Below are 63,486 nucleotides of genomic sequence, written 5' to 3' on the forward strand. Positions count from 1 at the left end.
CAAATTTTACAGGAACAAAAACAATTATAAGAGAATGCTATGAACAATTATCTGCCAACAAATTTGATAACTTAGAAGAAACAGGCAAATTCCTCAAAAGCACTCTAAGTAGCAAAACTGCCTCATGAAGAAATAGGCAAACTGAGTATATGTAGAAAAGGAGATTAAGTCAGTAATCAAAACCCTCCTATATAAAGAAAATCACAGGGCCTGATGGCTTTACTGGTTAATTCTAACAGGCATTTAAAGAAGAATTAACACCAATATGTATCAAATTCTTCCAAAAGATTGGAAAAAAAGGGCAACAGTTCTGTATTAGTCCATTTTCATCCTGCTAAAGAAATACCCATGACTGAGTAATGTATAAAGAAAAAGAGGTTTAATGGACTCACAGTTCCACATGGCCGGGGAGGCCTCACAATCATGGCGGAAGGCAAAGAAGGAGCAAAGGCACATCTTATATGGCAGCAGGGGAGAGAGTGTGTGCAGGGGAACTGCCCTTTATAAAACCATCAGATCTCTTGAGACTTATTCACTGTCCTGAGAACGGCACCCATATCAACTTCCTAACTCATTCTGTGAAGCTAGCATTACACTGATACCAAGGAGACAAAGACAAAACAAGTCAAGAAAACTAAAGACCAATATCCTTTAAAAATATTGATGAAAAAAATCCTCCACAAAATACTAGCAAACTGAACTCAGCAGCTTTCTAAAGGGATTCTACACCATGATCAAATGGGTTTTCTTCCTGGGCTGCAAGCGTGGTTCAAGATATGAAAATCAACCATTTAAACACACCACATTAATAGACTGAAGCAGGAAAAAAAAATCCATGACCATTTCAATGGATGCAGAAGAAGCATTTGCCAAAATTCAACACCATTTCATGGTTAAAAATAAACAAAAACAAAACAAAACAACCAACTAGAAATAGGAGGAAACTACTTCAACATGATAAGGGCCATATGTAAAAAGCCCACAGCCAACCTCATATTCAGTGATGAAAGACTGAAACCTTTTCCTCTAAAATTGGGAAAAAGACAACAAGGCTTGTATTCACCATTTGTATTCAACATAGGGTTCGAAGTTCTAACCAGAGCAATAAGGCAAGAACGAGAAATAACAGAAACGAAAATTGGTAAGGACGATGTAACATTACTATGTTCACAGATGACATGATATTATATATAGAAATCCCCCAAAATTCCACCCCAAAACTACTGAAGCTGATTAAAGCATTCAGCAATACACACTAGCCATGAACAATGGGAAAAGGATATTAAGAAAACAATTCCATTTACATAGCATCCAAAAGAATAAAATGCTTAGGAAATAAACATAACCGAAGAGGCAAAACATCTGTACACTGAAAACTACAGAACATTGTTGAAAAAAATATTTAAAGACATAAAGTGGAAAGACATCCTGTGTTCATGGGTTTGAAGACAATATTGATAAGGTAACAATACTACCCAAAGGTAGTACAGATTCCATGCAATCCTTATCAAAATTCTCATGGTACTTTTGTGGAAATAGGAAAATCCATGCTAAACTTTGTATAGAATCTCAAGGGACCCTGAATAGCCAAAATAGTCTTTCAAACGAACAAAATTGGAGGACTCATACTTCTTATTTTTAAAACGCATGACAACGCTGCAGTCATCAAGTTGCTGTACTGGCATAAGGACAGATATATGGAGCAATGGACTGGAACAGAGAGCCAGGAATAAACCTTGGCATATATGATCAATTGAATTTTTTTTTTTTTTGGAGACAGAGTTTTGCTCTGTTGCCCAGGCTGGAGTGCAGTGGCACAATCTTGGTTCACTGCAACCTCCACCTCCCAGGCTCAAGTGATTCTCGTGCCTCAGCCTCCTGAGTAATTGGTATTACAGGCACCTGCCACCACACGTGGCTAATTTTTTGTATTTTAGTAGAGACAGGGTTTCACCATGTTGCCTAGGGTGGTCTCGAACTCCTGAGCTCAGGTGATCCACCGGCCTCAGCCTCCCAAAGTGCTAGGATGACAGGCGTGAGCCGCCGTGCCTGGCCCTGGGATAACGGGCGTGAGCCACGCCTGGCCTGGTCAGTTGATTTTCAACTTGTGTGCCAAAACCACTTAATGGAGAAAGGGCAATCTTTTTGACAAATGGCTCTGGGAAAACTGTATATCCACATGCAAAAGAGTGCAATTGAACACTTACCTTATGACAGATTTTTCAAAATCCTTGAAATAGATCAAACACCTAAACATACGAGATAAAATTATAAAACCCTTAGAAGAAAACATAGGAGAAAATCTTATGACATTGAATTTGGCAAGGATTTCTTGAACATGCAGCAAAAGCACAGGCAATAAAATAGAAAAATAAGACTTCATCAAAATTAAAACCTCTTGTGCATCAAAAGAGAGGGAAAAGATAAGCCCAGGAGAAAATATTTGCCAATAATATACCTGATAAAGAATCAATATCTAGAACATATAAAGAACTCCTAAAACGTAGCAACAACAAGAAAACCCAATAGACCCAACTAAAAAATTGACAAAGGACGTGAATGGACATTTTTCTTTTTTCTTTTCTTTCTTTTTCTTTCTTTTCTTTCTTTCTTTCTTTTTCTTTCTTTCTTTTCTTTCTTTCTCTCTCTTTCTTTCCCTTCCTTCCTTCTTTCTTTCTCCTTCCTTCCTTCCTTCCTTCTTTCCTTCCTTCCTTCTCTCTCTCTCTCTCTCTTTCTTTCTTTCCTTTTGAGATGGAGTCTCTCTCTGTCACCCAGGCTGGAGTGCAATGGCACTATCTCGGCTCACTGCAACCTCCGCCTCCCGCGTTCAAGAGATTCTCCTGCCTCAGCCTCCCGAGTAGGTGGGATTACAGGTGCTCATCACTACGCCTGGCTAATTTTTATATTTTTAGTAGAGATGGGGTTTCACCATGTTGACCAGGCTGGTCTCGAACTCCTGCCCTCAAGTAATCCACCCACCTCGGCCTCCCAAAGTGTTGGGATGACAGGCATGAGCCACTGCGCCTGGCCTGAATGGACATTTTTCCAAAGGAAATGTGTGAATGGCCCATGAGCACATACAAAGACACTCGACATCACTATTAGGGAAATGCAAGTCCAGACCACAGGGAAATATCATGTGGTGATTTTTTTTTTAAAGATAACAAGTGTTGGTGAAGATATAGAGAAATTGGAACCGCTGTGCATGGCTGGCGGGAGCATAAAACGGCACAGCCGCTGTGGAGCAGTCTAGCAGCTGCTCAGAAAGCCAAACATAGACTTACCGTGTGACCCAGCCATTCCGCTCCCAGCCAGAGGGACTCCTAGCTGAGGAACTGGAAACAGGGACTCAGATTCCTGGGCACATCGCAATGTCCGTCGCAGCCTCATTCACAAAACCAAAAGGCAGAAGCAGCCCGAGGGTCCACTGACGGGTGAATTGATGAACCCAGCAGGGCCCATCCACGCAGTGGAAAATGACTCTGCCTTAAACAAGGAAGGAGACCCAGACATAGGCAACAACACGGACGAAACTTGAGGACATGGTGCTCCGTGAAACAAGCCAGTCACATCAGAATGGGTATTGTATGAGTCCATTTATACGAGGTCCTCTAGAGGACCAAACTTACGGAGAGAGGTGAGGTTGGTGGATGCGTGGGGCTCGGGGAGGGGAGTGGGAGCTAGTGTTTCATGGGGACAGAGTTTCAGTGCAGGACGATGGGAAAGCTCTGGGGATGGTCGGACAACAGTGTAAGTGGACTTAATGCTCCTATATTCATTTAAAAATGGCAAAATGGGTGGCGCGGTGGCTCACTCCTGTCATCCCAGCACTTTGGGAGGCTGAGGCAGGCGGATCACGAGGTCAAGAGATTGGGACCATCCTGGCCAACGTGGTGAAACCCCGTCTCTACTAAAAATACAAAAATTAGCCGGGCGTGGTGGTGCACACCTGTAGTCCCAGCTACTTGGGAGGCTGAGGCAGGAGACTTGCTTGAACTGAGGGAGCGGAGGTTGCAGTGAGCTGAGATCGAGCCACTGCACTCCAGCTTGGCGACAGAACAAGACTCCATCTCAGAAAAAAAAAAAAAATTGCAAATTGGGTGGTGTGGTGGCTGACTCCTCTCATCCCAGCACTTTGGGAGGCTGAGGTGGGAGGATCGCTTGAGGCTGGGAGTTCATGACAGCCTGGGCAACAGAGTGAGACCTCGTCTCTACAAAAACAAACAAACAAACAAGACTAAAATGATCAATGTTATGTCACATACACTTCACCACTGTTTTAGAAAAAATGCCCTATAGTTTTCCTGCTTTAAATGATCGGATCAATTCGCCCCACTCCCCCAGGCTCCTCCCCACACCTGACCCTGCCCTCACTTCTGGCTCCCCTCAGCCCCCTGTGCCCCAGCCCCAGCCACACCAGGTGCATTTGGACGCTCCAGGGCGCCGAGTTCATCCCTGCCTCGGCGTCTCTGCACCTGCTGTTCCCTGGTTTACAGCTCAACCATCATCCTCCAACCGCACCCAGAGGACCATCCTCTTTTGTTCCTTGGAAGCTGGTGCTGCTGCTGCAAAGTCCATGCTACTGGAAGCCTCGAAGTAGGGGGGACTCTGTTCTAGTCTTTGTCAAATCCCACTGCCCATGGCAGCACCAGGACCCAGTTGGGGCTCCTCGGAACTGGCAGGAAGGAATCGGGTGGGGAGACAGGCAGAGAAGGGGGTCTGTGCAAAGACCAGGAGAAACCAGAGACAGGTCGTGGCGGGGGCTGAGACCTTCACACAGGGCAGGGGCCGCCCCGGGGGGTTCTCCTTGTCTTGCAGCCCCTGTGCAGGGCATCCTCAGAGCAGGGGCAGCTCAGGGCACCGGGACGCCCAGGTGGAAGGTGACCTGCCATCCCGCAGCTTCACTTCCTGCCGGGTGATTCAGTACCCCTGGTTGTGCCTGTCGCTCAGTGGGCCAGGGTCTGAGGGCTGTGAAGACTCAACATGCCCCCACCTGCTACTTCTGGACACCAGGCACTGGCTCTGAGACCCCCGGGCCTTGCTGGACATCTCCCCAGGTGTACTGGGCCAGGGGACAGGGGCCTGGCCATCCCAACACCCAGGAGCAAGCAGCCCGTCACCTGCCCAGGTTCCCGAGGCCTGGAACACCTTCCTGCTGGGCCCACCCAGCCCTGGACCTGTCCCACTTGGTCACACGATGGGACCCTCGGCCCATCAGCAGGTGAGCCCCCAGGAGCGTGTGTCTGGCCTGGTAAGGCCTCCACCCCAGGAGTTGGGGGGCCCCCGTGCCAGGGAGCAGGAGGCTGCCGAGGTGGAGGGTCCCACACAGCTACCACTCCCTATCCCCAGCACAGCCTGGGGCCTGGCTCTGAGCACACATCCTGGGGCCTGGCTCTGAGCAGACCAAGAGCCCATCCCTGCTTTGTGACCCCCTGGGCTGTGCCTGACACCCCAGGTGTCCAGCGTGGAGCTGGGGCCTGGCTCAGTGCCTGGGGGCTGATGGACCCTGGGGCCCGGCTCAGTGCCTGGTGGCTGATGGACGCTGGGGCCTGGCTCAAACCTGCACCGCTGTGGTCGGGGGAGGGGAGGGCTGAGCCACGTGGGGACCCCAGCCCCAGTGACGACTCTTTGCGGTGGCCAAGCCCTCCAGGTGTCCCCCAGGGCTGAGGGGCTGGGCTTGGGGCAGCTGGTGACAGCAGATGGTGGCCCTGATCACTGGTGCCTGGACGGCCTCTGAAGGGGTCCCCATTCATGGCAGGATTAACCCCCCTCGGGTTCTGTGTGGTCCAGGCCGCCCCTTTGTCCCCACTGCCCCCTGGCCAGAATGAGGGACAGTGACCCACCCAGGGCTGGGCCTGGCTCAGACTCCGTCAGAGCCGCAGGGCAAGTTCCTGGCACGTCTGAGGTGGGAGGCTCCTTTGCGCTCCAGGAGGCTGTGCCTGGCCCCCTTTCCTGGCAGGAACCGGCTGTGTCCCTTTCCTTCCTTTATCTTCTGTTTTCAGCGCCTTCAACTGTGAAGAGGTGAACTCTTCAAACACGCTGAGCAAACAGGCCCGACTCCCAGAGCCGCATCCGGGATGTCTCAATAGCTGTGGCCTTGACGTCCACCTCGGACCCCTGCCCCGGACCCAGCCCAGTTCCCAAAGGGCCCTCTGCCCGGGGAGGTGCCTAGTGGGAGGGACGAGGGCAAAGTCGGGGCCCCCACTTGTTTGGTGTCACTGCGTGCCAGCGGCCACTGGCGGGCGAGGCTGTTCCAGGGTGGAGGCGGGGAGGGTTGGACCACAGGCACTGAGTGGGGACAGAGGAGCTGCCTGAGGGTCCCAGCTCTGCCATGGAGAAAACGCTATCTCGCTGATGCAGAGGTGCCCGGCCCGCTTGAGCTGGGGGTGAGGGGGCTGCTCCCCAGTGGGCCGCCAGCCCCCATGAAGGCCGCGGGCACTGGCCGTGGTCAGGGAGGGCAGGGGACAGGCAGTGGGGGCCAGCAGGGGAGACACTAGGCTTGGCCCCAGCACCCAGGTGGGCATCGGCTTGTGAGCTGGAGCCGCGGGCAGGGAGGGGGGAGGTCACGAGGGCTTGTGGCTAAGGTGGGAGATCTGGGTGGGTGCGTCGGGGGGACGTCTGCAGCAGAGGCCCGGGCAGCAGGCACACCCCTCCCGCCGGTGCGAGGAACGAGGCGCCACAGCGGCCGGTAGCCCCCCATTTGCCCAGCCTGGCCTGGAGCAGGCAGGAAGGCCGGGGAGAGGGGTCTGGCTGGGGCCTGGGCGCAGTCACAGCCACGAGCCCAGGGGTGGGGACTCTGGCCCACCCTCCAGACCATCCTCAAGGCCCACTGGCCCAGGCATCCCCGCCCACCCCTCCCACTGTGCCGTGCTGCAGCGGGTCTACCGGCCTGGATATGAAAGAGAGCTTGGAGACCCCAGAGACCTCGGAACCTTCAGCTTTGGAAGTGACGTCGGTGGGGTGGGTGGGGGGAGCACAGGCTCTGGAGTCCCGGAAGTGAGTGGGGAGCTGTGCTGAGATCTGGGAGAGCTCCTTCCCCCACCCAGGTACAGGGCCAGGCAGAAGCCCGAGGTGTGCCCTGAGTTAAAGAAACCGTCACAAAGAACAAAGGGAGAAGGCGGGTTCCAGCCTCCACCACAGCCCTCTCGCTCTGAGGAGCCACCTGGGGGCCTCAGCCATGAGGGGTGACAGGTGGCAAAACGGGCCAGCTCCGTTCACGTTGCTGTGCAGCTGTCTCCACCCTCCATCTCCTGAACGTTCTCACATTCCCAAGCTGAAACCCTGTCCCCATGAAACACCAGCTCACCATCCCCTCTGCCAGCCCCTGGCGCCCACCGTCCACACTCCGTCTCTGCGGGTTTCATGACTCCAGGGGCAGCACACGAGTGGCCCCTCCTGCCTTTGTCCTCTGTGTCCACCTGCCTCACTCTGCACAGAGTCCCCAGCTTCCCCCATGGAGCAGCCTGGGCCAGCCTCTCCTTTTCACGGCTGAACCGTATTCCACCGCACGGATCAGCCTCACGATGCTGACCCAGTCCTCCGCCCAGGCACACATGGGCAGCTTCTGCCCTTTGTCAGTGATGCTGCTGTGGACATGGGTGTGCAAATGTCCCTCAGGACCCGCCTTCAGTTCTTCTGGGGACAGACCCAGAGTGGAGTTGCTGGTCACCCCCACCAGCAGGGCACAGGGCTCCGGGTCCCCATGTCTCTGCCAACACTTCCTACTTCCTGTGTTTCTTGATCCCCGCCATCCTATTGAGCGTGAGACAGGTCAGAAGCTTTGAAGATGGGCTTTCGTCTTGTCCCAGAAATTCCACCTCTAAGAATCTAACTTCAGAAAGACAAACGCGGGGGAGCTGGTGCAGGGCCCCTGTGACGGGGACTGTGACGTAAATAAAACAACAGACCTGGACACCACCCTAGGGTCCCCATGGGGCCGGACGAGGCCACACCACCCGACCTGGTGCTTCCCGCCTGGCGTCTGCGCCACGGAGCATTCAGGACGCTGGTGGCCAGGGAGCCAGGAGGTGGGAGCATCTGAGGTGCAGGTCACACGGGCAGGAGGTGTTTGCAAGAGGTATTGCAGCGCGGACGGAGTGTCCTGCAGATGACGCTGTCTGTCCTGTAGATGACACTCGTCAAGGAGGTTTACCACGTAGCCCCCGGGAAGCCCACCCGACACCAGCCGGAGGTGCTAGGCTTCTGCGGCTCCCACCTGGGGCAGGCGGAGGACCCCGGGCAGGTCCAGGACCCCCCGGAGCAGCTGCCTCCTCAACCCTGCCAGGGTTAATGAGGAGGCCCCAGAGTGAGGTGGAGGCCAAATGGGACTCAGGGCTGGAGCCTCTGGCCTGGCTGGATCAGGGCTGGCATTGGACAAGCACAGCTGACTCCCGATGTGCATGGCCAGGAGACACTCTGGGCCTCAGTTTCCCCTTGAATGTGAACCTTGAAACAGATCAGCCCGGAGACCTCCCACGGTCTTCAAGGGGCTCTGGTCAGCTGGGCTGGGGTCTCTGGAAACAGGGCCTCCTCCAGGGACCCCCACAAGCCACCCAGACTGAGCATCCTGGCCATGTGCATGCCTGAGCTCAGCAGGAGCCTCCCGGCCTCCCCGTGGGCTAAGCAGTGGTGGGAGAGGAGCTCCAGCCTCGTGGGCCCTCCGCGGGCCTCGGGGACCCATGGTCAGTGGCTGGGGGTACTGCCCAGAGGCTGGGGTTCCCTTCCAGCAGGAGCCGCAGTGGGGCTGAGTGTGAGGCAGGCTGGCTGACCACTGTTTCCATGGACACTGTGTCCAAGGCCAGCCCTGCCTTCCAGCGGCTTTGCCATCTAGGACGGGTGCCAGGTGGGGTAGGCCCTTCTCCTCTCCCTTCCGATTCTCAGAAGCTGCTGGGGGTGGGGGCTTCCTGGGCCTCAGGGCACAGAGCTGCAAATCCTTCCTGATCCAGGCCTCTCCCCTGCCACAGCCCCTCCCCGAGAGCAAACACACGTGGCTGGAGCGGGGAAGAGCACGGTGCCCTGCGTGGCCTGACCTGGCTTGGGGCCAAGGCTCCCTGCTACATAAGCTGGGGCCCCCAGGGGAGCAAGCACCCGGCCCGGCTCCCTCCCTGCCCGTCCCCGTCCCCCCACCCGTGCCAGCCCCCAGGATGGGTGCCCCGAGCGCGTGCCGGACGCTGGTGTTGGCTCTGGCGGCCATGCTCGTGGTGCCGCAGGCAGGTAAGAGCCCCCCACTCCGCCCCCTCTCGATGCTGTCTTCACGGCGGGGGTCTCTGCAGGTCGCTTGCCTGGGAGCTTCTCCTGCAGAGTGCACGGGCAGATTACCCTACGACTCCCTGAGTGTCCTGGATGGGACCCTACCTGTCCCCAACACAGGGCTCTGGGGCCCCACGGGCTCACAGTGTCAGGAAACTCAGGGGCTGGCTTGGATGGGGTGTCCAGGAGAAGTCGGGCCCCTGACCGCAGGGCAAGGCCCCTGGGAGACCACCGAAAGGGTCTTGGTCTTGGGGGTGGGACAGGAGTGGGCAATGGGGGAGGGGGTCACAGCTGGGGGTCTCTCTGGAGCCCCATGAGGCCCAGGCATCAGAGTGAGCAGGGGCAGGCTTAGCGTGGACCCCTGTCCAGGACCAGCTCTACCCTTCACGACCTCCCTGGGGATCACAGCTGGCAGGGCAGGTGAGGGTACCACCCTCAAGGGTTGCACAGCCAGCCGCAAGAGCCCCGGCCTCAACCCACGCCCGACTCCCACGGCCCATCTGTGGGCATCTCAGGCCGCACGGGCTGCCTGGCTCTCAGCCGAGCGTTTTCCCTCGTCTGCTGTCTCTTGGCCAGAGCCGCAGCATTAATACTTACTGTCAATAGAGAAAGATGCAGCCCCAGGGGCCACCGGGAGACACCCAGCCGGGCTGGCCATGAGGCTGCTGCAGCCCCTCCCTGCCCCGCCCTCCGCCCCCTCCCAAACTTGGGGTCTGGGCTGGGCAGGCGAGGCTCCCTGGGATCTCTCTCCATCTGTGGAAGGGAGGCTGGGTGGTCAGCAGGGCTGGAGGCAGGGGGCTTCCCCCAGTGGCTCCCAGCCTGTGCCCGGGGGGAGCTGCCTCTGGCTGCAAGGTTTGGGTGCTGGTTTGACCAGAATAGCCACCTCCTTGCATCTGATTCTTCCGGGCCGTGCAGCCTTGGCTCCCCTCACCTGAGCAGGCAGGGCCTAGGGACTCTCAGCCCACCCGTCCTCCTGTCCTCCACGCACGTCCAAGTTGGGGAGATCAAGCCCTTGGCAGGGACTGTGCTTTAGTCACCAGATGCACGTCCTGTGGCCAGGGAAGGCGGGCCCTGCACAGAGCAGCTTCATGTTAGGGGACACACCCCAAGGTGATGGGGTGGCTGCTGGTGGGCACTTCTCTGGCTACAAGATGGAGGCCCAGGTGGTCCAGCCCAAGGAGGGCACTGCACGGAGCAGATAACCAAGGGCAGTCAGCCTGGGCAGGGGAGGGGCTGCCTGGGGGGGAAGGGCTGCCTGGGGGGGAGGGGCTGCCTGGGCGGGGAGGGGTTGCCTGGGTTGGGGAGGGGCTGTCTGGGGAAGGGGAGGAGCTGCCTGGGGCGGGGGAGGGGCTGTAGGGCCAGGGAGGGGCTTCCTGGGGCCGGGGAGGGGCTGCCTGGGGCTGGGGAGGGGCTGCCTGCGGCGGGAGCCGGGGCGTGGGAGTGGCTGGTTGGGCCGGCACACAGGGGCAGGGCTGTGGGCTGTGGGTCGGGGTGGAGGACACAGGGAGCGGCTGGCTTTCTGGGAAAGGCAGTCAACCTGGATCTCTGGAGGCGGCCCCTGTGGTGGTTCCCAGATGTCAGCAGGACCTGGCTGGAAAAGCCAGGCAGGGCCAGGCCAGAGCGCAAACCACAGGGCCGGCCCCTCGCTGAGCCCTGACCATGCTGTGGGGGCTGGGGCCTCACCTCCCACCTCCCCACAGAGCACAGGCTTGGGCTGGGCCGTCTCAGATCAGGATCCAGGGAGGAGCTCTGGGGTCCTGTGAAGGGGGCACCCCAACCCAAACTGGGCAGACAATGGCCGGGGGGCCTCAGAGTCCTGTGGGTTGGAGCTGCCTCCTCCCAGCCTCCATGGGGTTGGTGGGTGAGGCCTTGCCCGGAGGCGGTGGTCAGCCTGGGGGACCTTGGGCGGCCATCCCAGTATCAACGGCCACACAGCTTGCGCGGCCCAGAGTCCTGCCCCCAGCCTGCCCCACTCGCCCCGACTTAGGATCTAGTTCGAAACTGGTTCTGTGTTTAGGTTTCTGCTAAGTCACGCCTGGAAGGCTCCAAGTGTGTCCTCCTAACAAAGCTGGTCTTTGTCCTTCTCCAAGGGATGTGTGGGATGGGGCGAAATCCCCCCTTGGGGCGGCCAACGCCTTTTCCTGATTCCATTTTCTCCCCCATCCCTTGAGAAGGAGGCACCATCCCCGCCTGTCAGTCGGGGACAGGGCAGGCCGTGCTGGGGGCAGCTCAGGGCTCCCTGCTGGAAGCTTCCATCCCGCAGGCTTTCCATAGCATTGAGCAGCAGCGGAGGCATCTGCGGCTGACGGTTGGGGTGGCCTGAGTGGCTGGGGAGGAGTCCCGGCCTTGGCCAGAGTGTGTCGTGAGGGTGAACCTGCAGGGCGTGGAGACCGCCACCAAGGACCCCACATGCGGCTGCCGCACCAGGGATGTGGCCAGGTCCGTGGTTGGGTTCGTGGCTGGCAGCCACATCTGGTTCCTCACTGACTCCCATCCCGTCTTCCCACAGAGACCCAGGGCCCTGTGGAGCCGAGCTGGGGGAATGCAGGGCACACCATGGATGGCGGTACGTGGCCAGGTTCGGGGGTGGGGGGTTCCTGACCAGGCTGGAGGGGCTGGAATTTGGGCTGGGGCAGGCAGACGCCTCTCCAAGCAGCCATGCGTCTGACAGAGACCCTCCCTGGGTCCCCTGCCCAGGACAATACCCAGCACCCGAGGCGGAGCTTGGCGCTCCAAAGAAGAGGAAAGTGCAGAGCAGAGAGACATGCACACAGACGCACATGCGTGGACAGGCACATGCGTGCCCACACTTACACTGGCACACACATGTGTGCACACACAGGCCAAAACACAAGGGCAGCAGTGTTTGTGGGGCAGACAGGGCCAAGGGTAAAGGGGCTGCCTTGCCCCCAGCCTATCAGTTTTGGGCTCCCCGTCAACTCTGGTGGCTGGCGAGGAGGGTGGGCCCCGGGGAGGGTGTCTCTGCTTCCCCTTCCTGGCCACGTTCCTGGGGTGACCAGCCTTCACCCACAGGTGCCCCGACGTCCTCGCCCACCCGGCGCGTGAGCTTTGTTCCACCCGTCACTGTCTTCCCCAGCCTGAGCCGTAAGCAGATGCTGCCCCTGCCAGCCGGGAAGGGGGTGTTTGCCAGTTCCAAAGGTGGGGGCCCAGATCTAGGGGTGCAGCTGCCACCAGGTGGGGCTGTTGGGCCAGACCCAGAGTCCTCCGTGTGGGCGGTCTCCTGGTCACTGGCCACCCTGGGGGATGGGGACGGGTCAGGGGTCTTGGAGCAAAACAGACGCAGTCCAGGGTGAGCCAGGCAGGGCATAGCCAGCAGCCGACCATGGGCTTTTCCATTCCAAAAACCAGGGTGCCTCGGCCCAGGGGAGGCTACCCCGTGGGGGGCTGGCATGGGGATGGGCCTCATCCCGCGCTCCCCACAGCCCTGAACCCGGCGCACAACGGGCGGGTGTGCAGCACCTGGGGTGACTTCCACTACAAGACCTTCGACGGCGACGTCTTCCGCTTCCCTGGCCTTTGCAACTACGTGTTCTCTGAGCACTGCCGCGCCGCCTACGAGGACTTCAACGTCCAGCTACGCCGAGGCCTAGTGGGCTCCAGGCCTGTGGTCACCCGTGTTGTCATCAAGGCCCAGGGGCTGGTGCTGGAGGCGTCCAACGGCTCCGTCCTCGTCAACGGGCAGCGGTGAGCCGGCCACCCTGGGGAGGGGCGAGGGCCGGGCCACACAGTGTGACCTCCCCACACGGCCGTGTCTGACCTGGGCCAGGGCTGGGGTGGGGTTGGGTGGGCAGGCAGCCGGGAGGGCGGGGCCCAGGGAGAGACCCCGCTGTCTGCGCAGGGAGGAGCTGCCTTACAGCCGCACTGGCCTCCTGGTGGAGCAGAGCGGGGACTACATCAAGGTCAGCATCCGGCTGGTGCTGACATTCCTGTGGAACGGAGAGGACAGTGCCCTGGTGAGGAAGCCCCCTCGCCCCTTGCCCCTTCAGGCCTGGCCACAAAACCCCCACCGGGGGTCGAGGGATGCCTCCCTGGGCTTGGGGTCACGGGGCTTGGGGCATGTTGCCAGTGGGGGGATCAGAGGTCCTGAGGCTGGAGCTGCCCCTCCCCACTCTCAGCTGGAGCTGGATCCCAAATACGCCAACCAGACCTGTGGCCTGTGTGGGGACTTCAACGGCCTCCCGGCCTTCAACGAGTTCTATGCCCACAGTGAGTGCCACCTGGGTGAGGGGGCGGTGACCGATTATGTCGGCCAACGAAGAGCCACAGTCCCGGGGAGGCTGGGAGGGGGCGGAGTGGGGACCGGGCACCGGGCAGGGAGGGGCCACGAGGACTGTGCCCTACATGGTGGGAGGAGCGCCCCTCGGGGGTGTTGGGCCCTAGGCAGGAGTGGGAGTCCTCTGGCCTGGGCTCAGGAAGTGGGAGCCCATATCTTGTCCCCAGGAGCCCCTCAGAGCCACCACACCCCTGCTTTCTTCCCGGCAGACGCCAGGCTGACCCCGCTCCAGTTTGGGAACCTGCAGAAGTTGGATGGGCCCACGGAGCAGTGCCCGGACCCGCTGCCCTTGCCGGCCGGCAACTGCACGGACGAGGTGAGTCCCCCCCCACCCCCAGCTCCTGGGCAGGGACGGCCTCCAGGTCCAGGGGGAGCTGGGCCGAGGTCTGAGGAATGTTCCCAGCTGGTGGAGAGATGGTGCCATTGGAGGGAGGCCGGGCAGCCACCCTCTGTGTGCTCAGTTCCACGGTACACACTGTCCGAGTGTGGTGACGTGCGTGTTCATCAGGCCACGCGTGTGCCCATCTGTGTGAGCAAACACAGGCCCATGCTGCACAGGCTGGGCTGAGGGTGGGCACTCGGGGAGCCCGGAGCCAGCCCTTCCCACCAGCAGGGGGACTCAGAAGGGGCCTGGAGGCTCCAGGATCCCCAAACCAGCAGGATCTCTGAGCCTTAAATTGTGCTGTGAATGACAGCATTAGCCCCCCTGTGAGCTGGGCCCCGCAGCCGGCAGCCCTGGGCCTGGGGACGGAGGACACTCAGCACTGGACTGCCCTGAACCTGCCGGGCTGCCCAGAGAGGCGGGGCCTCCACCTCCCCTCCTTGGCTCCGCCTCCTGGGGCGGGGGTCTGCACCTTTCTTGGGCGCTTACTCCACGGGCAGGCACATCCGGAGTAGGGGATCCCAGGTCACGGGTCACTCCCCAAGGGCCAAGCAGAGCTCTGCATGGCCACAGTGGGTGGAAGGGGGGGGGCTGGGTACAAGGAACCCCGACAGGGAGAGGGCTTCCTGGCCTGGCCTGCCATGGGTCCTATTCCAGCACCGTGGCAGCCCCCATGGATGGCAGGGGTGCCCAGCCTGGTCCACTGTGCTCCCCAGGAGGGCATCTGCCACCGCACCCTGCTGGGGCCGGCCTTTGCGGAGTGCCACGCACTGGTGGACAGCACTGCATACCTGGCCGCCTGCGCCCAGGACCTGTGCCGCTGCCCCACCTGCCCGTGTGCCACCTTTGTGGAATACTCACGCCAGTGCGCCCACGCGGGGGGCCAGCCGCGGAACTGGAGGTGCCCTGAGCTCTGCCGTGAGTGCTCCCAGGGCCTTCGCCAGGGATTGTGCCGCAGAGAAGGGGCAGGGGGAGCGCCTTGGGGGCCACTGGGGGGTGGGGAGGCCTGGGGGACAGGGGTGGAGGGCAGAGGACCCACCCCAGGCATAGTGGGCAGAGGCCACCCCAGGACCCCAGGAGGGGGTGGGGCCTCCGGGGGCTGCAGGAGAAGGAGAGGCTGTGGAGAGGCTGTGCAGCAGGTGGCGGGGGCTGGGGCTGGAGGGTGGAGCTGCCCACGATGAGGGGCGTCAGGGCCACCCTGGGGCCTAGCTCTGGCTTCTGTGGACTTGATGGCATGTGGAAGGCCGTGGGAGGCGGCTGGGGCTGACCACACGGGCAGTACAGTGCCCTTCCCCTGGCCCAGCCCCGCCTCCTTTTGCGCAGCCCGGACCTGCCCCCTCAACATGCAGCACCAGGAGTGTGGCTCACCCTGCACGGACACCTGCTCCAACCCCCAGCGCGCGCAGCTCTGCGAGGACCACTGTGTGGATGGCTGCTTCTGCCCCCCAGGCAGGTCTTGTGTGCCCTGGACCCCTCGGGGCTTTCAGGTCCCTGCTCCCAACCCCGCCCCCAGCCTCATCAGGCCTGGAAGCAGAGCCCCTCATGCCAGAAGGTCCCACCAGAGGGCCCAGGGTGGGAAGGGCACTGGCTGGGAGGGTGCCGGAAGACCTGCCGATGCGTGGAGGGAGGTAGAGCAGTGCCATGAGCCAGCTGGGCATGGTGGGGAAACTGAGGCCCAGAGGTGCTTGGTGTTCATCCAAGCGAGTGCAGCTCAGGGCGGGGGTGGTGTCCTGGAGCAGGAATTCCTCCCCAAGGGAGGCAGCTTGTCCCCAAGGCTGGTGTCTTCTGACCTTGGTGTCCCCTGTGCATGGGCCGGCCCTGCCTCACGCCGCGCCCCACAGGCACAGTGCTGGATGACATCACGCACTCTGGCTGCCTGCCCCTCGGGCAGTGCCCCTGCACCCACGGTGGCCGCACCTACAGCCCGGGCACCTCCTTCAACACCACCTGCAGCTCCTGGTACTTATGAGCCCACCAGCCTCCGCCTGGGGTGGGGTGTGGAGCTCCTGGTATTTATGAACCTGCCAGCCTCTGCCTGGGGTGGGGGTGTGGAGCTCCTGGTGTGCACCCACCAGCTTCCGCCTGCGGTGGGGGTGTGGAGGGTGGAGCCCACCTCCTCCTGACATGCCGGTTCTGCTCACGGCCTCCCTCCCCAGCACCTGCTCCGGGGGGCTATGGCAGTGCCAGGACCTGCCGTGCCCTGGCACCTGCTCTGTGCAGGGCGGGGCCCACATCTCCACCTATGATGAGAAACTCTACGACCTGCATGGTGACTGCAGCTACGTTCTGTCCAAGGTCTGGGCTTGGGGCCGGGTCTTCAGACACCCAGACCCTCCTGGGACCCTCATGCCCCTTCCACCCAGGGGAGGCCCCCACGATGGTCATAGAGGGGTGGATGTCCCTGCTGAGGGGGGAGCCCTGGGTCCCCATGATGGTCATAGAGGGATGGCTCTCCCTGCTGAGCAGCATGGGGCCAAGGAGCCCCCAGGCCCTGAGACAAGCTGCTGGGAGGTGACCAGAGGTGCCAAGGACCACCTCCCCACAGAGCCACATCCCCCACATGGGCATCCCCAGCACACTTCTGGGGGGCACCCCACATCATCGAGCCAGGCCCAATGCACGCGTGGGTCCTTCTCCCCAGAAATGTGCCGACAGCAGCTTCACCGTGCTGGCTGAGCTGCGGAAGTGTGGCCTGACGGACAACGAGAACTGCCTGAAAGCGGTGACGCTCAGCCTGGACGGCGGGGACACGGTGAGGACCTGGCTGGGGCCCTGGGCTGGGACAGGAAGAGGCATGCGAAGGTGTGCGGGGAGCAAGCACGGTCAGGTCCCCCTCCAGCCCCGAGGCCAGGTCCCCCCTCCAGCCCCCAGGCCAGGTCCCCCTCCAGCCCCCAGGTCAGGTCCCCCTCCAGCTGCGAGGTCAGGTCCCCCCTCCAGCCCTGAGGTCAGGTCCTCCCGGGGGGGCAATTGCAGAGCCCACCGCAGGTCCAGGCCTGAGCTTCTCTGTGGGCTCTGTCCCCAGTGGGGGCCCCTGGGCAGGCCACCCCCTCATTTGAGAGTCGGGAATGGGTTCCTCCCCAGAGCTGACCTCCCGCCCGCCTCCTTCCGCAGGCCATCCGGATCCAAGCGGACGGCGGCGTGTTCCTCAACTCCATCTACACGCAGCTGCCCCTGTCGGCAGGTATGTGGCTCTCCCAGGACGGCCGGGCCGGGTGGCGCCTCCTTGTAGGGGCAGCTCCCACAGCCTGGGCAGCGTCCGCTCCATCCCTGCTAGTTCTCCGTGGCCTCGGGCAGCTCCAGGAGCTCCCTGTGCTCGGTTTCTCGTCTGCAGAGTGGGGATGCCAGGCTCCCACCCCGGCAGCGGCAGGGACCCCACATCCAGCTCGCTCAGCCCCACTCTCTCAGGGAGCCCAGTCTCCACCTGAGCCCACTTGGCGGCCACAGGCATGGGACAGGGAGCCTGAGGGCTCCTGGCCACTCCTGGGTCTCACTCCCGGGTCTCAGTGGGGTGGCCCGGCCCACTGGATGCCCTGCCCCTCCAATCTAGCCAGATCTGTCCCTGCACCCCTGACCGGCCTCTCCCCCACACTCCCGGCAGCCAACATCACCTTGTTCACACCCTCGAGCTTCTTCATCGTGGTGCAGACAGGCCTCGGGCTGCAGCTGCTGGTGCAGCTGGTGCCACTCATGCAGGTGTTTGTCAGGCTGGACCCCGCCCACCAGGGCCAGATGTGCGGTGAGGCTGGGCAGGGGCCTTCGGGGACAAGGCCATTGGGGACAGGGCCTGGACTAGCGCCAGGCTGCAGGGAGGGGCAGGCAGAGGCGGGCAGGGGACTGGGGAGGGGGCTGCCCCCAGGGCATGGCGGAGACCCTGGTGCCAGCGCAGGACACCAGCATTGGACCAGCGGCCCCGGAAGCAGCCAGCTGGGAGGATGGAGCGGGCAGCCCTGCCCTGGCTCAGGCCGACTTTGCACAGGGGCTGGCTTTGCACAGGGGCCGACTTTGCACAGGGGCCAACTTTGTGCAGGGGCCGACTGCACAGGGGCTGGCTTTGCACAGGGGCCGACTTTGCACAGGGGCCGACTTTGCACAGGGGCGCCCCCTGCCAGGGCTTATCTGCAGAGGGTTCTGGGAGCAGAATCCTGGGACAGGGCTCCCAGCCATTCCACCCTGTGTGGTGCCTGGAGGGATGGCAGGGGCCAGGAGCCAGGTGGGCCCAACAGTGGCCGCTGACATCCCCCAACCCTGGCCCCCAGGCCTGTGTGGGAACTTCAACCAGAACCAGGCTGACGACTTCACGGCCCTCAGCGGGGTGGTGGAGGCCACGGGTGCAGCCTTCGCCAACACCTGGAAGGCCCAGGCCGCCTGTGCCAATGCCAGGAACAGCTTTGAGGACCCCTGCTCCCTCAGTGTGGAGAATGGTACTCCTTGCCCCCACCCCCACAGTCACCCCAGGCTCAAGTCCCACCCAGCACCTTCCTGTCCCCTGGGCCACGGGGACCCCTGGGTGGGATTGGGGACCCCATGGAGGCAGGTGGGAGGCATCAGGAGGAGGTGCTTGGGGCCAGGCGGCCAGAACCCCCCAAGGCGCAGCAGGTGAGCCGCAAATTCCAACTCACTGTTCCCCGGGCTGAGGGGTGCACAGGCCTGCGTGTCAGGGGTGTGGGCTTCGGGGCAGGGCATGGAGATGAGGCCAGGTCTTCCCCACAGAGAACTACGCCCGGCACTGGTGCTCGCGCCTGACTGACCCCAACAGTGCCTTTTCGCGCTGCCACTCCGTCATCAACCCCAAGCCCTTCCACTCGGTGAGAGGCTGTGAGGCCAGACCCCCACGCCTGGGCAGGATGGGTGGGAGAGCCCTGGCAGGCTGGGGTCCCTGACGCCCCGACGCCTCCCACCTCCGCAGAACTGCATGTTTGACACCTGCAACTGTGAGCAGAGCGAGGACTGCCTGTGCGCCGCGCTGTCCTCCTACGTGCACGCCTGTGCCGCCAAGGGCGTGCAGCTCAGCGACTGGAGGGACGGCGTCTGCAGTGAGTGCCCACGCTGGGGGTGGGATGTGTCCACACTGCGTGGGGGTGCGGGGGACCCTGGCCGGCAGCAGCCGTCACTCACATGGTTCTCAGCCCAGAGCTTTGCACTTCCTCATCCCAGCCTCGCAAGAACCTCATGCCCTTGCGATCCCCACGTCACAGACGGGGATGCTGAGTTGAAGATGGGGGCTGGCCAGGCTGCTCGGCCGCTGACCTGTCCCCCCTGGCCCCACCGACCATAGCCAAGTACATGCAGAACTGCCCCAAGTCCCAGCGCTACGCCTACGTGGTGGATGCCTGCCAGCCCACTTGCCGCGGCCTAAGTGAGGCCGACGTCACCTGCAGCGTTTCCTTCGTGCCTGTGGACGGCTGCACCTGCCCCGCGGGCACCTTCCTCAATGACGCGGGCGCCTGTGTGCCCGCCCAGGAGTGCCCCTGCTACGCTCATGGCACCGTGCTGGCTCCTGGAGAGGTGGTGCACGACGAAGGCGCCGTGTGGTAAGGGTCTGGGGGGAAAGCAGGCCCCCAGGTGCTCCTCAAAGCTACTTCCCGCCCTCCCCGAAGGCTTCTGTGCCTCCCCCCAAGGGTTCTGAGACACGAGGGGCCAGGCTGGGGAGAGTGGGGCAGGGTGGACCCAGCACATTCTGAAGAGAAAATTCCCAGCTGGGAAAGAGGCCAGGAGAGGAGGTGGCCCTGGGAGGACACCTGCTGGCTGTTCTCAGCTGGGTCCACACGGCAGCCCCTGCCAGGAAAGGTGGGTGGCTCCCACTCCCACCCTGGGCTCAAAGGCCGCTCCTAACCCCAGGGTCCTGGCTGCTTTGCTGCCCCCCTGTGTGTATTTACCCATGTGCCTCCAGGGGATTTGGGGGCTCCCAGCAAACACAGCAGCAGGCACCGTCTGGCCTTACAAGGAGGTGGCCAGGCTGGGGAGGCCCAGTGTTCGGCGGGGGCTCGGAAGCCCGGGGGTGGGGTCTGCAGGGTGAGGGCCGCAGGTCCAGGCTGTGCCGTCCGTCTCTTGTAGTTCATGTACGGGTGGGAAGCTAAGCTGCCTGGGAGCCTCTCTGCAGAAAAGCACAGGTAAGTGCCACCCCTCCCCTGCCCTGCCCTGCCCCGCCCCGCCCCGCCCCGCCCTGCACTGCACCACCCCGCCTGGCCCGGCCCCAACACGCCCCACCCTGCCCCACCCCACCTGAGCCCTGCCGGGCCAGGTCAGTCCTCACCTGGGCTCTGCCACAGGCACCCATGCCCTGACACGCCAGGGACGGAGGGGCCAGTGGGTCTCTGCCCCGCAGTGTGGCCAGGGTGTCCTGGGGTTGGGGGCTGCAGGTGTCATGGAAGCTTTGGCTCGGGGGCCGTTAACTTGATCAGCAGGACAGGCTCAGGGCTGCCTGGGGTCAGTTGAGGGCCGTGGCTGCCCTTCCCCAGGACCCCTCCCACCAAGCTCTGTCCCCAGGGTGTGCAGCCCCCATGGTGTACCTGGACTGCAGCAACAGCTCGGCGGGCACCCCTGGGGCCGAGTGCCTCCGGAGCTGCCACACGCTGGACGTGGGCTGTGTGAGTTCCATGCTTCAGGGAGGGGTGGGCAGGGAAGGGGTCCCAGCTTTCCCAGCTCCCGAGCCCAGGGATCTGGTGGTCCTGGAGACACTTACCCACCTGGAAGCTCCGCCCTGGCCCATGCGTTGCCCTGGGCGCTGCTGGGTGCGCCTGTCCCAGGGGGTGAGTGACATCTGCCCACCCTGGTGTCCAACCCTGACCGGTACCTGCCTGGGCCCCACAGTTCAGCACACACTGCGTGTCCGGCTGTGTCTGTCCCCCGGGGCTGGTGTCGGATGGGAGTGGGGGCTGCATTGCCGAGGAGGACTGCCCCTGTGTGCACAACGAGGCCACCTACAAGCCTGGAGAGACCATCAGGGTCGACTGCAACACCTGGTGGGTCGTGAGTCTCTCGGAGGCAGCGGGTGGGGAGGGCGGGGGTGGGGAGGGCAGTGGGCGGGGAGGGCGGGGGCGGGGAGGGCAGCAGGTGGGGAGGGTGGGGGCGGGGAGGGCAGCAGGTGGGGAGGGCGTGGGCGGGGAGGGCAGCAGGTGGGGAGGGCGGGGGCGGGGAGGGCAGCAGGTGGGGAGGGCGGAGGCGGGGAGGGCAGGGGGCAGGGAGGGCAGCGGGTGGGGAGGCAGCGGGTGGGGAGGGCAGGGGGTGGGGAGGGCAGGGGGCAGGGAGGCAGCAGGCGGGGAGGGCAGGGGGCGGGGAGGGCAGGGGGCCAGCTGGCCAGGGTGAGGTGGGGCCGTGGCAGGAGAGAGAGTTGCTAGGAAAGCCATGGGCCGTCCTGTGCGTCCTCTGGAAGGTGGCCCAGGGGCCGTGGTGCTACCAGGAGCCTGGTGGGGCTGCGTGCCCTGCATTCACAGTGGGGGACACCACTCCTTCCACGGAGGAGGGGTCAGGCTGGGCCTGGGGAGGCTGAGGCCCCGTGCTGACCTGCACAGGCCTGGGTGCCAGGTCTCAGGAAGGCCGGGAGAGCAGGCCCCTGTGAGCAGGCACCACTGTGGCCCCTCGCAGCACCTGCAGGAACCGGAGGTGGGAGTGCAGCCACCGGCTCTGCCTGGGCACCTGCGTGGCCTACGGGGATGGCCACTTCATCACCTTCGATGGCGATCGCTACAGCTTTGAAGGCAGCTGCGAGTACATCTTGGCCCAGGTACGCCGCCCCCTCGCCCGCTCCTGCAGGCCAGGCATACTCCAGCCCGCAGCCAGCAGCTTGTCTCTTTCTGGCCCAGGACTACTGTGGGGACAACACCACCCACGGGACCTTCCGCATCGTCACCGAGAACATCCCCTGTGGGACCACCGGCACCACCTGCTCCAAGGCCATCAAGCTCTTCGTGGAGGTGAGAACGGCCCCAGCTGTGAGCACCCCCGACCCTGCAGCCAACGAGCCGGCCCCCAGGGAAGCTTCGTGAGGCTTTAGCTGCACCCACAGGTTCTCAGCAGTGTCCTGGCCCCGGGCTGCTGTTCCAAGCAGCCACAAACCAGGGGGCTTAGACAACAGAAATGCATTCTCAGTCCTGGAGCCGGAAGTCAGAGATCCAGGCGGGCAGGGCCACACTCCCTGTCGAGGGTCTCGGGAGGTCCTTCCTGCCTCTCCCAGCTTCACGGGCGGCAGGCGTCCCTGGGCTGTGGCTGCCTGTGGCCTCCCGCTGTGTCTGCGTCTGTCTTCTCTCTCTTTGTTTTTCTCTTCTGTCTCTTGTAAGGACACTGGTCATTGGATTTAGGGCCCCCCCCCCCCAGGTAGTCCAGGATGATCTCATTTCAAGATGCTTCACTTAATCCCGTCTGCAGAGATGCTTTCTCCCAGTGAGGGCCCGGGCCGAGGTTCTGGGAGTTCGCATGTGGACAGGCATTTTCAGGAGCCACGATTCACCCTGCCACACCCAGAGACACCCACTCCAGCAAAGGGGGGCCGGAGCTCCCAGGGGATAAAGCAGCGCCGCTGGCCGGGATGCTCCCTGCAGATGGCGGGAGGGGCTGAGGACCGCAGCGGGTCAGGGGAGGCTGGTGTGAGGGCGTGGGGGCTGCAGGGCTGGATGGGGAGCAGGGTGGGGTGGAGCGGGCCTACTGCAGCCTCTGCTGCTCCCGTGCAGCCCCAAGGTTCCCAGGCAGCCCCTGTTCCCAGCACTTCCTGGCCAGCCTCTTGCCAAATCTTCACTGAGGGTCTCACGGACCCAGCTCATCCCTAACGCCAGCCCCTTGTGCTAAGAGCCCGTACGCACCTGCAGAGCACTGGGTGGGGCATCCCTGGGTCTCAGGCCCCTCCCTGGGGGCCACAGGGTCGGCTTCCGGCAGCGTCTGCCTCCCCTGCAGAGCTACGAGCTGATCCTCCAAGAGGGGACCTTTAAGGTGGTGGCGAGAGGGCCGGGTGGGGACCCACCCTACAAGATCCGCTACATGGGGATCTTCCTGGTCATTGAGACCCACGGGATGGCCGTGTCCTGGGACCGGAAGACCAGCGTGTTCATCCGACTGCACCAGGACTACAAGGTGAGCTCGGGCCGTGCACTCCTAGGCCCTGCAGGACCCTCTCACAGTGACGGAAACCCTGGTGCCAGGTGGGGCCTGTGGGACTCACTGACCCGTGGGTGCGTGAGCCTGGCTGGTGAGGGCCCTGCCTGTGGCCTCCACAGTGGGCAGAGGATTTTGCAGGGAAGCAGGTGCCACCCAGCGGCCCACCCAGGGACCCACTGCACACCTGTCTCCTGCAAGTTCACCAGGCACTGCCTGGGGAACCGGCTGCCCTCCCTCCATCCCCCGAGGGCTCTGGAGCCCAGGGTGGGCTCTGTGCTGCCTCCCACGGGTGCCTGTGGCCCCAGCTCCAGGGCCCCACTCTCTCGCTGCCTCTGCAGGGCAGGGTCTGCGGCCTGTGCGGGAACTTCGACGACAATGCCATCAATGACTTTGCCACACGTAGCCGGTCCGTGGTGGGGGACGCACTGGAGTTTGGGAACAGCTGGAAGCTCTCCCCCTCCTGCCCGGACGCCCTGGCGCCCAAGGACCCCTGCACGGCCAACCCCTTCCGCAAGTCCTGGGCCCAGAAGCAGTGCAGCATCCTCCACGGCCCCACCTTTGCCGCCTGCCGCTCCCAGGTGGGGCTCTGGTCTTGGCAGGCAGGGTCTGGTGGGGATGGCAGCTGCTTCCTTCCCGCCGAGAACTGGGTCTTCTGGGCAGACAGCAGTGCTCCAAGGAGGGTCTGACCATGTCCCATGGCACACGGTCCTGGATGTCAGGTCCCAAGTCCGGATCTCCCATCAGCCCCACACCTGTGCCTCTTGCCCCTGGCACGAAGCCATCTTGGCTGTTTCCCGGCCACTCCTTTGACCACAGCCTCAGTCACACCCAGAGGCTCACAGGGAGGGGCAGCCCTCTATGTGGCCCCAGCCACCCTCCTCTATGATCCCCAGACCTGCCCAGTCCTCAGCACAAACTGGAATGCCAGCCTGGCTCCCCGCTCAGCCAGGGAGGAATCAGAGATCTGCCCTAAGCAGAGACTTCCAAAAAGCAGTTTCCTGACTGGGCGCGGTGGCTCATGTCTGTAATCCCAGCACTTTGGGACGCTGAGGCAGGTGGATCACCTGAGGTCAGGAGTTTGAGACCAGCCTGGTCAACATGGCGAAACCCCGTCTCTACAAAAAATACAAAAATAGCTGGGTGTGGTGGTGTGTGCCTGTAATCCCAGCTCCTCGGGAGGCTGAGGCAGGAGAATCACTTGAAACTGGGAAGAGGAGGTTGCAGTGAGCCAAGATCGTGCCACTGCACTCCAGCCTAAGCAAAAAGAGTGAGACTCTGTCTCAAAACAAAACAACAAAAAACCAAAAAGCAGTTTCCTGTCATCTTAAGGAAGACTTGAGTGCCCACTTAGGCACACAGCATGGTGGCTCAGGAGCTGAGATGAGGGGCTGGCGTAGGGGCAGCAGTGGGCATACTCGCTCGTGGGAGGCCCTGAAGCACTCTCATGTTGGCCGCCGCTTGCCCTCTTGAGAAGGCAGCTGGTGACCCCTTGGAAGGTCCTGTGGCCTGACAAAGCTGAGCCCAGGTTCAGATGGGGCCTGGGAGGGGTGTGGGCTGCCTGGAGGAAGCAGGCAGCTTCCCATGGTCAGGACGCGTTCACAGCTCAGCTCCCCGCGTGGCTGGTCTGGAAAGGAAGTGACCACTCCTTCCTTAGTGCACATTCACTGGGTGCCTGGAATAGCCTGGCATGTTCTGGGCTCACCCCAGTGATCAGGGGACAAGGCTGACCCTCACAGAGCTTCCAGAGGAGGCAGAAAGGCGGCGGGCGCTGGGTGGTCGGATGCTAGGATGTGGAGGGCCCTGGCCAGGGGTTGGGTCCGCTGGAGGGAAGGCCCCCAGGTGGAAAGGAGGCCAGTACGACTGCAGCGGAGGGAGGTGGGGGCGAGGGCAGAGGGTGAGCAGGGGTGCTATGCTCCACATGGGTTTGAAACCTGTGGGCCACATGACCAGATCCACGTGATAGATCCAAAGAGCACATGTGAAGGCAGGCAGATGGGCAGGCGCATAGGTGGGCAGGTGCATAGGTGGGCAGATGGACAGGTGGGCAGATGGGCAGGTGGGAAGGGATATAGGTGGACGAGGGCACAGGTGGGCTGGAGAAGTGCTGGGGCAGCTCCCATTTGGGGCAGCTCTGAGATATTCCAGGCCCGAGGAGCTCAGAGAGCTGCCATGGGGGGTGTTGAAATACAGATGGTTCCAGCAACTGGCCCTGGGCCAGCCACCCCCTGGCCGGGGGGGCCATTGTCCTGGCTGAGCTGCACCTTGGCCTCACCCGCAGGTTGACTCCACCAAGTACTACGAGGCCTGCGTGAACGACGCGTGTGCCTGCGACTCGGGTGGCGACTGCGAGTGTTTCTGCACGGCTGTGGCTGCCTACGCCCAGGCCTGCCACGACGCGGGCCTGTGTGTGTCCTGGCGGACTCCGGACACCTGCCGTGAGTCGGGCTCTGTCCGTGGTGCTGAAGGGTGGAGCTGCCGGGGCAGGGGAGGAGGAGTGGCAGCCTCCGTAGGTGCATTGACCTGGGCCTGAGCCGCACACAGACATCCAACACGCATGTGCCTCCATGTGAGTGCACAAGTTTCTATGCACAGAGGAAGACCTGTGCAAAACCACCAGACAGGTTGCCCCAGCATGAGACAGCTCCTAGGGGACAAGAGTTCCAAGGGCAGGGCTGGGGAGTGGAGGGGAAGGTGAGGCACCACCCGGCCCGAGGCCCTGCATGTCTGGGACAAGCCCGGGTCTGGCTCTGGGGACACCGGCCCCCACGCCCGGGGTAGGGGCTGCCCTGCACAACAGGGGTGAGGGCCGGTGGGCGCCTCCTTAGCCTCTGCCCTCTGTGCCCCAGCCTTGTTCTGTGACTTCTACAACCCACATGGGGGCTGTGAGTGGCACTACCAGCCCTGCGGGGCACCCTGCCTAAAAACCTGCCGGAACCCCAGTGGGCACTGCCTGGTGGACCTGCCTGGCCTGGAAGGTGAGGGGCAGCCTTTCTTGGATGGAGCCTCCTCTCCTTGGGTTCCCGAGTGTACGTGGGGGGGCGGGGATCCCCAGGGACGCGGTGTAGGCTCCCGTAAACTGCACAATGCAAGCCTTGAGGGCAGGCCCCTGCTGGCTGGTGGGGGGCGGCTACTCCCTGCAGCATGGAGCCCCTGGCTGGAGAGACTAAAGGGCCCTGGTGAGTCTTCTGCTCACCCTGCCGGCCCTAGGCTGCTACCCGAAGTGCCCACCCAGCCAGCCCTTCTTCAATGAGGACCAGATGAGGTGCGTGGCCCAGTGTGGCTGCTACGACAAGGATGGAAACTACTATGACGTCGGTGCAAGGGTCCCCACAGCAGAGAACTGCCAGAGCTGGTGAGGGGGTGGGAAGCGGGTGGCGCTGGGGGAGCAGGGCTGGGGAGCAGGCCCTGCAGGCTGCCCCCCAGGCCCTCAGCTTGCCTCTCCCCCACCCCTAGTAACTGCACACCCAGTGGCATCCAGTGCGCTCACAGCCTTGAGGGTAAGGAAGGGCCGGGGGGTTAGTGGGCCGGTGAAGGCTGGGGCCAGGGGCTCGGAGGCCCTGGGTGACTCTGCCGGCTCCATCCCCAGCCTGCACCTGCACCTATGAGGACAGGACCTACAGCTACCAGGACGTCATCTACAACACCACCGATGGGCTTGGCGCCTGCTTGATCGCCATCTGCGGAAGCAATGGCACCATCATCAGGAAGGCTGTGGCATGTCCTGGAACTCCGGCCACAACGCCATTCACCTTCACCACCGCCTGGGTCCCCCACTCCACGACAAGTAAGCCTTGCCTGGCTCTCCTGAGGCCCAGTCCCGTCTGGGTGACAAGGAGGACCCCCTGGGCTGTTAGTGCAGGTGCCCTGGATGGTAGCGACAGTCCCAATCCACTGACCTTCCGGGCTCTGTCTAGGGGTGCACAGCCCCTCAACACCCTGCGTGTCTCCAGGGGCTCCCCATGAAGCCTCAGCACAATGATTGATGGGATACCCCAAGGAGACAATAAAGCTTTCCCGGACTCCGTCCCATCCCTCAGCACGGCCTATCCCAGCCAGCCGGCTCCCTCAAGGCCAGGCTGCCAGGCCCCAGTACCTCATGCAGAAACGGCTCTAACCAAGGCTGAGGCAGGCACTGGGGTCCCCAGTATCCCACAGGGGCAGGGCCAGCCCTGGGGAAAGGGTCCTCTGGGGCCCCTCCACCTTGTGAGGCCAGGACTGGAGGATGCTGAGCCAGGACCCCTTTCCCATGCCCCTTGCAGGCCCGGCCCTCCCGGTCTCCACCGTGTGCGTCCGTGAGGTCTGCCACTGGTCCAGCTGGTACAATGGGCACCGCCCAGAGCCCGGCCTGGGAGGCGGAGACTTTGAGACGTTTGAAAACCTGAGGCAGAGAGGGTACCAGGTATGCCCTGTGCCGGCTGACATCGAGTGCCGGGCGGGGCAGCTTCCTGACATGCCGCTGGAGGAGCTGGGCCAGCAGGTGGACTGTGACCGCATGCGGGGGCTGATGTGTGCCAACAGCCAGCAGAGCGCCCCGCTCTGTCACGACTACGAGCTGCGGGTTCTCTGCTGCGAATATGTGCCCTGTGGCCCCTCCCCGGCCCCAGGCACCAGCCCCCAGCCCTCCCTCAGTGCCAGCACGGAGCCTGCTGTGCCTACCCCCACCCAGACCACAGCAACCGAAAAGACCACCCTATGGGTGACCCCAAGCGTCCGGTCGACGGCGGCCCTCACCTCGCAGACTGGGTCCAGCTCAGGCCCCGTGACGGTCACACCCTCGGCCCCAGGTACCACCACCTGCCAGCCCCGGTGTCAGTGGACAGAGTGGTTTGATGAGGACTACCCCAAGTCTGAACAACTTGGAGGGGACGTTGAGTCCTACGATAAGATCAGGGCCGCTGGAGGGCACTTATGCCAGCAGCCTAAGGACATAGAGTGCCAGGCTGAGAGCTTCCCCAACTGGACCCTGGCACAGGTGGGGCAGAAGGTGCACTGTGATGTCCGCTTCGGCCTGGTGTGCAGGAACTGGGAGCAGGAGGGCGTCTTCAAGATGTGCTACAACTACAGGATCCGGGTCCTCTGCTGCAGCGACGACCACTGCAGGGGACGTGCCACGACCCCGCCACCGACCACAGAGCTGGAGACGGCCACCACCACCGCCACCCAGGCCCTGTTCTCAACGCCGCAGCCTACGAGTAGCCCGGGGGTGACCAGGGCTCCCCCAGCCAGCACCACAGCAGTCCCCACCCTCTCAGAAGGACTGACGTCCCCCAGATACACAAGCACCCTTGGTACAGCCACCACGGGAGGCCCCACGACGCCTGCAGGCTCCACAGAACCCACTGTCCCAGGGGTGGCCACATCCACCCTTCCAACACGCTCAGCCCTTCCAGGGACCACGGGGAGCGTGGGCACATGGCGCCCCTCACAGCCACCCACGCTGGCCCCAACAACAATGGCAACCTCCAGAGCTCGCCCGACAGGCACAGCCAGCACCGCTTCCAAAGAGCCGCTGACCACGAGCCTGGCGCCAACACTCACGAGCGAGCTGTCCACCTCTCAGGCCGAGACCAGCACGCCCAGGACAGAGACGACAACGAACCCCTTGACTAACGCCACCACCAGCCAGGGCACGACCCGCTGTCAACCGAAGTGTGAGTGGACAGAGTGGTTTGACGTGGACTTCCCAACCTCAGGGGTTGCAGGCGGGGACATGGAAACTTTTGAAAACATCAGGGCTGCTGGCGGCAAGATGTGCTGGGCACCAAAGAGCATAGAGTGCCGGGCGGAGAACTACCCCGAGGTAAGCATCGACCAGGTCGGGCAGGTGCTGACCTGCAGCCTGGAGACGGGGCTGACGTGCAAGAACGAAGACCAGACAGGCAGGTTCAACATGTGCTTCAACTACAACGTGCGTGTGCTTTGCTGTGACGACTACAGCCACTGCCCGAGCACTCCGGCCACCAGCTCCACGGTGACCCCCTCCTCCATCCCGGGGACCACCCACACCGCCACAGTGCTGACCACCACCACCACAACTGTGGCCACTGGTTCTATGGCAACACCCTCCTCTAGCACACAGACCAGTGGTACTCCCCCATCACTGATCACCACGGCCACTACGATCACGGCCACCGGCTCCACCACCAACCCCTCCTCAACTCCAGGGACAACAACCATCCCCCCAGTGCTGACCACCACCGCCACCACACCTGCAGCCACCAGCAGCACAGTGACTCCCTCCTCTGCCCTAGGGACCACCCACACACCCCCAGTGCCGAACACCACGGCCACCACACACGGGCGATCCCTGTCCCCCAGCAGTCCCCACACGGTGCCCACAGCCTGGACTTCGGCCACCTCGGGCACCTTGGGCACCACCCACATCACAAAGCCTTCCACGGTGACTTCCCACACCCCAGCAGCAACCACTGGTACCACCCAGCACTCGACTCCAGCCCTGTCCAGCCCTCACCCTAGCAGCAGGACCACCGAGTCACCCCCTTCTCCAGGGACGACCACCCCGGGCCACACCACGGCCACCTCCAGGACCACGGCCACGGCCACACCCAGCAAGACTCGCACCTCGACCCTGCTGCCCAGCAGCCCCACATCAGCCCCCATAACCACGGTGGTGACCACGGGCTGTGAGCCCCAGTGTGCCTGGTCAGAGTGGCTGGACTACAGCTACCCCATGCCGGGGCCCTCTGGCGGGGACTTTGACACCTACTCCAACATCCGTGCGGCCGGAGGGGCCGTCTGTGAGCAGCCCCTGGGCCTTGAGTGCCGTGCCCAGGCCCAGCCTGGTGTCCCCCTGAGGGAGTTGGGCCAGGTTGTGGAATGCAGCCTGGACTTTGGCCTGGTCTGCAGGAACCGTGAGCAGGTGGGGAAGTTCAAGATGTGCTTCAACTATGAAATCCGTGTGTTCTGCTGCAACTACGGCCACTGCCCCAGCACCCCAGCCACCAGCTCCATGACAACCCCCTTCTCCATTCCGGGGACAACCTGGATCCTCACAGAGCTGAGCACAACAGCCAGTACGACTGCATCCACTGGATCCACGGCCACCCCATCCTCCACCCCAGGGACCACCTGGATCCTCACAGAGCCCACCACTACAGCCACCGTGACGGTGCCCACCGGATCCACGGCCACCGCCTCCTCCACCCCGGGAACTGCTGGCACCCCAAATGTGACCACCACGGCCACGACACCCACCGTCACCAGCTCCAAAGCCACTCCCTCCTCCAGTCCAGGGACTGCAACCACCCTTCCAGCACTGAGAAGCACAGCCACCACACCCACAGCTACCAGATTTACAGCCATCCCCTCTTCCTCCCTGGGCACCACCTGGACCCGCCTATCACAGACCACCCCACCCACGGCCACCATGTCCACAGCCACACCCTCCTCCACTCCAGAGACTGCACACACCTCCACAGTGCTTACCGCCACGGCCACCACAACCGGGGCCACCGGCTCTGTGGCCACCCCCTCCTCCACCCCAGGAACAGCTCACACTACCAAAGTGCCGACTACCACAACCACGGGCTTCACAGCCACCCCCTCCTCCAGCCCAGGGACGGCACACATGCCTCCAGTGCGGATCAGCACAACCAGCACACCCACAACCAGTGGCTCCACGGTGACCCCCTCCTCCATCCCGGGGACCACCCACACCGCCACAGTGCTGACCACCACCACCACAACTGTGGCCACTGGTTCTATGGCAACACCCTCCTCTAGCACACAGACCAGTGGTACTCCCCCATCACTGATCACCACGGCCACTACGATCACGGCCACCGGCTCCACCACCAACCCCTCCTCAACTCCAGGGACAACACCCATCCCCCCAGTGCTGACCACCGCCACCACCACACCTGCAGCCACCAGCAGCACAGTGACTCCCTCCTCTGCCCTAGGGACCACCCACACACCCCCAGTGCCGAACACCACGGCCACCACACACGGGCGATCCCTGTCCCCCAGCAGTCCCCACACGGTGCCCACAGCCTGGACTTCGGCCACCTCGGGCACCTTGGGCACCACCCACATCACAGAGCCTTCCACGGTGACTTCCCACACCCCAGCAGCAACCACTGGTACCACCCAGCACTCGACTCCAGCCCTGTCCAGCCCTCACCCTAGCAGCAGGACCACCGAGTCACCCCCTTCTCCAGGGACGACCACCCCGGGCCACACCACGGCCACCTCCAGGACCACGGCCACGGCCACACCCAGCAAGACTCGCACCTCGACCCTGCTGCCCAGCAGCCCCACATCAGCCCCCATAACCACGGTGGTGACCACGGGCTGTGAGCCCCAGTGTGCCTGGTCAGAGTGGCTGGACTACAGCTACCCCATGCCGGGGCCCTCTGGCGGGGACTTTGACACCTACTCCAACATCCGTGCGGCCGGAGGGGCCGTCTGTGAGCAGCCCCTGGGCCTTGAGTGCCGTGCCCAGGCCCAGCCTGGTGTCCCCCTGAGGGAGTTGGGCCAGGTTGTGGAATGCAGCCTGGACTTTGGCCTGGTCTGCAGGAACCGTGAGCAGGTGGGGAAGTTCAAGATGTGCTTCAACTATGAAATCCGTGTGTTCTGCTGCAACTACGGCCACTGCCCCAGCACCCCAGCCACCAGCTCCATGACCACCCCCTTCTCCATTCCGGGGACAACCTGGATCCTCACAGAGCTGAGCACAACAGCCAGTACGACTGCATCCACTGGATCCACGGCCACCCCATCCTCCACCCCAGGGACCACCTGGATCCTCACAGAGCCCACCACTACAGCCACCGTGACGGTGCCCACCGGATCCACGGCCACCGCCTCCTCCACCCCGGGAACTGCTGGCACCCCAAATGTGACCACCACGGCCACGACACCCACCGTCACCAGCTCCAAAGCCACTCCCTCCTCCAGTCCAGGGACTGCAACCACCCTTCCAGCACTGAGAAGCACAGCCACCACACCCACAGCTACCAGATTTACAGCCATCCCCTCTTCCTCCCTGGGCACCACCTGGACCCGCCTATCACAGACCACCACACCCACGGCCACCATGTCCACAGCCACACCCTCCTCCACTCCAGAGACTGCACACACCTCCACAGTGCTTACCGCCACGGCCACCACAACCGGGGCCACCGGCTCTGTGGCCACCCCCTCCTCCACCCCAGGAACAGCTCACACTACCAAAGTGCCGACTACCACAACCACGGGCTTCACAGCCACCCCCTCCTCCAGCCCAGGGACGGCACACACGCCTCCAGTGGGGATCAGCACAACCAGCACACCCACAACCAGTGGCTCCACGGTGACCCCCTCCTCCATCCCGGGGACCACCCACACCGCCACAGTGCTGACCACCACCACCACAACTGTGGCCACTGGTTCTATGGCAACACCCTCCTCTAGCACACAGACCAGTGGTACTCCCCCATCACTGATCACCACGGCCACTACGATCACGGCCACCGGCTCCACCACCAACCCCTCCTCAACTCCAGGGACAACACCCATCCCCCCAGTGCTGACCACCGCCACCACCACACCTGCAGCCACCAGCAGCACAGTGACTCCCTCCTCTGCCCTAGGGACCACCCACACACCCCCAGTGCCGAACACCACGGCCACCACACACGGGCGATCCCTGTCCCCCAGCAGTCCCCACACGGTGCCCACAGCCTGGACTTCGGCCACCTCGGGCACCTTGGGCACCACCCACATCACAGAGCCTTCCACGGCGACTTCCCACACCCCAGCAGCAACCACTGGTACCACCCAGCACTCGACTCCAGCCCTGTCCAGCCCTCACCCTAGCAGCAGGACCACCGAGTCACCCCCTTCTCCAGGGACGACCACCCCGGGCCACACCACGGCCACCTCCAGGACCACGGCCACGGCCACACCCAGCAAGACTCGCACCTCGACCCTGCTGCCCAGCAGCCCCACATCAGCCCCCATAACCACAGTGGTGACCACGGGCTGTGAGCCCCAGTGTGCCTGGTCAGAGTGGCTGGACTACAGCTACCCCATGCCGGGGCCCTCTGGCGGGGACTTTGACACCTACTCCAACATCCGTGCGGCCGGAGGGGCCGTCTGTGAGCAGCCCCTGGGCCTTGAGTGCCGTGCCCAGGCCCAGCCTGGTGTCCCCCTGAGGGAGTTGGGCCAGGTTGTGGAATGCAGCCTGGACTTTGGCCTGGTCTGCAGGAACCGTGAGCAGGTGGGGAAGTTCAAGATGTGCTTCAACTATGAAATCCGTGTGTTCTGCTGCAACTACGGCCACTGCCCCAGCACCCCAGCCACCAGCTCCATGACCACCCCCTTCTCCATTCCGGGGACAACCTGGATCCTCACAGAGCTGAGCACAACAGCCAGTACGACTGCATCCACTGGATCCACGGCCACCCCATCCTCCACCCCAGGGACCACCTGGATCCTCACAGAGCCCACCACTACAGCCACTGTGACGGTGCCCACCGGATCCACGGCCACCGCCTCCTCCACCCCGGGAACTGCTGGCACCCCAAATGTGACCACCACGGCCACGACACCCACCGTCACCAGCTCCAAAGCCACTCCCTCCTCCAGTCCAGGGACTGCAACCACCCTTCCAGCACTGAGAAGCACAGCCACCACACCCACAGCTACCATGTTTACAGCCATCCCCTCTTCCTCCCTGGCCACCATGTCCACAATCCACCCCTCCTCCACTCCGGAGACCACCCACACCTCCACAGTGCTGACCACCACAGCCACCACGACAAGGGCCACCAGTTCCATGTCCACCCCCTCCTCCACTCCGGGGACGACCTGGATCCTCACAGAGCTGACCAGAGCAGCCACTACAACTGGAGCCACTGGCCCCACGGCCACCCCGTCCTCCACCTCAGGGACCACCTGGATCCTCACAGAGCCGAGCACTACAGCCACCGTGACGGTGCCCACCGGATCCACGGCCACCGCCTCCTCCACCCGGGCAACTGCTGGCACCCCCAAAGTGCTGACCACCACGGCCACAACACCCACAGTCACCAGCTCCAGAGCCACTCCCTCCTCCAGTCCAGGGACTGCAACCACCCTTCCAGCACTGAGAAGCACAGCCACCACACCCACAGCTACCAGATTTACAGCCATCCCCTCTTCCTCCCTGGGCACCACCTGGACCCGCCTATCACAGACCACCAAACCCACGGCCACCATGTCCACAGCCACACCTTCCTCCACTCCAGAGACTGCACACACCTCCACAGTGCTTACCGCCATGGCCACCACAACCGGGGCCACCGGCTCTGTGGCCACCCCCTCCTCCACCCCAGGAACAGCTCACACTACCAAAGTGCCGACTACCACAACCACGGGCTTCACAGCCACCCCCTCCTCCAGCCCAGGGACGGCACAAACGCCTCCAGTGCGGATCAGCACAACCAGCACACCCACAACCAGTGGCTCCACGGTGACCCCCTCCTCCATCCCGGGGACCACCCACACCGCCACAGTGCTGACCACCACCACCACAACTGTGGCCACTGGTTCTATGGCAACACCCTCCTCTAGCACACAGACCAGTGGTACTCCCCCATCACTGATCACCACGGCCACTACGATCACGGCCACCGGCTCCACCACCAACCCCTCCTCAACTCCAGGGACAACACCCATCCCCCCAGTGCTGACCACCGCCACCACCACACCTGCAGCCACCAGCAGCACAGTGACTCCCTCCTCTGCCCTAGGGACCACCCACACACCCCCAGTGCCGAACACCACGGCCACCACACACGGGCGATCCCTGTCCCCCAGCAGTCCCCACATGGTGCCCACAGCCTGGACTTCGGCCACCTCGGGCACCTTGGGCACCACCCACATCACAGAGCCTTCCACGGTGACTTCCCACACCCCAGCAGCAACCACTGGTACCACCCAGCACTCGACTCCAGCCCTGTCCAGCCCTCACCCTAGCAGCAGGACCACCGAGTCACCCCCTTCTCCAGGGACGACCACCCCGGGTCACACCACGGCCACCTCCAGGACCACGGCCACGGCCACACCCAGCAAGACCCACACCTCGACCCTGCTGCCCAGCAGCCCCACATCGGCCCCCATAACCACGGTGGTGACCACGGGCTGTGAGCCCCAGTGTGCCTGGTCAGAGTGGCTGGACTACAGCTACCCCATGCCGGGGCCCTCTGGCGGGGACTTTGACACCTACTCCAACATCCGTGCGGCCGGAGGGGCCGTCTGTGAGCAGCCCCTGGGCCTCGAGTGCCGTGCCCAGGCCCAGCCTGGTGTCCCCCTGCGGGAGTTGGGCCAGGTTGTGGAATGCAGCCTGGACTTTGGCCTGGTCTGCAGGAACCGTGAGCAGGTGGGGAAGTTCAAGATGTGCTTCAACTATGAAATCCGCGTGTTCTGCTGCAACTACGGCCGCTGCCCCAGCACCCCGGCCACCAGCTCCATGACCATTCCCTCCTCCACTCCGGGGACGACCTGGATCCTCACAGAGCTGACCACAACAGCCACTACGACTGCATCCACTGGATCCACGGCCACCCCATCCTCCACCCCAGGGACCACCTGGATCCTCACAGAGCCGACCACTACAGCCACCGTGACGGTGCCCACCGGCTCCATGGCCACCACCTCCTCCACCCCGGGAACGGCTGGCACCCCAAATATGACCACCACGGCCACGACACCCACAGTCACCAGCTCCAAAGCCACTCCCTCCTCCAGTCCAGGGACTGCAACCACCCTTCCAGTGCTGACAAGCACAGCCACCAAATCCACAGCTACCAGCTTTACACCCATCCCCTCCTCCACCCTTGGGACCACCGGGACCCTCCCAGAACAGACCACCACACCCGTGGCCACCATGTCCACAATCCACCCCTCCTCCACTCCGGAGACCACCCACACCTCCACAGTGCTGACCACCACGGCCACCACGACAAGGGCCACCAGTTCCACGGCCACACCCTCCTCCACTCCGGGGACGACCTGGATCCTCACAGAGCTGACCACAGCAGCCACTACAACTGCAGCCACTGGCCCCACGGCCACCCCGTCCTCCACCCCAGGGACCACCTGGATCCTCACAGAGCCGAGCACTACAGCCACCGCGACCCTGACCACCGGATCCACGGCCACCGCCTCCTCCACCCAGGCAACTGCTGGCACCCCCAAAGTGCTGACCACCATGGCCACAACACCCACAGTCACCAGCTCCAGAGCCACTCCCTTCTCCAGTCCAGGGACTGCAACCACCCTTCCAGCACTGAGAAGCACAGCCACTACACCCACAGCTACCAGCTTTACAGCCATCCCCTCTTCCTCCCTGGGCACCACCTGGACCCGCCTATCACAGACCACCACACCCACGGCCACCATGTCCACAGCCACACCCTCCTCTACTCCAGAGACTGCACACACCTCCACAGTGCTTACCGCCACAGCCACCACAACCGGGGCCACCGGCTCTGTGGCCACCCCCTACTCCACCCCAGGGACAGCTCACACTACCAAAGTGCCGACTACCACAACCACGGGCTTCACAGCCACCCCCTCCTCCAGCCCAGGGACGGCACACACGCTTCCAGTGCGGATCAGCACAACCAGCACACCCACAACCAGTGGCTCCATGGTGACCCCCTCCTCCATCCCGGAGACCACCCACACCGGCACAGTGCTGACCACCACCACCACAACTGTGGGCACTGGTTCTATGGCAACACCCTCCTCTAGCACACAGACCAGTGGTACTCCCCCATCACTGATCACCACGGTCACTACGATCACGGCCACCGGCTCCACCACCAACCCCTCCTCAACTCCAGGGACAACACCCATCCCCCCAGTGCTGACCACCGCCGCCACCACACCTGCAGCCACCAGCAGCACAGTGACTCCCTCCTCTGCCCTAGGGACCACCCACACACCCCCAGTGCCGAACACCACGGCCACCACACACGGGCGATCCCTGTCCACCAGCAGTCCCCACACGGTGCCCACAGCCTGGACTTCGGCCACCTCGGGCACCTTGGGCACCACCCACATCACAGAGCCTTCCACGGTGACTTCCCACACCCCAGCAGCAACCACTGGTACCACCCAGCACTCGACTCCAGCCCTGTCCAGCCCTCACCCTAGCAGCAGGACCACCGAGTCACCCCCTTCTCCAGGGACGACCACCCCGGGCCACACCACGGCCACCTCCAGGACCACGGCCACGGCCACACCCAGCAAGACCCACACCTCGACCCTGCTGCCCAGCAGCCCCACATCGGCCCCCATAACCACGGTGGTGACCACGGGCTGTGAGCCCCAGTGTGCCTGGTCAGAGTGGCTGGACTACAGCTACCCCATGCCGGGGCCCTCTGGCGGGGACTTTGACACCTACTCCAACATCCGTGCGGCCGGAGGGGCCGTCTGTGAGCAGCCCCTGGGCCTCGAGTGCCGTGCCCAGGCCCAGCCTGGTGTCCCCCTGCGGGAGTTGGGCCAGGTTGTGGAATGCAGCCTGGACTTTGGCCTGGTCTGCAGGAACCGTGAGCAGGTGGGGAAGTTCAAGATGTGCTTCAACTATGAAATCCGCGTGTTCTGCTGCAACTACGGCCGCTGCCCCAGCACCCCGGCCACCAGCTCCATGACCATTCCCTCCTCCACTCCGGGGACGACCTGGATCCTCACAGAGCTGACCACAACAGCCACTACGACTGCATCCACTGGATCCACGGCCACCCCATCCTCCACCCCAGGGACCACCTGGATCCTCACAGAGCCGACCACTACAGCCACCGTGACGGTGCCCACCGGCTCCATGGCCACCACCTCCTCCACCCCGGGAACGGCTGGCACCCCAAATATGACCACCACGGCCACGACACCCACAGTCACCAGCTCCAAAGCCACTCCCTCCTCCAGTCCAGGGACTGCAACCACCCTTCCAGTGCTGACAAGCACAGCCACCAAATCCACAGCTACCAGCTTTACACCCATCCCCTCCTCCACCCTTGGGACCACCGGGACCCTCCCAGAACAGACCACCACACCCGTGGCCACCATGTCCACAATCCACCCCTCCTCCACTCCGGAGACCACCCACACCTCCACAGTGCTGACCACCACGGCCACCACGACAAGGGCCACCAGTTCCACGGCCACACCCTCCTCCACTCCGGGGACGACCTGGATCCTCACAGAGCTGACCACAGCAGCCACTACAACTGCAGTCACTGGCCCCACGGCCACCCCGTCCTCCACCCCAGGGACCACCTGGATCCTCACAGAGCCGACCACTACAGCCACCGTGACGGTGCCCACCGGCTCCACGGCCACCACCTCCTCCACCCGGGCAACTGCTGGCACCCCAAATGTGAGCAGCACGGCCACGACACCCACAGTCACCGGCTCCAAAGCCACTCCCTCCTCCAGTGCAGGAACTGCAACCACCCTTCCAGCACTGATAAGCACAGCCACCACACCCACAGCTACCAGCTTTACAGCCATCCCCTCTTCCTCCCTGGGCACCACCTGGACCCACCTATCACAGACCACCACACCCACGGCCACCATGTCCACAGCCACACCCTCCTCTACTCCAGAGACTGCACACACCTCCACAGTGCTTACCGCCACGGCCACCACAACCGGGGCCACCGGCTCTGTGGCCACCCCCTACTCCACCCCAGGGACAGCTCACACTACCAAAGTGCCGACTACCACAACCACGGGCTTCATAGCCACCCCCTCCTCCAGCCCAGGGACGGCACACACGCTTCCAGTGCGGATCAGCACAACCAGCACACCCACAACCAGTGGCTCCATGGTGACCCCCTCCTCCATCCCGGAGACCACCCACACCGGCACAGTGCTGACCACCACCACCACAACTGTGGGCACTGGTTCTATGGCAACACCCTCCTCTAGCACACAGACCAGTGGTACTCCCCCATCACTGATCACCACGGTCACTACGATCACGGCCACCGGCTCCACCACCAACCCCTCCTCAACTCCAGGGACAACACCCATCCCCCCAGTGCTGACCACCACCGCCACCACACCTGCAGCCACCAGTAGCACAGTGACTCCCTCCTCTGCCCTAGGGACCACCCACACACCCCCAGTGCCGAACACCACGGCCACCACACACGGGCGATCCCTGTCCACCAGCAGTCCCCACACGGTGCCCACAGCCTGGACTTCGGCCACCTCGGGCACCTTGGGCACCACCCACATCACAGAGCCTTCCACGGTGACTTCCCACACCCCAGCAGCAACCACTGGTACCACCCAGCACTCGACTCCAGCCCTGTCCAGCCCTCACCCTAGCAGCAGGACCACCGAGTCACCCCCTTCTCCAGGGACGACCACCCCGGGCCACACCACGGCCACCTCCAGGACCACGACCACGGCCACACCCAGCAAGACCCGCACCTCGACCCTGCTGCCCAGCAGCCCCACATCGGCCCCCATAACCACGGTGGTGACCACGGGCTGTGAGGCCCAGTGTGCCTGGTCAGAGTGGCTGGACTACAGCTACCCCATGCCGGGGCCCTCTGGCGGGGACTTTGACACCTACTCCAACATCCGTGCGGCTGGAGGGGCCGTCTGTGAGCAGCCCCTGGGCCTCGAGTGCCGTGCCCAGGCCCAGCCTGGTGTCCCCCTGCGGGAGTTGGGCCAGGTTGTGGAATGCAGCCTGGACTTTGGCCTGGTCTGCAGGAACCGTGAGCAGGTGGGGAAGTTCAAGATGTGCTTCAACTATGAAATCCGCGTGTTCTGCTGCAACTACGGCCGCTGCCCCAGCACCCCGGCCACCAGCTCCATGACCATTCCCTCCTCCACTCCGGGGACGACCTGGATCCTCACAGAGCTGACCACAACAGCCACTACGACTGCATCCACTGGATCCACGGCCACCCCATCCTCCACCCCAGGGACCACCTGGATCCTCACAGAGCCGACCACTACAGCCACCGTGACGGTGCCCACCGGCTCCATGGCCACCACCTCCTCCACCCCGGGAACGGCTGGCACCCCAAATATGACCACCACGGCCACGACACCCACAGTCACCAGCTCCAAAGCCACTCCCTCCTCCAGTCCAGGGACTGCAACCACCCTTCCAGTGCTGACAAGCACAGCCACCAAATCCACAGCTACCAGCTTTACACCCATCCCCTCCTCCACCCTTGGGACCACCGGGACCCTCCCAGAACAGACCACCACACCCGTGGCCACCATGTCCACAATCCACCCCTCCTCCACTCCGGAGACCACCCACACCTCCACAGTGCTGACCACCACGGCCACCACGACAAGGGCCACCAGTTCCACGGCCACACCCTCCTCCACTCCGGGGACGACCTGGATCCTCACAGAGCTGACCACAGCAGCGACTAAAACTGCAGTCACTGGCCCCACGGCCACCCCGTCCTCCACCCCAGGGACCACCTGGATCCTCACAGAGCCGACCACTACAGCCACCGTGACGGTGCCCACCGGCTCCACGGCCACCACCTCCTCCACCCGGGCAACTGCTGGCACCCCAAATGTGAGCAGCACGGCCACGACACCCACAGTCACCGGCTCCAAAGCCACTCCCTCCTCCAGTGCAGGAACTGCAACCACCCTTCCAGCACTGATAAGCACAGCCACCACACCCACAGCTACCAGCTTTACAGCCATCCCCTCTTCCTCCCTGGGCACCACCTGGACCCACCTATCACAGACCACCACACCCACGGCCACCATGTCCACAGCCACACCCTCCTCCACTCCAGGGACTGTCCACACCTCCACAGTGCTTACCGCCATGGCCACCACAACCGGGGCCACCAGCTCTGTGGCCACCCCCTCCTCCACCCCAGGAACAGCTCACACTACGAAAGTGCTGACCACCGCGGCCACCACGACAAGGGCCACGAGTTCCACGGCCACAGCCTCCTCCACTCCGGGGACGACCTGGATCCTCACAGAGCTGACCACAGCAGCCACTACAACTGCAGCCACTGGCTCCACGGCCACCCCGTCCTCCACCCCAGGGACCACCTGGATCCTCACAGAGCCGAGCACTACAGCCACCGTGACCGTGCCCACCGGATCCATGGCCACTGCCTCCTCCACCCAGGCAACTGCTGGCACCCCAAATGTGACCACCACTGCCACGACACCCACAGTCACCAGCTCCAAAGCCACTCCCTCCTCCAGTCCAGGGACTGCAACCACCCTTCCAGCACTGAGAAGCACAGCCACCACACCCACAGCTACCAGCTTTACAGCCATCCCCTCTTCCTCCCTGGGCACCACCTGGACCCGCCTATCACAGACCACCACACCCACGGCCACCATGTCCACAGCCACACCCTCCTCCACTCCAGAGACTGCGCACACCTCCACAGTGCTTACCACCATGGCCCCCACAACCGGGGCTACCGGCTCTGTGGCCACCCCCTCCTCCACCCCAGGAACAGCTCACACTACCAAAGTGCTGACTACCACAACCACGGGCTTCACAGCCACCCCCTCCTCCAGCCCATGGACGGCACGGACGCTTCCAGTGTGGTTCAGCACAACCAACAAACCCATAACCAGTGGCTCCACGGTGACCCCCTCCTCCATCCCGGGGACCACCCGCACCCCCACAGTGCTGACCACCACCACCACCACAACTGTGGCCACTGGTTCTATGGCAACACCCTCCTCTAGCACACAGACCCCTGGTACTCCCCCACCACTGACCACCACGGCCACTACGATCACGGCCACCGGCTCCACCACCCCCCTCTCCTCCACTCCAGGGACAACACCCATCCCCCCAGTGCTGACCAGCACGGCCACCACACCCACAGTCACCAGCTCCAAAGCCACTCCCTCCTCCAGTCCAAGGACTGCAACCACCCTTCCAGTGCTGACAAGCACAGCCACCAAATCCACAGCTACCAGCTTTACACCCATCCCCTCCTCCACCCTTGGGACCACCGGGACCCTCCCAGAACAGACCACCACACCTGTGGCCACCATGTCCACAATCCACCCCTCCTCCACTCCGGAGACCACCCACACCTCCACAGTGGTGACCACCACGGCCACCACGACAAGGGCCACCAGTTCCACGGCCACACCCTCCTCCACTCCGGGGACGACCTGGATCCTCACAGAGCTGACCACAGCAGCGACTACAACTGCAGTCACTGGCCCCACGGCCACCCCGTCCTCCACCCCATGGACCACCTGGATCCTCACAGAGCCGACCACTACAGCCACCGTGACGGTGCCCACCGGATCCATGGCCACCGCCTCCTCCACTCTGGGAACAGCTCACACCCCCAAAGTGGTGACCACCACGGCCACCATGCCCACAGCCACTGCCTCCACGGTTCCCAGCTCATCCACCCTAGGGACCACCCACACCCCCGCAGTGCTCCCCAGCAGCCTGCCAACCTTCAGCGTGTCCACTGTGTCCTCCTCAGTCCTCACCACCCTGAGACCCACTGGCTTCCCCAGCTCCCACTTCTCTACTCCCTGCTTCTGCAGGGCATTTGGACAGTTTTTCTCGCCCGGTGAGTGCATGTGGATAACGCTGCTGTACCCTTTCCCCACATGCTATGCCAACCTGGGTCTGCCTGTCCTGGGAGCCAGTGGCTTTCTCCCTGCTGGTCATGTTTGTTCACCACTGGCCTCACTTGGCCCCTCCCGGCCACACTCGGTCCCCACTGGCCTCACTGGGTCTCCTCTGGCCACAATCCGTCCGCACTGGCCACAATCAGTCCCCACTGGCCACACTTGGTCCCCACTGGCCACAATGCGTCCCCCCTGGCCACATTCCGTCTCCCCTGGCCACAATCCATCTCCACTGGCCACACTGGGTCTCCTCTGGACACAATCCATCTGCACTGGCCACAATCAGTCCCCAGTGGCCACACTTGGTCCCCACTGGCCACACTCAGCCTCTGCCCTCTCCACCCCCTTCCCTGGAACCGCTGCTCCCTCTTGCGCTGACCTCTGCCTTTGCTCTCCCAGAACTCTGGCTTACCCGTCTCTGGGAGTGGCTTATCTTTCTATGGTGTTGTTCTTCACAGGGGAAGTCATCTACAATAAGACCGACCGAGCCGGCTGCCATTTCTACGCAGTGTGCAATCAGCACTGTGACATCGACCGCTTCCAGGGCGCCTGTCCCACCTCCCCACCGCCAGTGTCCTCCGCCCCGCTGTCCTCGCCCTCCCCTGCCCCTGGCTGTGACAACGCCATCCCTCTCCGGCAGGTGGGCCCCGCCTGCCCTCCACCTCCCGTGCTGCGTGCACACGGTCTGGGTTGGCTGGAGGCACAGCCACAGTCCAGCCCCCGAGGCCCGTCTCAGTGACCCCGCCGCCAGTATCTGCAGTTGGAGGAGACACACAGGGTCTAGGGGCCAGGCTAGCACGGGGGCCGCCCTCCCCAGGCAGGCTCTTGTGGCCACCCGGGGCTTTGGGCCATGAGGGGTGGGATGAGCCGTGGATGGGTCCCGTGAGCCTGTCCAGGTGAGGACGTGCATGTTCCCTGCCCCAGGTGAATGAGACCTGGACCCTGGAGAACTGCACGGTGGCCAGGTGCGTGGGTGACAACCGTGTCGTCCTGCTGGACCCAAAGCCTGTGGCCAACGTCACCTGCGTGAACAAGCACCTGCCCATCAAAGTGTCGGACCCGAGCCAGCCCTGTGACTTCCACTATGAGTGCGAGTGTGAGTGCGTCGGCGGCCGCAGGATTACCCCGGGGGCAGGTGGAGCAGAGTGCACCGTCGGCTAGGCTGGCAGAATGCGGCATGGTGGGGCACAGTGGGGTGCAGTGGGGAATGGTGGTGCATGGTGGGGAATGGTGGGGTGCAGTGGGGCATGGTGGGGCATGGTGGGGTGTGGTGGTGGTGTTTGGGAGATCACTGGCATCCCTTCAGGAAACCATCATGTACCATGCTGTCTTGGGCCTCAGTGGTGCACGTCCTGAGAGCTGTTAGTATGCAGGCTCCGTGTCCACAGGGCTGAAAATGCTGACACAGCCCAAGGGAGAGGCAGCAGAGGCTGGTTTGCTGAGCTTCTCTGCACATCAGCCTGTGTGGTTTGAAAGGGACCCTGCCCAGGGGCTTCTGGGGCCAGGAGAAGCTCAGGATGGAAGCGGGAGCCCAGAGGAGCTTTTGTCTCCTGGGTCCTAACAGCGGCTTCCATCACCGTGCGGGACCCGCCGCTAAGAGGTCACGGCGTTCTCACTCCTCCATGTCCTTGGCCCAGGGCTGCTGTTCCAAACCGCCACAAGCTGGGGAGCTTATACAACAGAAACACACTCTCCGTCCTGGAGCTGGAAGTCTGAGATCCAAGCGGGCAGGGGATAGACTCCCTGCTGAGGGTCTGGGGAGGCCCTTCCTGCCTCTCCCAGCTTTGGGGACTCCAGGTGTCCTTTGGCTGTGGCTGCATCCCTCCGATCTCCGCCTCTGCCTCTCTGTGGCCTCCCCTCTCTGTGTCTGTGTCTCTTCTGTCTCCCGTAAGGACACTGGTCATTGGATTGAGGGCCCACCCAGCTAGTCCACGATGATGTCATTTCAAGATGCTTCCCTTAATCCCATCTGCAAAGACACTTTCTCCCGGCAAAGCCACATGCGGAGGTTCTGGGGTGGTCATAGATTTTGGGGGACCCCATTCTACACACTGGACCCATTTTTATAGACGAGGCAGCTGAGGCCCCAGGGGCTTCAGTGGCTCCCCGAGGCGGCAGTCACAGTGGTGACGCTGGCTGCCATGACGCCTGGGGAGCGAGGGCACCACCACAGAGCCTGCCAGCCCGTCCATCTCTGTCCTGCAGGCATCTGCAGCATGTGGGGCGGCTCCCACTATTCCACCTTTGACGGCACCTCTTACACCTTCCGGGGCAACTGCACCTATGTCCTCATGAGAGAGATCCATGCACGCTTTGGGAATCTCAGCCTCTACCTGGACAACCACTACTGCGTGGCCTCTGCCACTGCCACTGCCGCCCGCTGCCCCCGCGCCCTCAGCATCCACTACAAGTCCATGGATATTGTCCTCACTGTCACCATGGTGCATGGGAAGGAGGAGGGCCTGGTGAGTCCAGGCTGCGGGTGGCACAGTGTTGACCCAGTCCCAACTGCACCTGGGCAGGCCGACTGCAGGCCGGGGTGACCCAGGTGCTGCAGCGATGGCCCAGTGCCCAAGACAGCTCCCAGGGGGCAGGGAAGGCCTGTGGAGCCGCCTAAGGCTGAGCACACCCTGTGGCCTAAATGCAGCCAACTGGAGACTCCAGGCCCCCAGGGAAGATCTGGGCTTTGGGGTGGGGGATACACAGGGGGGTCTCTGCACATGGAGGCAGAGCCCCAAAGAGAAGCCCTGCTCCCCGAGCCCACCTGGCACTGCCTCCCGGCTCAGGGTTCCCCCGGATTCCCCCAGATCCTGTTTGACCAAATTCCGGTGAGCAGCGGTTTCAGCAAGAACGGTGTGCTTGTGTCTGTGCCGGGGACCACCACCATGCGTGTGGACATTCCTGCCCTGGGCGTGAGCGTCACCTTCAATGGCCAAGTCTTCCAGGCCCGGCTGCCCTACAGCCTCTTCCACAACAACACCGAGGGCCAGTGCGGTGAGTGGGCGGCGGGTCCTGCCCCGGCCAGGGCTGCTGCTGGGCCTGACAACCCAGTGAGCATAGGGGAAGCCTGGGGAGGGGAATGAGTGGGGGAGGGGGGTGGGGGCTGTGAAAGGCTCCCCAGATTCCAGCCCCGCGGTGACACCCCCACTCCCAGGCACCTGCACCAACAACCAGAGGGACGACTGTCTCCAGCGGGACGGAACCACTGCCGCCAGTTGCAAGGACATGGCCAAGACTTGGCTGGTCCCCGACAGCAGAAAGGATGGCTGCTGGGCCCCGACTGGCACACCCCCCACTGCCAGCCCCCCAGCCCCGGTGTCTAGCACACCCACCCCCGCCCCATGCCCACCGCAGCCGCTCTGTGATCTGATGCTGAGCCAGTGAGTCCTCCCCTCGGGGGTTGCAGGCCCTGGGGCGCCCCCGCCCGCCCGCCCGCACGCACGCACGCAGCTCCCTGGGGCTGGGGGCCCTCCGTCCTGATTGCTTTGCCCCACAGGGTCTTTGCTGAGTGCCACAACCTTGTGCCCCCGGGCCCATTCTTCAACGCCTGCATCAGTGACCACTGCAGGGGTCGCCTCAAGGTGCCCTGCCAGAGCCTGGAGGCTTACGCAGAGCTCTGCCGCGCCCGGGGAGTGTGCAGTGACTGGCGAGGTGCAACCGGCGGCCTCTGCGGTGAGTGGGGGCAGCCCTGGGCCCCCCAGACTCCTCGGCCTCTCTGAGTGTCCTGTTCGGTGAGTGGGGGTGGCCCCGGGCCCCCCAGACCCCTTGGCCTCTCTGAGTGTCCTGTTCGGTGAGTGGGGGTGGCCCTGGGCCCCCCAGACCCCTCGGCCTCTCTGAGTGTCCTGTGCGGTGAGTGGGGGCGGCCCCGGGCCCTCCAGACTCCTCGGCCTGAGTGTCCTGTGCGGTGAGTGGGGGCGGCCCCGGGCCCCTCAGACTCCTCGGCCTCTCTGAGTGTCCTGTGCGGTGATTGGGGGCGGCCCTGGGCACCCCCAGACCCCTCAGCCTGAGTGGCCTGTGTGGTGAGTGGGGGTGGCCCTGGGCCCCCCAGACCCCTTGGCTTGTCTGACACCTCTCTGTGCCCACAGACCTCACCTGCCCACCCACCAAAGTGTACAAGCCATGCGGCCCCATACAGCCTGCCACCTGCAACTCCAGGTGAGCACAGGGATGGCTGGTGCCTTCCCCGCCACCCAGGCCTGCCTGACCGGTCTGGGGGAGCAGGAGGAGGCCAGAGGGTATCCCACTGTGGGCCACAGATCTCTGGGGTGCCCGAGCCCAGGACTCCTTGGAAAACATCCCCTGCTGCTCCCAGATGCCTTAGAGACAGAGTCGGGCAGGGGGCGCATCCCTGGCCACGCCTGGCCCCGCATCCCCACCTGGCCCCGCCCCCGAGCCCCACCCATCCCCACCCACCCCCACCCCAGCCCCACACGTCCCCGCCCCCAGCCCCGCCCACCCTGAGCCCTGCACTCCACCCATTCATCTCCTTCCCCGCTCCCCACTGCCCATCCTGGGGATTCATGTGGATGACAGTGGAGGCCTCCTGGATCTCTAGGTCTCAGGGCCTCTCTTGTCATCCTGCAGGAACCAGAGCCCACAGCTGGAGGGGCTGGCAGAGGGCTGCTTCTGCCCTGAAGACCAGATCCTCTTCAACGCACACATGGGCATCTGCGTGCAGGCCTGCCGTAAGCTCCGCCACCTGCGGCGGGACACGACCCTGGGCCCGACCCAAGCACACACAGGGTGGGAGGAGCCGCCCAGGACCATGACGTGCTCTCCCCTCTCCCCAGCTGACCCCTGTGACCTGTTCTGCCCCACCAGAGCATGGGATGGCCCCAGAGTGGCCCTGAACCCTGCAGAGCCCCCACGGTCCCCTGAAGCCCCACAGGGAGGCTCTGTCCTTGAGTGATCCTGTGGTGGTCCCTCCCCTGAGCCCTGCCTCCCACCACCATGGATGAGGCTTCCATGCACTGACAGCTGGGCTCACGGTGCCCTGGCCTGAGCTCCAGCCACATCTGACACCCCAAAAGTTCTCCACAGCCTTCCATCCCGGGGGGAAGCAGGCTCCAGGCCTGAGAGCACCTCCCATGGCCAGAGGCCCCTCCGCCTGCAAACTCAGCACCCTCCGTGATGCCATGCTGTTTTCTTTCCAGCCTGCGTGGGACCTGATGGGTTTCCTAAATTTGTGAGTGGCTCCACCCCCACCTGCCCTACCCCACCCTCTCGCGAGCTGAGGGAGGGAGGGAAGGAGCATCCCCATCCCACAGGGCAGCTGTGGGGCGCCCGAGTGTGACGTGGACGTGCCAGTGGCTGGTGTGCGCTTCCTGCCCTATCACTCTGGGCCACTCGGGTACCAGCCCGAGGGAGGGGATGGCTGGACAGATGCCCAGGGTTGACCTGTGTCTGTCCAGGAGCCCTCAGGGACCCCCTTGATCCATTCCAGCCCGGGGAGCGGTGGGTCAGCAACTGCCAGTCCTGCGTGTGTGACGAGGGTTCAGTGTCGGTGCAGTGCAAGCCCCTGCCCTGTGAGGCCCAGGGTCAGCCCCCGCCGTGCAACCGTCCCGGCTTCGTAACCGTGACCAGGCCCCGGGCCGACAACCCCTGCTGCCCCGAGACGGTGTGCGGTAAGACCCTGCAGAGCAGAGGTGCCCGGCATAGGGTGAGGGGGGACAGAGCCGGTGCCCACCAGGGGCCTGTGGGTTGGGTACAGGAGAGCAGAGGAGAGCCACTGTGTCCTGGCGTGACCGCGGCAGGACCACTCGGCAGAGATGGCCTCCAGGTGCTTCATTCTCCTCCTAAGGATGAGGCTGGTGACCTCTGGCCTGCCCAGGAGTGGCCCAGGGACGTGGGAAGCAGCGGGGAGGTGGCCAAGCAAGGGGCCTGGAGGGAGCCCCCAGGGGCTGTGAAGCGGTCAGGTCCTCGGGGAAAAGCACGCCTGCGACTTACTCTGGGAAGAAGTGGTCGGGAGGAGGAGTGAGCAGCGCCCAGACAGTAGCCTCCATTCTCCCGCAGTGTGCAACACAACCACCTGCCCCCAGAGCCTGCCTGTGTGCCCGCCAGGGCAGGAGTCCATCTGCACCCAGGAGGAGGGCGACTGCTGTCCCACCTTCCGCTGCAGTGAGCGGGGCTGGGGCGGGGCTGGGGCCGGGCTCCTGGGTGGCCTCTTGCTGGGGGTGGGGGGGTGCAGGATGGTGGGGGCGCTGGAGCACATGCTCCCCACCACTTGTCGAGGGCTTAGCTCCCTTTCCTTCTAGGACCTCAGCTGTGTTCGTACAATGGCACCTTCTACGGGGTAAGGGCACAGCAGTGGGTGGGTGTGGCCCTGGGGCCTGAACATGTGTGTGGGATGCCCCAGGGCTCTCTGAGCCCCACTCCTTGTCTTGACATTCCTGCCCTGAGGGCCGATCCGCACAGGGGCCCTGGACACGTCAGAGCTGGGACATGCTTGGGACTCGGGGGCACCTTACGTCGACAGCCATGAGCTCCACACCTGCTGCCTCTGAGAGGTCCCTTCAGGGGCTCCCAGCAACAGCCTGGGGGCAGCACACGCTGGCCTGGGGTCCCCGCCTGCCCACCCAGATTCCTACCCGCCCGGATTCCTGCCTGCCAGATTCCTGCCCCCATGGGGTCTCTGCCCACCCAGATTCCTGCCCACATGGGGTCTCTGCCTGCCCGGATTCCCTGCCCACCTGTGGTCCCTGTGTGCATCAGCTCCCTGCCTGCCCGGGTCCATGCTCAGCCAGGGGTGCATCTATGCTCCATCTGAGGAAGGAACAACTCCCTGCAGGCCCCAATGGGTCATGGGGAGGGGTCCTGGCCCTGTTGCCCCACCAGTGCCCTCAGTGCCACCCTCCCACCCCTTGCAGGTTGGTGCAACCTTCCCAGGCGCCCTTCCCTGCCACATGTGTACCTGCCTCTCTGGGGACACCCAGGACCCAACGGTGCAATGTCAGGAGGATGCCTGCAACAATACTACCTGTCCCCAGGTGAGACCCGAGGCACCTGCCCCCAGGTGAGCCCCTGAGGCACCCGCCCCCAAGTGAGACCCGAGGCACCCGCCCCCAGGTGAGACCCGAGTCACCCGCCCCCAGGTGAGCCCCTGAGGCACCTGCCCCCAGGTGAGTCCCTGAGGCACCTGCCCCCAAGTGAGACCCGAGGCACCTGCCCCCAAGTGAGACCCGAGACACCTGCCCCCAGGTGAGACCTGAGTCACCTGCCCCCAGGTGAGCCCCCAAGGCACCTGCCCCCAAGTGAGACCGGAGGCACCTGCCCCCAGGTGAGCCCACAGCTGCTGGGCAGACCCAGCCCTGAGTCACTTATCCTGGCTCCCTGGGGTTCTCTAGCTCAGCCACTGCTGGGGTCTTGTTTGTTTCCAAAGGGAGGGTATGAAGTAGGAGGATAACTGAGGGGGTCTGGGGGTGGGACAGGACCTGCAGGCTGCTGGGGACAGGGGCTGGGGTCAGGTTCCAGGAAGGCAGGGGTAGGCAGAGAGAAGGTGCTGGAAACTGGGGTGAGGCTGAGCCGGGATAACAGTGGGGGCAACTTCTTTGGGTATAGGCCCAGGCAGGGACAGGGCTAAGGGGTCCTGGACCACTGGGGTGTAGACAGGAGGGCAGGCTGGGCCGGGGCATGCACTGGAGGAGAGGGTTAGGGCCTGACGCCCCTCATGTCCCCACAGGGCTTTGAGTACAAGAGAGTGGCCGGGCAGTGCTGTGGGGAGTGCGTGCAGACCGCCTGCCTCACACCCGATGGCCAGCCAGTCCAGGTAACAGCAGAGGCATGTGGGGGCAGGTCTCAGCTCCCTCCCTGGAGACCCTCACCCCCAACGGGGCTCTGCACAAGAGGTAATCCCTACTCAGCTTCCACACTCACCCTTGAATTTCAGCTGAACGAAACCTGGGTCAACAGCCGTGTGGACAACTGCACGGTGTACCTCTGTGAGGTTGAGGGTGGAGTCCATTTGCTGACCCCACAGCCTGCATCCTGCCCAGATGTGTCCAGCTGCAGGGTGTGTGCTGGAGGCCCTGCCCCTGCCTGGGAGTCCTTGTCCATCAGGGAGGCCCAACCCCTGTCTGGGATGCCCTGCACAGCAGGGAGGCCCCACCCCTGCTGGGGAGGCCCCACCCCTGCCTGGGAGGCCCCACCCCTGCCTGGGAGGCCCCGCCCCTGCCTGGGAGGCCATGCCCCTGCCCTGGTGGGCCCCTCCCCAGGAGGCCGCACCCACCAGGGAGGCCCCGCCCACAGCCCTGCCCCCTGTCTTTGGCCCACCCCAGGGGAGCCTCAGGAAAACCGGTTGCTGCTACTCCTGTGAGGAGGGTAAGTGGAAGCCACCTTCCCACACCAGCCCTCCAGCTCCAGCCCGTCGCCACCCATCCATTCCTGCCCAGACATCTGCACTAGGCAGCAGTGGGATGCCCGAGTCCAGACTCCACCCTTGGTCCTGGAGGGCCATGGGAGGGGTGGTCCCATGGGGAGGGTCGGCCCAGCAGGTCCAGGCCCTCAGAGTGAGGGTCCAGTGGGGCTCCACATCTGCCTTTCCTCCTCCCAGACTCCTGTCAAGTCCGCGTCAACACGACCGTCCTGTGGCACCAGGGCTGCGAGACCGAGGTCAACATTACCTTCTGCGAGGGCTCCTGCCCCGGAGCGTCCAAGTGAGTGGGCTCCCGGCCCTGTGCCAAGAGCACCTGCATGTGGTGGGTCCGCCCTGGCCCGTCAGCTGGCTGGCAGCCTGCTCTGGGTCAGGAGGGCCTACGCCAGCTCCAGGAAGGAGGGAAGGGGCTCCCCAGCAGGGCTCCCTCTCTCCACGTCCATTGGCAGAAAGCCTGGGGCCGCTCTCCTAGCCAGGCCAGGGCCTGGCTGAGCCGAGCCACATGGCACAGAGCTCCCGGCTGCGAACCCAGGTCCAGGTGTCCCCCTGGGGAGGGTGGGTGGAACCAGAGCCTTCTGTGAAGCCCCCCATGGCTTGCCACTGTAGTTGGCTGTCAGCAGGAGGGGCCAGAAGGGTTGACCCTTAGCTAGAAGAGGCAGGAGGAAGGGTCAAGGGCTGCTCAGGGTCAGCAGGATTGGAGGAGCTGGTTCAGACAGGGGAAGTGCAGGCCACAGAAGACAGAGCCGGGAGCCAAGGGACCCTGGGGGCCCAGAGCTGCCCCATCCTGAGAAGGTGAAGCCTCACGTGCCCACAGAGCAGGCCACTGTGGACAGAAGGGGGCGGCCGTCTGGCCCAGGACCCCAGAGGCCCATGTGTCACCATGGCTGGGCAGAGAAACGGCGGGGCCAAGGTGGCTGATGTGAGGGCCACCCTGCGTCCACAGGTACTCAGCAGAGGCCCAGGCCATGCAGCACCAGTGCACCTGCTGCCAGGAGAGGCGGGTCCACGAGGAGACGGTGCCCTTGCACTGTCCTAACGGCTCGGCCATCCTGCACACCTACACCCACGTGGATGAGTGTGGCTGCACGCCCTTCTGTGTCCCTGCGCCCATGGCTCCCCCACACACCCGTGGCTTCCCGGCCCAGGAGGCCACTGCTGTCTGAGAACGTTCTGCCTCCATCCCCATGCTCTGTCCACCTGGAGCCAGGACGTGCATTGTCCGATCATGAAAACCTTGGGCCTGCTCTGCGGAGCCCCCCGGCCTGTGTGTGGCACCCCGTGCTCCGTGCTCCTGCTGCCCACCCCGTGGGTGAAACCGGCCCCAGAAGGGTGAGGGGCCAGCAGGACCCCTTTCGGGAGGGCGCCACTCAGGAGTCCTACCCTGGGAGAGCCTGTGGCCCACCTTGGCCTCGCCCCTCCCTGATGTCACTGGGACGCCCTGGAACAAACTAAGCATGTGCGGGCCTATGTGTCCCTGCCACGGCCGGAGCGCCCGCGCAGCATGGATTCCAGCTGGCCACGTCCGGCCGCTGCGGCAGACAGGCTGGTCCAGGCAAGGCCAGCTGCTGCCAGGAAGCTGCGACAGGCAAGGCGGCCGCCTGTCCATGCCTGCTGCAGGGTACCTCAGGGCTGAGGTCGCAACGGCCAGGTCAGAGAGGGGTCAGCATCCCAAAGCCCCCTCTGCTCAACCCAGCCAAGTTTTGCAAATAAACCCTGAGCATTGAGTACGTTTCCTGTCCTGACGTCTTTTCTTGCCTACCGTCTCTCCCAGGCTGTCCAGGTCCTCTGTGGGCTGCTTGCCTGGGGCCTGCAGGCTGGAGGACACATCCAGGGGACGGTCCAGGACTCCCAGCAGCCACTGAAGGACCAGGAAGCCTCTGGGAAGGCCAGGCAGGGTGGGGGACAAGGAGCCGCTTGGTCATCCACATGCCCCTGTGGGCACCCCGAGAGTCAGTCTTGGGCTGTGGGAGCACTGCCCAGGGGACAGGGGGCAGGGGGCCGCCAGGACCCAGAGGTCACCCCGGCTGTTATTTCCAGTGTAGGGGATTGTGTGAGGAAACCAGCTCATGTAGGAAGATGGAGGCAGTCAGTGGGGCAAGCAGGCAACCAGGCCCGGTCAGCAGGGAGGTAGCTGCCCCCCAGGGCAGGTGCATGGAGCCAGGCGCAATGCTCCCAGGCTGGTGCTGGGCCCTGTGGGGCCGCCTTTCACCCTGTTCCATGCGCACCTCTCCGGGAATGCTTTCCTTGGGGCACTTGCTACGCAAGCGACACGTGAGCTTGCTGGCCTCCTGTCCCGCCTCTTGTCCCGCCTCCACACGCACGGGCAGGGCTTTCTGCCCTTCCTTTCTATTGCTCTGTCCAGAGCAGAGAGCACCCGGTGCAGACAGCAGGGTATCGGGGAGCCTGTGGGATGGGTGGGGTCAGCAGCTGGGGCTGCAGGTGTGGGCAGGGAAGACAGTGAAGGTGGTGCCAGCCAGGACCTAGGCATAACGGGATGCAGGGAGCTTTGGACACAAAATGACCTCCTACTGGGCAGGGGATGGCTACAGGCAGACCGTGGCCTGGGGAGACAAAAGCAATGCTCGTGCCTGGCTGCAGAAGCCTGTGGTGTGGGTGCAGAGCGGGGCCTTCCCCACACCGGGGCCTGCCTCTGCCCTGTGCCCTTGGGTGGGTCCTGCCCTGCCCAGGAAGTGATGCCATCACACTGTACATTTACAGAGCTCCCAGCTCCTGGGGGCCTGGCCAGGCCCCTGCCAGCGCTCCAGAGCTCCAGCCTCTCCTGCCCTCCTTGCCGAGGCCCAGCAGGGCCAGCCACCCCAGGACTGGGCTGGAGATAGTCAGGGGCCTGACAAGGTTGCAGGTGGGCTCTGGTGGGCGGTGGGCTAGGTTGGTCACCACTGGGGTGAGCTTCTATAGGTTTACCCTGCGTCTCCGAGGCTGATTGCCTGGAGGTTGCGCCAGGTCACTGCCTGACCTGGGTCTGCATTCCGCCACGTGTAAACAACTGGTTTCCGAAACCTCAGTCATTCCCATGGTGCGATGGTTTCCTTGGACCCATTTATGTCGGTGTATGGGTACAAGCACCCCTCTCAGAGGCCCATGCTGTGCTGTCTCTGTGCCCCAGAACCGTATCATTCAATCCTGACAATACCCTGTGTGGTGTCTGCTATTGTGTCTCCCACTCCACAGATGGGAACACTGAGGCACAAAGCAATGAAAAGGTGTGGTTCTGTCAGGGGGAAAGCTGGGCTCACATCCAGGCAGCCCAAGTCGAGGCCACACTCAAAACCACAGGGCTCTGCAATGCCCCAGAGCAAGTAACTATAAAAATAAACACAGTGGGCCAGGCGCGGTGGCTCATGCCTGTAATCCCAGCATTTTGGGAGGCCAAGACGGGCGGATTACGAGGTCAGGAGATCGAGACCATCCTGGCTAACATGGTGAAACCCCATCTCTACTAAAAATACAAAAAATTAGCCAGGCGTGGTGGCGGGCGCCTGTGGTCCCAGCTACTCGGGAGGCTGAGGCAGGAGAATGGCATGAACCCGGGAGGCAGAGCTTGCAGTGAGCCGAGATCACGCCACTGCATTCTAGCTTGGGTGACAGAGTGAGACTCCGTCTCAAAAAAAATAAAATAAAATAAAAATAAATAAATAAATAAATAAATAAATAAACACAGTGAATACAAACCAATGTTACTTAGACTTTAAAGACATTTTAAAAGGGATTTCTGGTTTCCAGATGGAAAAGTGGGCCTGTCTTCCCCTACAGACACAGAAACTGTGACAATGATAGAAAGAAACTTTAAAATAGCAGCAATTGAAAACAAGAAACTAAATCATCTGCAAAGCCAGCAGATATCCCGAAAAGGAAACATTTGGGAAGTGCTGAGAGGGGGGCCCAAAACTTTTTGTATGAGGCCATTCTCGCACTGCTATAAAGAAATACCTGAGACTGGGTAATTTATAAAGAAAAGAGGTTTAACTGACTCACAGTTCTGCCTGGCTGAGGAGGCCTCAGGAAACTTACAATCATGGTGGAGGGTGAAGCAGAAGCAGGCACTTTCTTCACAAGGTGGCAGGAGAGAGAATGAGACCTAGCAGGGGAGATGCCAGATGCTTAGGAAACCACCAGATCTCGTGAGAATTCACTCACTATCACGAGAACAGCATGGGGGAAACCACCCCCATGATCCAATCACTCCCACAGTGTCCCTCCCATGACATGTGGGGATCACGGGGATGTATTAGTCCGTTTTCACACTGTCTTCATACCCAAGACTGAGAAGAAAAAGAGGTTTAATTGGACTTACAGTTCCACATGGCCGGGGGAGGCCTCAGAATCATGGTGGGAGATGAAAGGCACTTCTTACATGGCAGTGGCAACAGAAAATGAGGAAGAAGCAAAAGTGGAAGCCCCTGATAAACCCATCAGATCTCATGAGACTTAATCACAATCGCAAAAATAGCACATGAAAGACTGGCCCCCATGACTCAATTACCACTGCCTGGGTCCCTCCCACAACGTGGGAATTCTGGAAGATACAATTCAAGGTGAGATTTGGGTGGGGACACAGCCAAACCATATCATTCTGCCCTGATACCTCCAAATCTCATGTCCTCACATTTCAAAACCAATCATGCCTTCCTAACCATCCCCCAAAGTCTTAATTCATTTCAGCATTAACCCAAAAGTCCACAGTTCAACATCTCATCTGAGACGAGGCAAGTCCCTTCTGCCTATGAACCTGTAAAATCAAAAGCAAGTTAGTTACTTCCTAGATACAATGAGGGTACATGTATTGGGTAAATACAGCTGTTCCAAATGGGAGAAATTGGCCAAAACAAAGGGGCTACAGGGCCCATGCAAGTCCAAAATCCAGTGGGGCTGTCAAATTTTAAAGCTCCAAAATGATCTCTTTTGACTCCAGGTGTCATGTCCAGTTCACGCTGATGCAAGAGGTGGGTTCCCATGGTCTTGGGCAGCTCCTCCCCTGTGGCTTTGGAGGATACAGCCTCCCTCCTGGCTGCTTTCATGGGCTGGTGTTGAGTGTCTGTGGCTTTTCCAGGCACATGGTACAAGCTGTTGGTGGATCTACCTTTCTGGGGTCTGGAAGACAGTGGCCCTCTTTTCACAGCTCCACTAGGCGGTGGCCCAGTAGGGACTCTGTGTGGGGGCTCCAACCCCACATTTCCCTTCTGCACTGCCCTAGTAGAGGTTGTCCATGAGGGCCCCGCCCCTGCAGCAAGCTTCTGCCTGGACATTCAGGTGTTTCCATACATGTTCTGAAATTGAGGCGGAAGTTCCCAAACCTCAGTTCTGTGCACCCACAGACTCAACACCACATGGAAGTTGCTAAGGCTTGGAGCTTCTACCCTCTGAAGCCACAGCCTGAACTCCACGTTGGGCCCCTTTCAGCCACAGTTGGAGAGGCTGGGATGCAGGGCACCAAGTCCCTAGGTTGCACACAGAACAGGGATCCTGGGCTCAGCCCAAAAAACAATTTTTTCCTCCTGGGCCTCCAGGTTTCTGATGGGAGGGGGTGCCGTGAAGGTCTCTGACATGGCCTGGAGATATTTTCCCCATGGTCTTGGGGATTAACATTAGGCTCCTTGCTACTTAAGGAAATTTCTGCAGTCAGCTTAAATTTCTCCTCAAAAAATGGGTTTTTCTTTTCTACTGCATCATCGGGCTGCAAATTTTCTGAACGTTTACGCTCTGTTTTCCTCTTTAACAACAACAAAAAATTTTTTTGAGACGGAGTCTCGCTCTGTCACCCAGGCTGGAGTGCAGTGGCGCAATCTTGGCTCACTGCAACCTCCACCTCCCGGGTTCAAGTGATTCTCCTGCCTCAGCCTCCCTAGCTGGGATCACAGGCATGAGCCATTATGCCCAACTAATTTTTGCATTTTTAGTAGAGACGGGGTTTCTTCATGTTGGCCAGGCTGGTCTCGAACTCAGCCTCAGGTGATCCACCTGCCTCAGCCTCCCAAAGTGCTGGGATTACAGGTGTGAGCCACTGTGCCCGGCCTATTTCCCTTTTAAAATGGAATGTTTAACAGTATCCAAGTCACCTTTTTAATGCTTTGCTGCTTAAAAATTTCTTCTGCCAGATACCCTAAATCATCTCTCTCATGTTCAAAGTTCCACAAATCTCTAGGGCAGGGGCAAAAATGCCACCAGTGTCTTTGCTAAAACATAACAAGTGTCACCTTTGCTCCAGTTCCCAATAAGTTCCTCATCTTCATCTGAGACCACCTCAGCCTGGACCTTATTGTTCATATCACTATCAGCATTTTTGTCAAAGCCATTCAACAAGTCTCTAGGAGGTTCCAAACTTTCCCATGTTTTCCTATCTTCTTCTGAGCTCTCCAACCTGTTCCAATCTCTGCCTGTTACCCAGTTTCAAAATTCCTTCCACATTTTCAGGTATCTTTTCAGCAATGCCCCACTCTCGGTACCAACTTCTGTATTAGTCCATTTTCACACTGCTGATAAAGACATACCCAAGACTGGGAAGAAAGAAAGGTTTAATTGGACTTACAGTTCCACATGGCTGGGGAGGCCTCGGAATCATGGCAGGAGGCAAAATGCACTTCTTACATGGTGGCAGCAAGAGAAAAATGAGGAAGAACCAAAAGTGGAAACCCCTGATAAACCCATCAGAACTTGTGAGACTTAGTCACTATCATGAGAATAGTGCGGGAAAGACTGGCCCCCATGATTCAATTACCTCTGCCTGGGTCCCTCCTACAACACATGGGAATTCTGGGAGACACAATTCAAGGTGAGATTTGGGTGGGGACACAGAGCCTGACATTACTTTTCTTTATAGAAAATGGGCATTCAGCCTGAAACCACCAAGCAGCTCAGAGATGCTAACATCCTGAAGGAGAGCAAACGCTCCATCAGTAGAGAAAGACAAAGGCAATGCGCTCAAGCTATCAGGTTTAATAGAGGATTTGGAGGACAGATCTGGAAATCTCAACGCTTTTTCTAGTGAGCCCCAAAAGGAAAGAATAGAGAGAATGGAAGAGAGGCCATATTTTCAGAACCGAAAACATGACGTCTTAGTTAGGCTCAAAGCTTTCAATGAGTGCCAAGACGGGCCAAGCAAAAATACACCCAAGAGAAAGAGAAAACCTCAAAGCCACCAGAAAGACAAGGCAGTTCACCCACAAAGGCATGAGAACCAGACAGGTATCTGGTTTCTCATTAGTAACACTGGATGCAGCAAGATGGTGCCATGGTATTTTTCAAAGCGCTGAGGGAAGGTAAATCAACACAGAATTCTATTCTATTCCAACCAGACTGTCATTTAAGAGTGACAAGGACATTTCTGACATACAGGGACTGAGAAGGTCACTTCCCACAGATCCTCTGTGAATGAGCTACTAACAGAGGTGGCCAGCGGCCAAGTGCAGTCACACGCATGCCATAATGGTGAGCAAAGAAATGGGTGACATGCCCTGGTTTTTTTGTTTTGTTTTTTGTTTTTTTGATATGGAGTCTCACTGTGTTGCATAGGCTGGAGTGCAGTGGCATGATCTCGGCTCACTGCGACCTCTGCCTCCCAGGTTCAAGTGACTCTCTGGCCTCAGTCTCCCGAGTAGCTGGGATGACAGGCATGCACCACCAAACCCAGCTAGTTTTCGTATTTTTAGTAGAGACGGGGTTTCATCATGTTGGCCAGGCTGGTCTCGAACTCCTGACCTCAGGTGATCCGCCCACCTCGACCTCCCAAAGTGCTGGATTACAGGTGTGAGCCACCGTGCCCGGCCTACATGCCCTGTTATATCCGAATAAGAAACGCACCTAACAGAAATCCACAGGTCACAATACAGAAGTTGCTAACTTTAGCGACTCAATCCTTCGTGGTTAGTGCCTGTTGGTCTTATTTAAGAAAACCCTTCTCTGCCCTGGGATCAGGAATACTGTCTTCTGAATTATTTCCTAAAAGCTCTGCAATTTTGCCTTCTGCCTTTACATTTTGAATCCACCCAGAACTGGTGTATGAAAGTGGCATGAAGTAGGGGGTCTGACTCCATTTTATTTTTCACAGATCTTGCTGCTTGGCCCAATATCATGTACTAAAATGGCCATCTGTTCCCCACCCTGTCATCTCTACAGTCTCTGTGTTGTTCCCTGGACTCTTTATTGTCTTACTGTAGACAACAGTCTTGATAGTCCTGATATCTTTTTTTTTGTTGAGATGGAGTTTCGCACTGTCACCCTGGCCGGAGTGCAATGGCACGATCTTGGCTTGCTGCAACCTCCGCCTCCTGGCTTCAAGCGATTCTCCTGCCTCAGCCTCCCAAGCAGCTGGGATTACAGGCACCCGCCACCATGCCCAGCTAATTTTTTGTATTTTTAGTAGAGACGGGGTTTCACTATGTTGGCCAAGCTGGTCTCAAACTCCTGACCTCTTGATCTACCCACCTCGGCCTCCCAAAGTGCTGGGATTACAGGCATGAGCCACCGTGCCCAGCCCTTTTTTTATTTTATTTTATTTTTTTGAGACAGAGTCTTGCTCTGTTGCCCAGGCTGGAGTGCAATGCTGCGATCTCGGCTCACTGCAATCTCCACCTCCCGGGTTCTAGCGATTCTCCTGCCTCAGCCTCCTGAGTAACTGAGATTACAGGTGCCTGCCACCACACCCAGCTAATTTTGCATTTTTAGTAGAGGTGCGGTTTTGCCATGTTAGGCTGGTCTCAAACTCCTGAAATCAAGTGATCCTCCTGCCTCGGCCTCCCAAAGTGCTGGGATTACAGGTGTGAGCCACCTGGCCTTGATATCTATTTGAGCAAGCTTTCACATTTTGTGCTTCTTTTACAAGAATGTCTTGACTCTTCCTAGCTATTTAGAATTAACTTATCAAGCTTTACAAAAAAACAGTACAACAAAACGGGGCTTGCTGGGACTTTGGGATTATACTGACTAAATTAATTTGAGAGAAGCTGACATCTTTACATATTGACTATTTCAATCCATGAACATTGTACATTTCCACCCTCCATCCCCACAAGACCACCTGGACTGAAGCTTAACTTTGCTGCAATAGCCTCTCTGGGTTCGCCTTTCCTTTGTCATCTCTTCAAAAACTCCAGGAAGAATTTAAAAACATGATATCCATCATTTTGGGCTGTTTTCAGTGAGATGGTCTCAATAAATCCACCTTGCTGGATTTCTGGGATGAGGTGTCCCCTTTCAAGAGAGGATACAGGCCTCAGAGGTATAGCAGTACCTATCAGTTCTGCCCACGCACACCCTGTAAGGGGCCAGCTGTGCTGTGGCCACATCAAGGGGCTCTGGAGGCTCCTGTGAGGGGGCCGCCTGAGCTGCTGTAAACCCACCCCTTGGGGCTGTGCACCTGCTCCAGTGAGTGTCTGCAACACAGAGACACCCCTTGGCTTCTAATGACCTCTGGCCAAAGCTCTCCTGGGAGAGGACTTGGGACTCTGCCAGCACTGGTTGATGTGCCCAGGTCCTGTGGTCCCCACTGAGAGGACTGAGGCTCTGCGGGCAGAGGAAGGCTCAGTCCTGCTCCCCCTCCCCGTGGAGCCTGTGACTGGACACACTTTCTCTGAGCTCACTCTCTTGGGTGGGACCAGCTGCATCCCTGGAGCCTGTGACTGGACACACTCCGAGCTCACTCTCTCGGCTGGGACTAGCTGCATCCCTGGAGCCTGTGCCCACACACACTCTCTCTGAGCTCTCTCTCTCAGCTGGTACCAGCTGCATCCCCCTGGCTCCATTTCCTCTCCATAGTCAAGGAGAACATGTCTACAGCGTCATGAGGAAGAGCTTAACGATGAGGTGTCTGTGCTGAAGACTATCCCACCTCTGTGGGTCCTTACCTGGCCCTTGGCCCTGCCCTCTGAGACTCTGGGGCCAAGGGCCGAGTCTCAGCTCCTGAAACTTTTCTCTTCCCATGCCCCAGCCCTGGATGCAGGATCCAGCTGGGGCCCTGCTGTCCTTCCCTCTGGAACCCTGGTCCTGGGCCTTGGGAGTCCCTGGCCCACCAGAAAGGACCCTGACCCATCGCTACATGCCCGGCCTGGTGGGCCACGTGCATTCTGTCAGGGCTCCTCCAGCCCTGCTGACGCCTGGACGCAGCCGTCGGGGTGAACCCGTTTCCACAGCCAGGCTCAACAGAGGGAAGGGGCTTGGTCTGGGTTGGGGGCCAAGAGGCAGTAGAAAGCCCAGAGGCTGTCGCCATTCACTGAGGGTGGAGGGATGGGGCAGCCTGGGTGGGTCCTCGCCTGTTCCAGAACTCAGGGCCTGGCCTTCTGGCCCAGGCTCTCTGCACTCAGCAACTTGTGCGAAACTTTCTCCTGCAAGGGGTGATTGTGGTGTTTGTGGGAAGCGAGCAGCTCTCTGGCCACAACTTTCCCTCGGTTCTGGGTGACACTGGGGACCTCCCTCCTCATTTCCCCCGAATCTGCTCCCTAGCTGAACGGAGGCCATCGAGATCTTGAGGACCAACCCTTCCAGCCTCTTCTGGGGCCCAGAACAGGCGCTGAGGAGGCAGAGGGAGCCGGCCTGGGGCAGCGGGGCCTGGAGTGGTGTATGGTGAGTCAGCAGAGAAGGCCAAGTCTCACCCACTCCACAAAGCAAGCAGGGGCCATGGGGAGGGCCCTGGGGGAGCCTCGGGTCCTCCGAGAGGCGGAGCCCACCGCAGCCCCTCCTGCCTGCACTGGGGCAAACGCCTCACGCTGGGCACTGCTCAGCCTGCCGGTCATAATCACAAACCCGTGTCATGCCTCGAGGAAACTCATGCTGAGTTTGTGACGTCTGCACTGACATTTTCGCTGTTTCTCATTTTTCCATTTTCTCCTTTTTTTTTTTTTTTTTTTTTTTTTGAGACGGAGTCTCGCTCTGTCGCCCAGGCTGGAGTGCAGTGGCGCGATCTCGGCTCACTGCAAGCTCCGCCTCCTGGGTTCACGCCATTCTCCTGCCTCAGCCTCCCGAGTAGCTGGGACTACAGGCGCCCGCTACCACGCCCGGCTAATTTTTTTTTTTTTTTTTTTTTTTGTATTTTTAGTAGAGACGGGGTTTCACCGTGTTAGCCAGGATGGTCTCGATCTCCTGACCTCGTGATCCGCCCGCCTCGGCCTCCCAAAGTGCTGGGATTACAGGCGTGAGCCACCGCGCCCGGCCCCATTTTCTCTTAAGTGAGCTTTATTGCTTTAACTTTAGTGATACCTGACAGTTAACAGGCATGGGAGATAAGTTTCTTTCAGTGACACTGCAAATGAGTAAGAAGGGGTTTCCTACGGGGTCAGGTGTCATGCTTTGCACAGCGATGCCCACCAGCACGTTCAAGGGAAGGCAGATGTTTCAAGCCTGACTCTCACGCTCAGCAGTGAGGCCGGCTCTGTGTCGGGGAGTGTGGCACCAGCATTTTATTTTTGAGGCTAGAAATTTAAGGTAACAGGGCCTTTGCCAAGCTCTGGGAAAAGCCGCGCACCGGCAGGCCTTCCTTTTCTGTTCCCTACCTGGCACTTTCTGTTTCGAGTAAAACTTGGTATCAAGGTTTGGCTCCCAAAACTGTTGCTCTGCAGAAATCTACAGTTCAAAGAGACGCTTTCAACACTGTTTTCAAAACTAAAATCCAAGAAAAGTGTCCGCCCTTTGCTCAGCGGCAGGAACCAGGCTGAGAGGGCTCTTCTCCACTCCAGCTGGGAAGGAGGGATCTGGGAGCCGCGTTTGGGACCTCCCCCCCAGCCTGGGGCACCCTGCTGGTGCTGCGGGTCCCTTTACTCTCGGAGGCCCCGGGGGCGGGGACCAGGGGACCTCGTTCATTTCAGCACTTCCTGGGGCCACCGCGCAGGGCTGAGCCTCCCACCCACACAGAGCACTTCCAGTGGGGTGCGGGGCGCAGGAGGGGCCGCGGCAAAGGCCCCAGAGGACACGCAGGGCCCGGGCCACCCCCTGCAGGGTCTCTGCCCGTTTCTCCAACCAAGGGTCGCTGGGAGGTTTGGGATGCACCGCGGTCTGACTGGGTCCCAGGCCGCCTTCCGCTGGGAGGGAGCAGGACCTCGCCTCGCAGCCCCTTCCCACCCCCGCAGCGGGTCCCCAGGACCGGCCCTGCTCCTCTCACCGGCACCCGCGGCGCCCCGGCCTCCAGCACCCCAGGGTGGGCGCTTCCTGCGTCTGGGTGGGGAGGCGAGGAGGGCCCTAGAACCCCCCCGCCCCCGCCCTGTGCCCCCCCCCGCGCCCTGGAACCCCCCGCCCCTCTCCAATCTCATCCCCCAGCGAGGGCCTGGGATGCTGCAGCAGGGTGGTGGGAAAGAGAAGTCGTCTCTTTCGGAGCCAGGTAACCATGGAAACCTCGAGAAGGCTGGAAACCCCCGGAGTTCAGGGACCCGCAGGCGGCGCAGCTGCGAGGCCAACAGGCGGCCAGCGACCCCCTCACCCCTCAGCGCAGCGGCCCCCGGGGGGTCCGCACGATGGATGCGCGCATGGGAAGCTACTTTCCCCGAGTTC

General features: G+C 61.8%; 1 protein-coding gene across 1 annotated transcript; it reads left to right on the forward strand.

Annotated features, from left to right (window-relative positions):
- The first annotated feature begins 9,049 nt into the window (after window positions 1–9,049).
- On the forward strand, window positions 9,050–52,704 carry MUC5B (mucin 5B, oligomeric mucus/gel-forming). Its single transcript, XM_054661861.2, has 49 exons — window positions 9,050–9,213; window positions 11,759–11,815; window positions 12,283–12,354; window positions 12,693–12,954; window positions 13,109–13,223; window positions 13,386–13,476; window positions 13,753–13,859; window positions 14,642–14,843; window positions 15,249–15,374; window positions 15,767–15,884; window positions 16,082–16,220; window positions 16,567–16,677; window positions 17,037–17,106; window positions 17,524–17,661; window positions 18,182–18,346; window positions 18,636–18,730; window positions 18,832–18,958; window positions 19,201–19,456; window positions 19,980–20,035; window positions 20,412–20,512; window positions 20,736–20,887; window positions 21,510–21,648; window positions 21,728–21,838; window positions 22,812–22,988; window positions 23,351–23,590; window positions 25,291–25,447; window positions 25,859–25,987; window positions 26,220–26,364; window positions 26,466–26,509; window positions 26,599–26,796; window positions 27,272–42,568; window positions 43,088–43,269; window positions 43,554–43,725; window positions 44,835–45,094; window positions 45,437–45,623; window positions 45,784–46,009; window positions 46,126–46,301; window positions 46,715–46,784; window positions 47,214–47,314; window positions 47,783–47,814; window positions 48,073–48,253; window positions 48,642–48,746; window positions 48,884–48,921; window positions 49,496–49,615; window positions 50,308–50,394; window positions 50,515–50,637; window positions 50,903–50,945; window positions 51,178–51,280; window positions 51,941–52,704. The coding sequence occupies exons 1-49, from the start codon at window positions 9,144–9,146 to the stop codon at window positions 52,158–52,160; spliced, it is 21,693 nt and encodes a 7,230-aa protein (XP_054517836.2). The 5' UTR covers window positions 9,050–9,143; the 3' UTR covers window positions 52,161–52,704.
- Window positions 52,705–63,486: the final 10,782 nt, after the last annotated feature.

Source organism: Pan troglodytes, chromosome 9 (assembly GCF_028858775.2).
Source record: "Pan troglodytes isolate AG18354 chromosome 9, NHGRI_mPanTro3-v2.0_pri, whole genome shotgun sequence".
Taxonomy (NCBI): domain Eukaryota; kingdom Metazoa; phylum Chordata; class Mammalia; order Primates; family Hominidae; genus Pan; species Pan troglodytes.

What these genes read in the sequence shown, in the direction of transcription:
- MUC5B (XM_054661861.2), top strand. Translation starts at nt 9,144, where the DNA reads ATGGGTGCCCCGAGCGCGTGCCGGACGCTGGTGTTGGCTCTGGCGGCC. An exon ending in CCACCAGGGCCAGATGTGCG is followed by an intron (nt 17,662 to 18,181) that starts GTGAGGCTGGGC and finishes CCTGGCCCCCAG; the next exon opens with GCCTGTGTGGGAACTTCAAC. An exon ending in GCAGAGAACTGCCAGAGCTG is followed by an intron (nt 26,365 to 26,465) that starts GTGAGGGGGTGG and finishes CCCCACCCCTAG; the next exon opens with TAACTGCACACCCAGTGGCA.